Here is a 56,904-nt window from a genome sequence, read left to right on the forward strand (position 1 = left end):
TCTCTTGTAAACAGCATTATAGATGGATATTGTTTTCTTATCCATTCTGCTACCCTATGTCTTTTGATTGAAGCATTGAGTCCATTGATGCTTAGAGTGAGTACTGAAAGATATGAATCTATTGCCATTATGTTTCTTGTAGAGTTGGAGTTTCTGGTGATGTTCTCTGGTCCTTTCTAGTCTTTGTTGCTTTTAGTCTTTATTTGTTTGTTTTTGTTTTACATTTTTTCTCCCCTCATAGTGTCCCCGTTAAAATGTCTTGCAGGGCTGGTTTAGTGGTCACAAACTCCTTTAATTTTTGTTTGTCTGGGAAACTTTTTATCTCTCCTTCTATTTTGAATGACTGCCTTGCTGGATAAAGAATTCTTGGCTGCATAATTTTTTGATTAAGTACATTGAATATATCCTGCCACTCCTTTCTGGCCTGCCAAGTTTCTGTGGATAGGTCTGCTGCAAACCTGATCTGTCTTCCCTTGTAGGTTAAAGACTTTTTTTTTCCCTTGCTGCTTTCATGATTCTTTCCTTGCCTGAGTAATTTGTGAATTTGACTATGATGCCTTGTTGATGGTCAGTTTTTGTTGAATCTAATGGGGATCCTCTGTGCTTCCTGGATTTTGATGTCTGTGTCTTTCCCCAGGTTAGGAAAGTTTTCTGCTATGATTTGCTCACATAACCCTTCTACCCCTATTTCTCTTCCTTTTCTGGGACACTTATGATTCTGATGTTGTTGTTTTTTAATGAGTCACTGATTTATCTAATTCTTAAATCATGCTCTTTGGCCTTAATCTCCCTTTTTTTCTGCTTCATTATTCTCCATAATGTTGTCCTCTATATTACTGATTCTCTGTTCTGCCTCATCCATCCTTGCTGCCATGGCATCCACTCGACATTGCAGCCCAGTTATAACATTTTTTATTTCATCCTGATTACCTTTTACTTCTTTTATCTCTGCAGAGAGGGATTCTAATCTATTTTCGACTCCAACTAGTTTTCTTATTCTCACGACTCTAAATTATGGTTCAGACATCTTGCTTGTATCTGTGTTGGTTAAGTCCCTGGCTGTCATTTCTTTCTGCTTTTTCTTTTGGGTTGAATTCCTTCGTTTTGTCATTTTGAAGGGAGAAAAGGAATTAATGAGGTAAAAAAAATTTTAAAAATATTAAAACTAATAAATATTAAAATCAAAACATTAAAAACAAACACACACCCAAAAAAATCAAATAAATGATGCTAGATCCTAAGTGTGTTTTGGTCTGGGTGTTGAAAGGGTCTTGATCAGTTAGAGAAAAAAGGGGAAAGAAAGAAGAAAAAAAAGGAAATCGCTTGAGAATTTGAAAAAAGGAATGCACTGAGGTGGAATAAAATGAAATGATGGAAGCAAGATAGAATTTGAAAAAATTTACCCAAAAGTAAAAAGATAGTAGAAAAAAATTAAAGAAAAATATTTTTAATAAAAATTGAAAATAAAAATGATTTTTTCTCTCTCTGTATTTAAGAAAAAGGAAAGAAATGAAAAAGAGAAAAAAGAACAGAAAAAAAGAAAGAAAATTGAATAGATGGACCAGCAAACAGACTGAAATACAATTGAAATTACTTCGTTTTCCCCTAGAAGTCTAACTATGAAACGCTTTATAGTCCATAAACTAAGCAGGCGGAGAGACTTGTGTTCCTGAGTGAGATTGGCCCAGTTGGGCGGGGCTTAGTGTAATGGCTCTGTTCTCCACTAGATGGCGCTGCTTAGCTTACCAGGGTGGATTATTGTGGCGCTTGTAGGTGTGTGTGTGTGCGCACGTGCATGCGCGTGGGCACACACACACACACACACACACACACACACGCATGTGTGGAAGCGGTGAAAATGGCATCATCCAGATACCCAGTCTCTAATGTGGGAACTGTGTTCTCCCCGATCAGCAATTGCACACCTGTCCTTTGTGTTCAGCTTCCATCAACTCCCTGCTTTTACACTTTCTGTGACCAAGCCCCAGGCAGAACCTCCCTCCTGAATTTTATCTCAGGTGTGGCTGTGTTTCCCGACCCTTTATTTCTAAGTGACTATGGTTTTGACCCATTCTGCCCCTCTGGGGGAGGGTTTCACAGGGCAATGGCTGGGTGCTGGCCATACCCAGTAACGTTCTCTGGACTGTGTTGCTGCCGACGCCCAGAGACTGCAGCCGGTGGCCAGCCCACCCCATAAAAAGTTAACACGATTGTGTAGCACCAGCGTTTCAGGGATTAGGGCAAATCACAACACACATCTGGCACCAGCCTTCACCCCCAGCAACCTTGTTCCAGCACCAGCGAATGTGGCTGTTCTCCAGGTCCACTGGTGCCTTTGCCTGTGGGGGGAGTCACATCGCCTCTACCAGGTGTCCTCCTAGCAGGGGAACAGCCTCTCTCCGGGTGGCCTGAAGAACCCCGGACTCCACTCTTGCTCCTGGGGATTCTCCCTTCTCACCAGAGCACCACCAGGTATCGAGCTGTGGAGTTTCAGACTCTGCACCCCCTGTTTATAGAGTCTTAATGGAATTAAAACCCTCTCCTTTCTCCTTTCTCCCTTTTTAGTTCAGTCCCTGCGGCTGTTTCCACTTTTCCACTTTCTCTCTAGCTGCTTTTGGTGGGGGGGGGGGTGGCATTTTTCCCATATTCTCCCCCGCTCCCTGTCCTCTCTCCACAAGCAGAAACAGCTCCCTGCCCTCCACAGCTTCTCTCTCCCCCAGTTCACCCCTCCATGCCACGTACCTGATGAGTTCTATGGTTCAGTTGTGTAGACTGTTGTGTTAATCCTCAGATCAGTTTTCTAGGTGTGCAGGATGGTTTATGTTGGTCTGGCTGTATTTCATGGATGCGAGACACACAAAAAACTTCCATGTTGTTCCACCATCTTGGCCTAAAATACCCAGAATATATTTTTATAATCAAAAGAAAAGAAACCACATGTGAGTTACACAGCAAAAGTTACATGTCAATAAAATACAAAAAAATTAATCAGAAGTTAGAAACAAAAATCTCTTTAAGGAGAAACAAATAATATATGCAAATAAATAATCCTGAAACTAATGTTTAAGAAGAATGTTCTCTGGGGGCTCCTGGCTGGCTCAGTTGATAGAGCATGTGACTCTTTATCTTGGGGTTCTGAGTTCAAGCTCCATGTTGGGTGTAGAGATTACTTAAAAATAAAATCTTAAAAAAAAGAGAGAGAGAGAGAGAGAATTGTTCTCTGGCTATGACAGATTAAGACAGGGTCTTGCTTAAAGAGATATCTGACTTAATCTTACAACATACTATTTTTAGTTTTCTTTGTAAACATCCCAAAATTGAAATATTTGAAATAACTAAAGAAATGTGAAATGGCTCTAGATATTGCTTTAAATAATGGCTAACCCTGTGATATATAAGTGACAAAAATTTTATTAATGAAATTAAAAATATAGCATTTTTAATGTTAATGATAAATTTTTATATGTAGATGAATTATGTTTCAACATGATCTATAAAATTCATGGTTTATGTCCAAATCTAGGCATTGTTTTAAGCAATTTGTTGAAAATATCAGTTGCTCTTGCCTCAGCAGAGCAGTTTCTCAAAATTAAAATTCATAGAAGCTACCTAAGAACAATAATCACTCAAGGAATTTGGTCTAATTGGGCAATCCTGTCAATAAAACACAAATTATGTGAAAACCTTGATAACAACAACATAATTAGTACATTTTCTGAAATTAAGGCAAGAAAAATAAATTCTATGGGATAAATATATGATAATTTATGGATTATGTATGTCTTTATTTTATTACTCATCCTAACATCACCAATCCTTCAACAGAACACCCAGGTGGATCATCTTTGACATTTTGCCAACTTTCTGTTAAATCAAAACTATAGCTTCTCAATTTCTTTTAAAATTTTGTAGTATGATGGTATATTTTTCAAAATAGGACAAAAACACATTTTATTTAATAATTTGTTGCATGAAATATAACTGAAATAATTAGACATATGTGATGTGGGTCTCTGTTTATATTCTTACCTGAGCCCTACAGATGTTGGGGCGAGCTGGTGCATTAGAATTCTATTAGTGACCTCTCTACATATGCAAGAAACGAGTAGCTCTAAGTGCCAGAGGTCTTAGCATGGGAGATCATATCTGCTGGGAGTTAAGAGTGAGGGAAGGTAGCTCCGACTACTGCCTTACTTATTTTCCTGCAGGATCATCATGGTGTTTCAAGTCTGACTCATGATATTCTTTCCACCAGAAATACCCTCTCCTTTACATTCCCTTAGATGCTTCCTAATCGTTCTTCATGTGTCAATGTTGTGGGTTGAATTGTCCCTCCAAAAAAGATATGTTGAGGTCCCAATACCTGGTACATACTAGTGTGTCTTTATTTGGCAATAAGATCTTTGTAGATGTTATCCATGTAAGACGAGGAGGTCATACTGAATTAGGGTACATCCTAAATCCAATGACAGGTGTCCTTGTAAGAAGATTGTAAGAGACTCGGTGAGGAAGGCCATGCAATGGCAGAGGCAGAGAGAAGCCAAGGAATACCAGCAACCACCAGAAGCTGGAAAAGGCAAGAAAGGATTCTTCCCAACAGGCTTCAGAGGTAAGCATGGCTCTGATGACACCTTGATTTCAGGCTTCAAATTGATTTCAAATTCCTGTTGTTTTAAGTCACTGCGTTTGCTGTTGCTTTGCTACAGCTGCCCTATAAAACTGATACAAGTGTCATGGTGTTTTCTAGCCTGTAGGCTGGACTCAGGAGATTCTTCCTACCAGAAATACCCTGTCCTCTTAGTTCATTTGGACACTTCCTATCATCCTTCGTGTACCACTCACTACTTCCAACTTTGTTGGACTTTATTGACAACCCAAGGCAGGTTTGGCTTTATGCCAAAGTAGAATGTGGCCAACAAGAGGATGCTGCTGCTTCCTCTAACCTTGTGTCATATTACTGTTTCCTCTGCAATTGGGAAGAACCATGTACAATCTCAGGGTAGCAGCCAGTCCTCCTGATATGTTCTCGGTATCAAACTGTCTGACAAATCAAACTGGCACGGCCTTGGTTGATTCTTTCCAACTCCACCTTTTGGAAAGAGGCAACCTTGGCCAGCAGCTGCTCATGCTGTTGGAAGGACAGCTACCTTAGCACTCACTCATCTGGGCAAGAGAACAGGCTTTTGCTCTGCAGCTGATTCCACCAGATGCAATGGCTCAGCTTGTCTCTGAGCCCCAGTGTCTGAAGTCTTCAGTGCCACCTACCTGGCATTTAAGTCAGGAGCAGCATTTTCCAAAGGACCTGGGTGTCAGCAGCTGCTTGTGTGGGTAACACTAGGTTTAATCATCCACTTATGCTCTCAGATTAAGAGTTGATTAGGCCAATTGTATCCAGATAATTTTTCCCTATGAACAATGGCAGCTGCAGAGCACATTTTCAAGAAATCTAGTCCAAAATATGAAAAAAAGATACTGTTTTTTTTCTTAGAAATAAAATAGATTGGACTCAGCTCCTGAATTTTATTTTATCTCTCCCTGGGTTTTAACAGCAAGCTTAATGTAGCTGTATTAGAAAAGAAGTATTTCAATCTGGAGGGAAGGAGTTTGCCCTCTTAACAAATCAGCATTCTTTTCTCTGCAAAACATGGAGCTTGAATATGCAAATGATCCTCTAGTAGGAATTATCATTAGTCATTCTTTCACAAAGAAATAATTGAAGAACATTGTAGTATGTGACAGACAGCATTAAGATTCATCAAGTTTCAATTCTTGAGATCTGTCAGCTTGTCAAAAAGCAGATGTGTGATTTTGTGGCCCTGCTGGTGAAATATTGGACTCTTTTCTCTTAGTGCACAATAGTCACCTCCTATAATTTGCTTTTAAATAAACAAGATCTGGCATGGTACGTCTTCTATCTAATGGGCAATATTACAAACAAGATTAAAAGAAATGGCTATAAAGCTGTTGTCTTTGCAAATTGAATTTGGCAAGAGACTACCGCAGGCAACTAATAAGCTTACTAGATATATTATCTGAACTGATCACCAAACTGATCAGAAACGGCATAGTTTTCTTCACAGGCCTTGGTAAATGCACGGAGGAGTTTGTTACTTAAACACTAACAGTTACTAAAAATCTAGGGTGGATTCCAGCAAGAGAACCTGTAGTTCAATTTTAGATGTAGAGGAAAGGAAAAAGAGATCATTATTTGGCATAACTTTTATAGTTAACTTGGATCTTTAAAATAAATTTGAGAAATCTGTAAATTTGAAAAGTGTTACTATTGATAAGAGTTACTCTTTACTGAGGGGCTAGAATACAGAAGCTATTGTATTTAGTGCTTTCCATTTAATCTTCATAGTGATAAAAGGAATTAAGCAGAACTGTTATTTTCATTTTCTAATGAGTAACATGAAGGTTTTAAGCATTAATTTACCCAAGATCAATAGCTAGATAAGGGCAAGGTCAGAATTCAATCTATGCCCATCTGTCTCTAGATCCTACACTTTTTAGTCACTGGGTTAAGTATCTCTGAGCCAGAGAAGAACATTCTATTGTTGAGAAATTCTATTTATGAAGCCAACTGAGTCATCTGATTGCTTTGGGCCTATAACCTAGATCTAGGGGAAGCACAGCCCGAGGGAGAGGCACAGTGTGCATTTGGTTCTTAGGACAGATATAACTTCCTTTTTCTAGTTTTTGCTCTCTCTGAGCAAACAGACTTTTTGTACCTATGGAAGCACTTCAGCTTCTCAAATGGGAGGTTTTAGGAGTGTGGTATTGTGATTTATAATAAGAAATATATATTTGGTCTTTGTCCCCATTCCTGGCACAGAGTTCCTAAAACCCTTGGAAGTTTCTAAATAATAAGAACAATAAAGGTGTCTTAATATTCATCACAAACTCCTTTCAACCACACCTGAGTTTATGTGAATCAGGTGACTTTTGCAAAGCACATAAGAATGGAAGCTGGCTGTGGAGGAGCCAACCATGTGACTGGAGGGTTAGAACTTTCAATTCCAGCCGGCTGACCTCTGGGGAGAGGAGAGAGGCGTGAGATTGAATCATCTGCTACTGGCTAATGATTTAATCAATTGTGTCTACATAATGAAGCCTCATACAAATCCAAAAGGATGGGGTTTGGAGAGGTCCCAGGTTGGTGAACATGTGGAGGTTTAGGGAGAGTGGCACACTTGCAGAGAGCATGGCCCCTCACATACCTTACCCTATACATCTATGGCTTCCATCTGGATGTACCTGAATTATATCCTTTTGTAATAAGTCAGGAATCTAGTAAATAGAATGTTTCTGAGTTCTGTGAGCCACTCTAGAAAATTATTCAAACCCAAAGATGGGGTCCAGTCTGTAGTCAGTCAGTCAGAAGTACATGGACAACCCAGGTTTGGATTCATGATTAGCATCTGAAGTGTGGGGGGTGGGGGGTAGGGAAAAGCCTTGTAGGACTAATCCCTTAACCTGTGGGATCTTATGCTATCTCCAGGTAGATGGTGTCAGAATTGAGTTATAGGAACCCAGCTGGTGTCAGAGAATTATTTGATGTGGGGGAGGAAATCTGTGCTTTGGAATTGGTACCAGATTGTAGGTGTATTGGTTAATGTGACTTTAACTCAAAGCTTTCTGTGGTGGGTAATTGTAAATGACTGCCCCCCCCCCAATATTTCCAACTTTTTTCTTTCCACTTGCTGACCTCCAAACACTCTATTTTTTAGTCTTCCTTGAGCTAGGTGAGGCCATATGGCCTACTTTTAGCCCATGAGAAATAAATGCAAGTCTGTTGGGTATACATTCTGGGAAAGTTTATGCTCTCCAGATAAAGGGGAAAGAAGAGACTACTGATCTTTGAACCAAGCCTAGACTTGTTCTATCAGAAAAATATACTCAATTCCTAAAGTTACTGTGAGTTGAGTTTTTTCTTTTGCTCAGTTACACTCATAATAGCTACAGCTCCCAATGTTTACCATATTAAAATTTTTTATTTAGTTTAATTAAGTCAATAGTCACTTTTGGCAAATAACATATTATCTCCATTTTGAAGATAATGACAACACTACCTATGGTGACAAAGCTCCTAGTGCAAGAGCTGGGGCTGCAAGCCAGTCTCTCCAATACCTGCCTGGTACCCTTTAAACACTCAGTGAAGAAGCTGTGAATATCATAGGTCTTTGCATCAGAAGTATTGCATCAGAAGTATTGAAAAACTTCAGCACCATTTCAGGTTGATTTAAAATGGATAAGAGGAAAATTTTTATTAGTAACAGTCCTCAGAAAGATGAAAGGCATCAATTATTGAATAGAGAGACATAGATTACAAATGTAATGAAGAATTTCTTCAGAGAGAAACAGGGGAATGGAAGAAAATGAATACAAACTTCCATTATGGTAGTGAATAAGTTGAGGATTTGCACAGAACAGGGCAAGAGACTTATCTAAGAATTTTATTGTGTTTCCTTTATTCAAATCTAAAGAGAGTTTTGATTAATGAACAGAGCATGGGTAGAGAAAGAGAGAAAAGAAACAAGAGAGAGAGAAAAGAAATGAGAAAGAGAGAAAGAGAGAAAAGAAAACAAGAGAGAGAGAAAAGAAATGAGAAAGAGAAAAAGAAAGAGATGAGAGTATGAGCTATTCTAAGCTGGAGCAACCATGTAAACTCCTCATCTGAACAAACCAGTGCAGTGGCTTGCATAACACAAATATGCGTCTTCTCTTCCCCTTGTCCAGAAATCTATACCAAGCGTTCAGAAAGGATCCTGCTTCAATCTTCCCACTGGCATTTGGAGAAAGTTGAATGGTATTCTACATTAATGGTTGTAGGCAGTCAATAGATGGAGGCTTCCCTTGGAGAAAAAGTCAACTCCACATAGCCTGATATTCTGATTGACTCTGGCCCAAAGCATTGAAGGTCCTATATGAAAAGTAAATTGTTTGAGAGGCATAAGCCCTTGCCACTCAGTGATATACCAAGTCAGAATGCATCATAGCTGTACTAGTCAAAAGATGAATAGAGAATGAAGAGTTTGGATGTAAATACAGGGACCACAGCTTTGGAGCCTCAGTACCTGATTATCAGGCCTGATTGGAGTGCCATAAAAGGAGGGGCTGAAGATAGTAAGATGAGATGGACTACTTGAGCCAGAGAAAGAAGGATGGTTAGAGAAACTTTGTCCATCTACTTAATCTAAGTGGATGTGTCCAAATATTTTATAATGGATGTGATCCCTGGGAGGTCTCATCTATACCATGATTATAATTATCATTTACAGGTTAATGACTCGAATTTAAGTCTCTTGTCTGGTACTTCCCTTTGGAAATACTCCTTGGTTTTTGATGCATAACAGTTTCAAGTAACTTAGCAAGGCAGTGCTCAGCTGGGCCAAGCTGGACCCAGGCTTTAAGTTGTGTTTAGGTCGACTCCACATGTCTTCATTCTGGGACTTAGGCTTGGGGGCCAATGGCTACCTAAAACATACTCTTCTCACAGAAGATCAAAAAAGCACAAAAGGGCAAGCCAAATGTGAAAGCGTATTTAAAGTCTCTGTTTACATCTCATTCGCTACTATTCTACTGATCAAAGAAAGTTACATGGCCTAAGCAAAGATCAATGGGGAAAAATCCTCCTCCCACTGGTGAGAGTCACTGTAAAATTACATGGCAAAGGGTGTGGGTGTAAAATTATATTACAGGATAGTGAAGAATTAGGAACAAAAATCCAACCTGCCACAGAGCTCTATCCCCATCTATCCAGCTGCCTACCAGAGATAAATGCATTTGGGTCCCACTAAAGCACTTTAAATTCAATGTGAACAAAATTGAACCTATGATCTATCTCCTCCTTACCCCATACATGCACACACAACTCATTGCTTCTCATGTTTCCTGTGTTGGTGAGTGGCACCACTATCCATCCACCCACCTGTGTAAGCTGAACTGCAGAAGTGATCCTTGACATCCCTCTTTCCATCACCACCCCCCAACAAATCAATCACCATATCCTATCGATTTATCTCCTAAATATCTCTTGAGTCTATCCACTTGTCGCCGTTTCTAATACTATCCTTTACTGGAGCTACTGTCATCTTTTGCTTGAGCTATAGCGGTACATCCTAACTGGTCTCTTCATATCCATTCTCACCTATTTCTACTACTGCTTTGCTTTATAGAGACAGTAAGCATTTAAAAATGCATATCATCTTATTCTTTTGCTTAAAGCCTTTCACTTTCTTCCCATTGTCTTCATGATAGCTATTGAAGGCCTTAACATGGCCCATGGAGCCTACATGATCCCAACTGTTCCTGACTCTGCTGCCCTGTTCTCTGACCCTTTCCCTCCTCACCCCCCCTACTTAGGTACCACCATCCTTACTTCCATTTCTTCACAGCTCTCAGCTCCTCTGACTTGGAGCTTTTGTCCACACTGTTCCCTTGTCTAGGGACCCTCTTGACCACATAATTTGCCTATTTAACTTTGATTTAGCCTTTATATCTCAGCACAAATGTCACTTCCTCAGAAAAGCTTCCTCTGATCATTAATATTACAACAGGGTCCTCATTATATACTTTCTAGGCACAACATATTTGTCTTTTCGGCCCTCATCACAGTTTTTTTTATTATGTGATTGCCCAGGAAGGAAACACATGTTAGAGGAAGATTAATTAAAGGAACTCATTATAAAGATGCTGTACTTGTGGGAAGCAACTGTTGGTGAAAACCATTGCCATCCCTGGGGCTGGAGGGATTATGGGGAGAAAGAATATTATCAGAACCCAGAAGTTGGGGATGCCTGATGGGTGCTGGAATCTGAGGGGAGAAGCCGCATAATGGAAGTTAGAGCCACAGACTGGACTGTCCAAGGGAGACATAGTGAGAGAGGAGAAATATCCTGTGGCTTTCCCCCTCCTATAACCCTCCAATCTTGACAGTGTCTTCTGTTGGCTGAACTTCTCGGGAAACCAGAAGGCAAAGGAAATGCAGCAGATCAGGGGAAGAGCAAAAAACAGTTCTGATAGCAAACAAACATAGGCCTATGACTAGCAAGTTATATATATATATTTAGGAGATTCTCTGTATACTACTTGTCTCCTATCTAGACTGAGCTCCTTGAGCAAGCAAGGTGATCATTTTACTTACCATTGATTCCTCAGTGCTTTTTATTCCTCAATTAAAGATTAACACTGGTCCTTAATATTGTTGAATGAATGAATTAATGAATGAATGAATGACATCTAAGAGTGCCTAAGAATGGGGAAGAAATGATCTGCCATACTTTGATAGGCATTAGCTTGAGAATGGTCATACTTTCCTCCATCTCTTCCATTACTCCAATCTACTTCCTTTTCCAGAAGTTTACAATTAAGTCTTACCATCCTAATTTGCTGGGAGAATTGACAAAAGAGAAGAAACTTTGATGCTAACTGTCCACATTCACACACACACACACACGCCCATGTACACAGTTTCTTTCTCTTCCCTCAGCCACAGGAATAGGCCCCTGAGGAGGGTCTTTTGTAATTTGCAGAGCCTATTCCTATCACAGCAGAATCTGTGAAAACTGGGCAGATGCCAGGCTCCTGTTTTCCAAGGAAAATATTAAATAATGATGTCCAGTCTCTCTGAATTTGAGCAAAATGTAAAATAAGATAAAAATCAAAGTGCTGACATTCATATTATCTCACAAAATGATTGAAATAGGTTATTTGCAAACATGTTTTTGGCCTATTTCCAGAACTTGTCATGTAAGTATTTTAAACTGTTTTGAGGTAACATTGATATTTTGGGTAAGCTGTCTTGGAAATGACAACTTCTAGGAGAGGTTGTTGTAACCACAGCCACAGATAATAGGTGGTAGTGGCAGAATTTGAAGGAAAATGAAATACATCTCCAGGAGTCCTTTCTAACTAATTCTACCTGTTGTGTAAAATTGTATCAAAATCTCCCTATGTTGGCACTGGCAGAAGTGTCAGGCCACAGAGACCAGGCTCCCTGGGCCCATGAGTGCCCCTTTCATTCTGTGTTCTTTCCTTGATACCCTTCCTGACCGGTATGGGAGAGAGAGAAGTGTTTTGCAAACATTCCAGTTGCTGTCCACTTCTCCCAGCATCCTCACAGGTAGGCAGGGTTACATGATTGGTTCTGGCTAATGGGCTGTGGCTGGGAATGATGTGTGTCATTTCCAGGCCAAGGCATAGACAAGCTGTCACGTTGCCTGATTTGCACTCATGTTGAGATGCCCATCTTGGGTCACTGAATCACACATGGAGGAATGTTGCTTTAAAGAGTTATATGGACCCACAGTAGGCTTTTTGTGAGCAAGAAAGAAACCTCTGTTATAGTAAACTACTGAGATTTTGAGATAATTTCTTAGCGCAACATGAACTTGCCTATTCTGACCAATGATGTGTGGATATAATAAAAGCAGAAAGCCTACTAAAACCCTACTTTGTATATATTGCTTGGCCTTTTCTTCTGTCTTTTCTCTTTCCTTTGAGAGTGTGAGGAGTACATTGGGTAAAAAAATCACTGTCTAAAAATTGAGCTAATTTGGAACTTGGTTGTGACACTTTATTCCAATTATATCAATCTAGGTCTAATAATAAAAGAAACAACTCCTGGTGAAAGTGGACAGGCCAAATTCTTCTTTCAAAACCACTGAACTTTCATTACAGGACACCTCCCAGGGAACATTCCTGGGCAGAACCTCCAGGCATCATGTTACCTGGGGAGGGCGTGTTGGAAGAAGGCTTCTTGTACCTCAAACGGTCATCTATTCTTCCTCAAGAACACATATTTGTTGGACTAAGACCTTGTCTCTCATTGGCATTCAGTGGCTAATGGGCACTTGAAGAGACACTGAAGATAGGAGACTCCTATGATGCCTAAAGGCATTCACAGTGCAGTTCTCTTATAGTTGTAGTGACACGTTATAACAGTAGCCAGTCATGAACAAATTAGGCCAGAGTTAGATTCTCAGAGCCTACAAGACTGTTTCATCACCCTGTTTTATTTCTCTTATATACTTATCATTAGTAAAACATTTTTTTTATTAGTTTACCTGCTTATTAACTGCTTCCTCCATTAGAACGTAGTATACCACAGGAGCTAAGGAGTTGTCTGTGTTCATCACTGTGTCTCCAGGGCCTAAAAGAATGCCTGGCACAGAGTAGATGCTTGATAGTATATTTGTTAAATGAATGAATAAGAGAGAAGTGCACTGCCCATGAACATGCACGCAGCATTTGGAAACTCAAGACTGGATGGGAATTGAGTTCTGCCTGGAGCAGCATGAGAGCAAGAGGAATCTGGAGTTGCGACTGACTAGGAAGGTGGAAGAATTGTTCTCAAAGAAAACATGTGAAAGTAGAAAAGGAAAGCCTACCCTCATGGTTTGCCTTAGAGCCAGTGCTAGAAATCTGAGACTGGTTAAGTGGCTAAGAAATCCCTGGAATCTCCTGGTTAGCACTCTCTAGCAGGTCACCTTTCCTAACCAAGGGCATGTAAGACTTGTGGATGCAGAGCATAACACAGGGAAAACTCAGTTTTTTTCCTCCCTCCCACCCTCCCTCCCTCCCTCCTCTCTCTCTCTCTCTCTCTTTCTTTCTTTCTTTCTTTCCTTCTTTCTTTTAGAGAGAAAGAGGGAGAGAGAAGGAGAGAGCATGTGAGTGGGGGAGGGGGCAGAGGGGGAGAGAGAGAGAGAGAGACAGAGACAGAGACAGAGAGAGAGTCTCAAGCAAGATCCATGCTCAGCATGGAGCCTGACATCATGATCTGAATCGAATTCAAGAGTTGGATGCTCAACCGACTGAGCCACCTAGCAGCCCTGGGAAAACTCAGTTTTCAAATGTGGTCTCCCAAAAGCATTTCCATGAAGCTTTGCAATATTTATAAATACTCCAGAAGCTGTATGGTTTTTGGGTGTTCTTTCCCTAGGACATGTAAGAATTAATAGGTGTGCCATTTTGGTGGCAACCGTTGACTATATTCTTATGAAAAGTGAAAGAGAAAGTAAATACAAATGAACTACATTTTGCAGAATAAAATAATCCCTAAAGTAAATATTAAGTCTGTCCTGAGCTGCCACTACTTAGGCACCATTTAAGACCCTTGCAGCCTGACCCTCCACTGGGGCTTTGGATGCTTGCTTGGCCAGGGGCTGCTGCAGCACAGCCTGACTTCACACTCAGGTGCAGCCTGACAGTGCTCAGCCCTGAACTGCAGTCAGAGATGCTTGGACTACTGAGGCAGGCACAACCTTCAGGTGTGGGGGAGTTCATGCAAACCTGGGAGGCAAGCTTTTGGCCAATGAGAAATGCAAGTGGAGAAGCGATACACTCTTCTCCCTTTCTCCCCGAGACAGTGGGCCTTCCAGAGTCTCAGTCATTTACAAGTCTTCATAAATAAGTGTCCTTTGAGATCCAGCATGTGGCAGTCAGCTTGGTGACACTTATCTGCTTCACTCCCTTCTCCCTATTCCTGCCACCTGGGGATTATATTCTCTGATAAATATTAGCATACATGTTTTGCCTCAGGCTCTGTCTTCTGGGAATGCAGGATTAAAACACTTGTGTAAATATTTTCTCCCAGGAATTATCATAAACATCAAAAGGAAAATATGACATGAAATTTAAATATTTATTGGCTGCACATATTTTTTTCCACATTTATACCAATTAACATAAAGAAAGGCCAAATGCTTTTAGGATCCTATGGAAATTCATTTAAAATAAAGTCCAGATTCCTGCTAGCGCAAGTGTTCCCAGGAACTGTAGTAAGTAGACCATATGAAGAAAGAATTACTATTTTTCATTAGCAAGCTCTTTATAATTTCAAGAACTTTTCAGATTACTGTTTTTATACCTTTTTACTAATACTACTTTTACATAAGGGGAAATGAACAATAGGAGATTGAATTGACACATTCAAAGACAAATAATAAGAAGGCACCCAAATAGGGTACAAATGAGCTAAGTTTTCTCATCTTCAACCAAGGTTTCTCCCCTTTTGCTTTCCTGTTTGCTTTTTGGGGCTGAAGTCTGTTAAGCACACACAGAGATGCACATAAGAACCTGGAGGCAATGGGGCGCCTGGGTGGCGCAGTCGGTTAAGTGTCCGACTTCAGCCAGGTCACGATCTCGGGATCCGTGAGTTCGAGCCCCGCGTTGGGCTCTGGGCTGATGGCTCGGAGCCTGGAGCCTGTTTCCGATTCTGTGTCTCCCTCTCTCTCTGCCCCTCCCCCGTTCATGCTCTGTTTCTCTCTGTCCCAAAAATAAATAAACGTTGAAAAAAAAAAATTTAAAAGAACCTGGAGGCAAAAAGCAAGCCCATTGGTTCACATGGGTAGAAAAATTCAAGTAATTTTTCACTTAGCAATTTTAACGTAAATAAACCTCAGATTTCAAATACAGTCCTGCTACCTGGAAGATAACTTAAGTGTTCCATTTGAGCTGTTTCTGTTCAGGATGCTTTGTTCTATGACACGACATTAATAGCTTGGCTTGAAATGTATGGGTGCAACAAAAGAGTCCAGGTACTTTGTGCCAAGTTATTGTATGCAAAATCGAGGAACCAACAGAAAGAAAAACACTGATTTAGAACATAAAGAGAATGAAGAACTAGAAAAGACATCTACAGTCCTTTCAAGATCAGGAGTTGTGGGTCTGTAATTTTATTTTGCCATTTGAAGTGTTGTTCAAAAGGTAGCATTTTCAGACATATTCCTTATGGGGTGTTTGGTTGGCATTCACAGTAAGAGGAAGAGAGTGGTTTAGGGGTCATTGGTTAGAATAGGCAGGCTGTGCCAGAGGGTACCCCCTGGGGAATTTAGTATCAAGCCCAGAGTCCTTTTGGCTTCCCTGGATAGAAAGGACAAGTTGGAGACATAGGAGAGGTTTGTTGACTGCTTTCCTGGTGGGAAATTAGAAGAGTCCCAGGAGGGATCTTTGGGCAAGATGAGGGATAGAGGTTCTCCCCAGCAAAGAAGGCAGGGTTTCCACTAGCTCACACTAATGTGCATCTTTGCATGAATTAGAAAAAAGCACAATCCTTCCTAGGGGGCTCTGTTGCTGTTACCCTCATGTGATGGCTACTCTGCTGGCCACAGCTCTCCTCTGATGGAGACCACTGCTAAGATCCCCAGTGGCCTTAGGAGAACCCACAGTGCTCTTACAGCCCTCCCAGCATGAGTGAGACACACAGCATGATGGGACTAGGCTGTAAACTGAAGGAGAACAGAAGCACAACACAGACTGGAACTTAACAACTCCATCCAGAAGAACTAATCTTAGCTTCCAGAGATTTGGTCTAACTGAAATGTCCTTTGAGTGGGTCCTCATCACTTAGGTCCTGACCTGCAGCCCTAGGGAAGAGACCACTCAATATGCCCCCTCCCCAGAATGTACCCAAATCCCCACTTCCCTGGGAATTTTGGCCTCACCATCCTCTTCCCCAATTTCAAAGTACTTGTAATCCGACAGAGAGAGAGAGAGAGAGAGAGAGAGAGAGGACTTCCCTCCCCTTGTTCATGCCCTGAGACTAGCCTTTTGGAAGGATACTTGACAGTCAGATGATTTAGTCCTCTTAGAGAAGGCAGATCACTCCCTTCCTCTCAGGATGAGATCTGGCCCACACTTCTTTCCCCAGTCTGGTTCATTGAGCCGTGTAGCACACCTGTGGAGACCAGGAATCCCATGCCAGTAGCACCAGTTTTCTCCAGCACCAAGAACAGAGAACAGGTCCGTGTTAGTCTCTTGAAACAGCCTGGTCTTGGTGCTTATTTCTTATAAATAGGTGTTTGTTTTTTTTTTTTTTTAATTTTTAATGTTTATTTATTTTTGAGAGAGAGAGAAAGCAGAGAAGGGGAAAAGAGAGGGAGACACAGAATCTGAAGCATGTTCCAAGCTCTGAGCTGTCAGCACAGAACCCCATGTGGGGCTCAAACTCATGAACTGCTAGATCATGACCTGAACCAAAGTCAGTCGCTCAACCGCTTAACCAACTGAGCCACCCAGGTGCCTTCTTTTGTTTTTATTTTTAAACATGAGGCCAGATCCACTGAATCAGATGTTATATTATCTTTCTTTCTTTTTTTTTTTTTTTAGCTTACTTATTTTGAGAGAGAGAGAGAGAGAGAGAGAGAGAGAGTGTGTGTGCGCGCGCACGCACGTGTGTGAAATTGGGGGAGGGGCAGAGAGGGAGGGAGGGAGAAAATCCGAGCAGGCTCCTCACTTTCCGTGCAGAGCCCTACTCAGGGCACAAACCGTGACATCATGACCTGAGCCAAAATCAAGAGCCTGATGCTTAACCAACCGAGCCACCCAGGCACCCCATAAATAATTGTTTAGTTGAGAATTCACACATGTGAGAAAGCCACATATTCAAGCACAGGACAATCTACCATTTTAGTGTGAAGAATTTGACAACTCAGGGATACACTTTGCTAAAACTTCCAGTTTACATTGCTATGCAGTTTACTTAGTATTTCAGTTTTAAATATTTACATATTTATTTGCTACATGCAAGGTTTCCCTGAGGGCAGTATTTGGGTACTTACCTTACATTTGCAGGACTGAAAAGGGTTCTTTCCAGAACAAAAAAGCAGGCCACAAAGATAAATTATGGTTTATGGAGCAGAACACAGAAACTGCAAAGAACTGCATTATGACACGTTTCCAACTTTAAAACACTGTGCCCTCAGTTCCTTCTGAAATAACTCACATTTATTCAAACAGGGCATTGGGGAAAGGCTTCATCGGGGTGGTTCAGAGGAATTGCTCCCTTTCCTTCTTGTCAGACCCTAAGTCTCACTCAATATTTGGTGATTATTTTTGGCATCCACTCTGGTCCATATTTCACACTTTTATGGATTAGAATATTTACTTCTGATATTCCAGATGTAGAGAATTTTCTAATTCTGACATGAAGTATAGAATATATGTGAACTCTTCATACTTTCCTCATTTTGATTCCTCTCAGCTGCAGCAAAGATCCATGTAAGTATGAAACATAAGGAGGTTTATTTTTCTCTAACACATACTCTGCAGTGTCTGATCTAGCGCCTGACCCTGAGAGACTTTTGGAAGAAGGTAACTTCCAAATTGAGCCACACCTGAAAAATCTCCCACATGCTCCAGAAAAAAAAATCCATTGAGTTACTCTGATTTGTAGCAGTTTGAAATTAGCTATTTAACCATATAAACTAATCTGCACCTAGGATACAATCTCTCCTATTTCATAACATCAATGAAAACCTTACACGACCATGTCCCTGTGTTTCTTTTTTTTTTTTTTTAACTTTTTTTTCAACGTTTATTTATTTTTGGGACAGAGAGAGACAGAGCATGAATGGGGGAGGGGCAGAGAGAGAGGGAGACACAGAATCCGAAACAGGCTCCAGGCTCCGAGCCATCAGCCCAGAGCCCGACGCGGGGCTCGAACTCACGGACCCCGAGATCGTGACCTGGCTGAAGTCGGACGCTTAACCGACTGCGCCACCCAGGCGCCCCTGTCCCTGTGTTTCTATTCCTCACTTCCTTTTTGGATTCCGAACTAGTTTTTCTAAAATTTATTTAGATGCCTCATAAATGTCTCAAAACCTAATGGTCTGAAAACCTGTTTACCATCTTCTCTCACAAATCAGCTCCTTCTGACTTACTTACATTTAGGAAGAGTTAAACCACTCACTCATCTGCGAAGTGTCCTCACTCATCTGAGACTCCTCTCACTCACTACTCATATCTACTACTTGCTATCTGCTCAGGACGCCCTTAACTCTTCCCCATCGCCCTGGTCTCCACCACACTTCCTTCTCATTACTGCAGCTGAGTGATGATATACCATGGAGGGTAAGCACATGGAGTTTGGGCTCACACTGCCTGGGTTCAGATCTGGTCGTCCACATTCTGTCTGGACTTGGGCAAATTATTTTACTTCAGGAAGCCTCAGTTTACTAATCTATAAATGAGGGATAATAATAGTATAAGGATTAAATGAGATAATGAAAAAGTTTGTAACACTATGACACATCATACGTATTAGCCTAAAAACTCCATGAAGCCAAAGACCTTGCCTGTCGTGTCACCCACTCCATTCTGGTGCCACCACAACAGAATGTATGCTGGCCAATGAGTGCTCAGTACAATCTCCTCTCTGCAAGTCTTCTAGAGTATGGCAAATTGTATTATTGTTAAAAAATGTTTCTGCCAATCACTCTGTTTGGGAGGAGGAACGAGGGTATCAGGGTTGGCTGTGTGAGTTGTTTCAGCTAACCAAATGGGAATGGGAATGTCCTGTAACATATCCAGGCAGAGGCTGTAAGAGCCTGCATGCACTTTTCTTTCTTTCTTTTTAGTTACCATTGTGTGTGTGTGTGTGTGTGTGTGTGCGCGCGCACATGCGCGTGCATGCGCATGTGTGTGTGTGTATGGTGAGAACACTTAAGATTTACTTTGAAATGTATAATACAGTATTGTTAACTACAGTCAGATCCCCAGAACTTATTCATCTTATAACTGAAAATCTGTACCCTTTAACCAACATGTCTCCTTTTTCTCCTCCTCCTAGCTCCTGCCAACCATTGTTCTACTCTCTGTTGCTACAAGTTCCACTTTTTTAGATTCCACATCTCAGGGAGAGCATACAGTGTTTGTTCTTTCTCTGTTTGGCTTATTTCACTTGGCATCATGTCCTTCAGGTTTACCCATGATGCAAACCACATGTGGTTTTCTTTAAAAAAAATTTGTTTAAATGTTTTTATTTATTTTTGAGACAGAGAGAGACAGAGCATGAGCGGGGGAGGGGTAGAGAGTGAAGGAGACACAGAATCCAAAGCAGGCTCCAGGCTCTGAGCTATCAGCACAGAGCTTGACGCAGGGCTTGAACTCACAGAGTGTGAGATCATGACCTGAGCTGAAGGCAGATGCTTAACCGACTGAGCCACCCAGGTGCCCCCCACATGTGGTTTTCTAACTTCTCTCTCCCTTTGCCAAAAGACCTACAATCTTCCAGGTAGAAAGAAGGTGCACTATTAGTAGGTCCTAGAGTAAAGTCAAGTGGAACTGAATTGGTGTCTAATTGTATCAGACATAAAGGAAGAATAAGCGAGAAATAAGCATTCCCTTGTTCTAAGCCCCTAACATTCTGGGGTTGTTTGTCACTCTTCTTTATCCAGGTTGATATTCAGAACACGCACAAAAATATGTTGGTCTCAGCTACAGAATAAAAGCATAATGGGATGTGAGGGCGATCTGGCTGCAACATCTGTCACCCCCTTGATTGCCAGGGTTGATTCAGCTGATCTGGCTGGCTATAGGCAGATTTCCCCTTCCTCCCTCACCACTCCATGTGTGTCCCTCCTGAAGCTGCATGCTCGGTCGAAGAGGACGACCTTCCCCGATAAAGGAGGACTGTTCTTCGGTCAAGGGTATACAAGTAGCTGCGCTCCCCTGCTAGAAACTCCAAACGAGCTCTCAAGGTCCATTTGTAGGAGAACGTAGGGAAGTCAAGCTTCCAAGACTCCAGACACGTCCAAATGAGGTGCTGCATGTGGCAGTCTGCCTTTCTTTAAAAAAAAAAAAAAAAAAGAATAAAAGCGTAATGTCCTTAGCATGACATACAAGTACCTTCACCAAATTAGTCCAAAGATCAGCTCCTCAATCTACTTCTCCTGCAGTCTGTCTGGAGACACTCTGTATAATCCACGCAGAATTTTTTAACATCTGAACATCACCTTGAACACCTGTTTCCACCTCTCTGAGATCCTAACTGGCCTTGGCACCTGACCTAAAGAGACAAAGCAAGATCTTCTGAGTCCAGTGAGTTTAAGGTAGGATTTACAGCTGATTATTAAATGGTTTGCAGAATCACTGGAAGGACTAAGGGAACTAACCAGTGGAACTTCCAAGAAAGAAGTGCTGACAAGGGAGAACCTGCTGACAAGGAGACACTGCTTCCACCACAATTACAAAACTACCTTTCTTGCATGGAGGCAGCCCCTCCAGCTGTCCACTGCTAAACCATGCCTCCTCTGTCACAACTACACCCAATTCCATACTCAAGTCTCTCATAAACGTATGTGTTTAGCAAAGTCCAAATCATACCCACAATCATCAGATGCAAGGTCATTTGAGAAATGTCTTTTTGTAAAAGTTTATTTATTTATTTTGAGAGAGAAAGAGCAGGGAAGGGGCACAAAGGAGGAAGAGAGAGAATCCCAAGTAAGCTCTGCACTGTCCATGCAGAGCCTGACAGCATGAGATTCGAACTCAGGAACCTCCAGAGCATGACCTGAGCTGAAATCAAGAGTCAGATGCTTAATGGATTGAGCCACCCAAGTACCCTGAGAAATGTTGTTTTTAACTTCTAGGCCTGCAATCCAGGAAGGCATCCTAGAAAGACTGGAATAAATGCTGACAACATCATTTCATACTCTCCAATACATAGTTTATTAATTTCTATAGTGCTTCACCTTTGTTATGGACTGAATGTTTGTGCCCCTCCCCATGCATGTATTGAAGCCCTAACCACTAATGTGATGGTATTTGGAGGTGGGCCTTTGAGAGGTGCTTAGTTTAAGACGAGGGCATGAGGGTGGGGCTCTATGATGGGATTAGTATCCTTGTAAGAAGAGGAAGAGATCAAAGTACAAGCTGTCTCTCTCCCCTTGCTCCTTCCACCTCCCCATCTCCCCCTTCCCCCTTTCCTTTCCCCCTCCCCTTCTCCCTCCCTCTCTCCCTCCTCTTAGGATACAATGAGAAGGTGGCCATCTGCAAGTCAGGAAGAGAACTCTTACCAAGAGCTGAATTGGCTGATACCTTGATCTTGGACTTAACAAACCTCCAGAACTGTGAGAAGTAAATGTCTAATGTTTAAGCCCCCTCCCCCTCTAAGGTATTTTGTTGTAGTAGCTCAGGCGAAGATGACCCTCATTAAAGAACCTTCATGCCTCTTGTTTCCTGAAGACTCCTTGAGATCTAGAGAACATGGATCATCATCCCCACCTCTGGGATGAAAAATTTGAGACTCAGGCAAGTTACATGGTGAAGCCAAGACCAAAACTCAAGTTTGTTAGATGCTAGTCCAGTGCCCCGCCCAATATGCCCCGGAATCTCATTTTTTCTAAGTCCTAAGCCCTGAGAACTTGAAAATCTAGGGTGACAACTGCAGTTGCTGCTGTTTCACTGCATAAGGCGCATTATCAGCAGTGCGGAAGGGCTCCCTGAGGAAGAGCCTGCCCTCCAACAGGGTGGGAGAGTCAGCTGCCTGGGAAATAATTAATCCTCAGTCCTCTGATTCCTATTAGGATAGTGTCTCTCTCATTTGTTATCTTTAAATGAAGTGAAGTGGGCGCTATCAGAAAAGTGGTGCTTCCTCCTTGGCTTGTTGGGAAGTTGGGGGGAAGCAAAAATATTTTCCACATTTTGATTTTGACTGGAAATTTTCACTGTAAGAGATAAGTCTTTGTGGGCCACTCATAAGCCTAGAAAATCCTATTTGCTGTTATACAAATCTAACCAGAAAAGAGAAGTATTGATTTTGTTAGGAAATAATGAAAAGCCATTAATGCATTTATGCCTACGTGCCTTTAGCGTTTCAGTATGAGGACGTTTTTATAATGTTTTCAGTGGCACTTCTAGAAAATGATTCATTCCCAGGCCAAAGAAGAAACAAATTTTAAAGTTCAAGAGCCTGAAATATTCATTTTGTAGACCCTAAATCTAGAAATTATTGAACCCTAGAATCTTTGAGCCAGATTAAATCTCAGAAATGATCAGTCTAGTGGAATTTAACCAAATTTAAAGCAAGAAAACTCTTCGTTAAAATAAGATTTTATGGAGAACTCCCAACCAGATAAGACAAAAACTGTTCTGAACGAAGTGGGACTAATGCATGTGGCCACTTCTCACAGTACTCCAACCCACCCCATATCTCTAAGGAAACCCAGGCTTCAAAAAACCCAGTTCCAAGGGCAAAAAGATTGTCCAGCTCGAGGCCAGATAGATGGTACCAGCACTGGAACTTGAACCCACCCCTTCTGATTTTTGTTCTTTCCTTGAGAAATCCCTGGGACAACATTTTCTTTGGTGACTTTTGCAGATCTCCCTTTGCCCTGTTTCCAGGCACTCACACCCACTTCTCACTGAAGCTTGAGGGTCATCTCTTTTTGCTAGTAGATCTGCTGGGATTCCTCTGTTTGTATGGCTCTTGCCTTCCAAACCCAGCCACTGTGCAAGGCACTAGGGATGCACTGGTGACAAGACATTGTCCCTGACTTTAAGGGGTGGGGGTCCAGTGGGTTGTTAAAAGGGGAAAGCCAGAGATAAAGGGAATGAAAAGATAAAGACGTGGCATTTAAAACAAATTCTAATTAATCTCGGACAACTCTTGAGACATGGTTTTTGTGCTTGGCTCACCCTCTTCTAGTGTCTGGATATTTAAAGGCATAGAGCCAGAACAAACCGTCCTTTCTCTGTTCTACCACTTTCTGTCTTCTCCACCCAAGCACAGCTCCAAATTCTTCAAGGCAATGGCAGTGATATTTATTTGCATACAAATTAAGTTAACTGATAGAATTTTCTCAAACTAAAGTTTATCTCCCAAAGTATTTCCTAACCTTTGGTGTCTACTACTGCTTGTCTGTCACTGAGTGCTAACAGATGGCAAAATTAATAACATATAGCAAAGGAAGATGCATGCAAAACATAGAAGCAATTGATCCTGCTCAGGTTAGCAGCTTGTTTCTTTGCGACCCATGGGATCATGACTTTATACTACATCCATCCATACAGTATAGGCTGTCCTATGTTTGGCAAAGATAATTGTTAAAAATTCATATCATAACAAGAATATCAATTTTTACCTTTATGTATGCTTAAGGTATCTCTGCATCATTGCCCAGAAGCTGGAAATAGTGGTAGTGTCTGACAAGAGAATAGGTGTTGGAATAAGAGGTAGGAGAGAGACTTTTCATTGCATATGCTTGTTTATATGTGGAAAGGTTTACCATGTGTGTCTTTTGGTTTTCAAAGAAATTAAAATTGAAATACATGTGCTTTAAACATTCTGATGGTGGGGTCTCATCTCACAGATTCTGAGCATGACCTGGGCAGTGGAGTTTTTGAAAACTCCCTGGGTAATTAGAACATGCAGCCAAGATTAAGAACCACTGCTCTAAGCTATTAGCAGAAACTCTTTATTATATACTGATACTTGTAAATTATTTAAGGCAGGCATTCCTAGATTTTTTGAGCAAGGAAGGGCTCCTTTGATGTTAAATATTTTTACCATCTCTCACACCACAGTTGACATATTTTTGGTATGTGTTTATTGCAGATTTGTTATTAACAGATCAAATGTCCAAAGTTACTAAGAATTAATTTCAATTAAATTGATATACATTTGAAAAATAGTAGTAGGTATATAAATATAGGTGGGAAGCAATGCAAATCCTCTTTGCAGGTAATTCTATGTTCTTATATCTTCTTATCTAAGACTTGTGTTTCTACAGGTATAAAGCCACCTTGCAAAATCCCTGGTTCCTTAGAAGTCCACAGTCCATAAAGTAGGAATCATTGGATTTAAGTATCTCTTTTCCTATACAAGACTGTAGGGAGACATTTTGACCTTTTGGGCAGTAAACAGCAAATAGCAGGTGTTTCTGTAGTATTGACTTTGAGATCTGCTTGGTTTTTTTCTTATTGCTTTGTTTTAATTTCTACCCAAGTCCCAATGTTCTCTAGAATACAAACTGTGCCCTGCAATCCTATTTACAACCTTTGCTTAAATATGCACGAGGCTTTTTTCTCTTGGTAAGTTTTCTCGGCCATTTGTTTTGCTTAGAATGATGGTAGATAGAGCACAAACCCTCCTATCCTCCTCTACCATGATGATGCCCCTGCTAAACCTAGCTTTTCATGAAAATCCCTCTTTGAACCCTTTGTTAACGTTGTGAGGTGACTAGTCCTTTACCTGTTTGAACCCAGTTATCCTGGTTCCTATCCTGTATTAGATGTCAACAGAAAGGCACTGTGAAGATTTTTAAGGGCTGCTTTTGGGAGCCCAGGAACCTTTGGACCCCCTCCCTAAAGTGACAGTATGAATGTGAGAGCTTCATCAGAAGTGCATTAAAAGTAGAAAAATAGCCAATCCTGAATGCTCCATGCTATGTTACCCCAAATTTTGCGGTCATGAATTACATTTACTCTTTTACACTTCCAAACAACCATCAAGTTTCATTCAACCAAAATTAACATATGCTAATCTAAGAACTACTTGATATATTGGATTTTCTTAGATATATTACCACACCATGCTTCTTGGCATGATTTTTACTAAGCCTTACACATTTTTTTGTCAGTTCTAAAAACTATGGATTGTTTTTTCCTCCCTTGTGCATATCTGACTCTACCTTAAAGTTAAAAATCATTAAAGAAACAGAAAAGCATTTCACCTCTTTTTTTTTTAACGTTTGTTTATTTTTGAGACAGAGAGAGACAGAGTATGAATGGGGGAGGGTCAGAGAGAGGGAGACACAGAATCCGAAACAGGCTCCAGGCTCTGAGCTGTCAGCACAGAGCCCGACGTGGGGCTCAAACTCACGGACCACGAGATCATGACCTGAGCCGAAGTCGGCCGCTTAACTGACTGAGCCACCCAGGAGCCCTGCATTTCACCTCTTGAATGTGCAATATATACACAGTTCAAGTTCTACCCATTTTGCAAGTGAGCAAGATTCCAGCCATCAATCAACCTGCAGTAACTTTTATTTAATTATATTTTAAAGGCATATGAGGTAATAGTAGGAGCTGAAAAAAAGCTTAAATAACCACATCACAGTTAACTAATAGTGCTAAAGATTTCCCCAGAATTTGCTTCTAAGTCCTCACGAAGAATGACTTGTTCTTTTGTAGATTTTCCTCTTTGGCTGTTCCTCAGCCATTCCTGTGAAATTGTTTTATAATGAAATGTTTCCCCCTTTCTTTCTTTATATTCTTTTTTATATAATCATGAAAGTAATACATGTTTATTAATGGAAGAAAAAATGTGTTTTTATTCATTTATTTATATTTATTTATTTATTTATTTATTTATTTATTTATTTATTTATTTTAATGTTTATTTATTTTTGAGAGAGAAAGAAAGAGAGGCAGAGAGCAAACAGGAGAGGGGAAGAGAGAGATGGTGACACAGAATCTGAAGCAGGCTCCGAGCAAGACAGACAGCTTGACTGTCAGCACAGAGCCCAACACGGGGCTTGAAACCATGAACCATGAGATCATGACCTGAGCCGAAGTCAGATGCTTAACCAACTGAGCCACCCAGGAGTCCGCCAAAAAATCTGTTTTTAAAAAAAGACTTAAAACCTCCATTGTAATGTACTATTCAGAGATAAGCATTAACATTTGGTTGCATTTCCTTTTCTTCTAAGTGTGTGTGTGTGTGTGTGTGTGTGTGTGTGTGTGTGTGTGTTTACACATATATACACACAAATGTATGAACAAAATAGGAACATACAATATGCATATACATTTTGGTGTTCTGCTTTTTCTCTTAAAATCTGTTATTAGCATTTGTTTCTCCACCCCCATGTCTTCTGTTCTCAGGTTCATTCCCCCAGTTCCCGATCTCATTTCCTACCAGCCTCCCCAGTCTTGTTTTCTTAGTCCTCACCTTGCTACCCACCTTAATCTTTTCTCAGTGCTGCAGCCAAAGGCATTTCTCTCCTGTGGTACTAATCATATCACTCCCCTATTTTATTTTATTTTATTTTATTATTTTTTAAATGGTTATTTATTTATTGAGAGAGAGAAGGAGAGAAGGAGAAAGCATGAGCTGGGGAGGGGCAGAGAGAGAGAGACAGAGAGAACCCCAAGTAGGCTCTGTACTGTCAGCACAGAGCCCAATATGGGTCTCCATCTCACAAACATGAGATCGAGACCTGAGCCAAAACTAAGAGTTAGACACTTAACTGACTGAGCCACCCAGGTGCTCCTCCCCTATTTTAAAGCCTTTAACATGTTGCCTCTTTGCTCACAGGGTAAACCCGAGTTCCCTTTAGTTTCCTGCATGACCTTCAGCTCCTCTCTCAGGCCTATCTTTCAGTCACAGCCTGTTGCTTTCTCCTTCCATATATTCTGTCCAGTTGCAGTGTTTCTCAACGTATGACCCACAAGCCACGTGTTTTAGTCTTATAGAGTGACATTTGAACAATGAGGAGTCTAGGGTCACACTCTAGGTGACCTGAATCAGAAATTCTAGATGTCACTCTATTTTTAATAAGTTCTTCAAGTAATTTTTGAATACCCTCCAACATGGAAACTTCTTTTCTAAGACTCCCTAATAAAAAAATTAAAATCAATTGTTTAAAGGCATTTCTCATCCATTCTGCACCTCGTTTGGTCCTCATTGCATGGCTCGGAAGTCAGTTTTATTATCATTCTACTCATTCCACAGATGAGGAAACATACAGATGAATCAAAGACATTAAGAGATTTGTCCAATCCACACAATCAGTAAGGTTTGGGGATAACATTTCAAGTCTGCTCTTTCCAAATCCAAATTCTAGCAGCTTTCCATTATATATTACCAGCTTCCCACTTTGGCCTGTAAAGAGAGAGACTTTGTTCTATGTGCCTTTAGTCAATGCACTCACCCTTCAAGACTGTGGTATACATTGCAGGTGTTCTCACCATAGTCCTGAACACCATCTTTCCAGTATATGTGGTTGGTCAGACTTCTACTGCAAGCACCTAAGATTCTCTGTTTAACATCTTTCTCTTGATCTGAGCAAGAGGCAGACTTAAATGTCAGGGAGTCAGCGCCCCCAGGAGCCAATGGCATATGGGAGCTACAGCTAAATACTCTAGCCTTATCACCTGGGGCGGGGTGAGGCAAATTTGAGATGTGTTCTACAGAGAGCCCCAGAGATGTTCAAGTGACACACTGCTTCACAAAGCTTCCTTTTATCCCCTCCCTTCCCTCTCCCATCTCACGTTCTCATTCTCCCCTGTTATTTTCTGGGGATCCCCTGACAAGTAAACTACTTGAACTCACATCTTGTCTCAGGGTCTGCTTCAGGAACCCAACTTAAGACAAAGCCCCTGATTAAACATGGATTTTGAATTTCAAGTGACAGAAACACAAATCACACAGTGAAAACAACAGAAACTAATGCACACAAAGTTGAGAAGTCCAGGTACAGACCTGGCTTCTGATGCAGTCAGCTGCACACGTGCAAAGGATGTTAGCCTTTCTGTGGCTCTCTCTCTGGTTCTTCACCTCTCTCCTTGCCCTGACATCTCTCTGGTTTGTTTTTCTTCACGTGGTTTTATTCTCAGGAAGTATTCCATGTTGAAATATGTTGGAACCTGAAGCAAAAGGAAAAGTGTGTCCCCCCCATTTATCCATATTTTTATACATTTTAATGTCTTTTTTTCCTAGAATCAGATTTTTAGTTTTGTCTTTTATTATCCTTATTTAGTTTTTACTTCATAATCACAAACTTAACTCTGCAATCCAGCTAGATTTGGAGGGGACTTAGGAAAATATGGAACCCATAGAACTGCAGCAAGAGCACAGAGATTATAAGATAGTTCAAGCAGATGGGGGTGAAAGGGTGCTCTCCTGAGCTACAGAAGGAATAATCTGCCAGTTAAGTTAAACACAAGTCAAATTTATTAGATCTGTGCATAGTAAGCAACGGCAATCTTCTTGCTGGTCTTGCAATTCCTGGACATAAATTGCTCCATGGCTTCCATAATATTCATGCTCTCTTTGACCTTGCAAAAGACCACATGATTGCTATCCAACCACTCAGTCTCAGAAGTGCAGAGGAAAAACTGGAAACCATTTATGTTAGGTCCAGCATTTGCCATGAACAAGATGCTAGGACCCGTGTGCTTTAAGATGAAATTTTCATCATCCAGTTTCTCCCTGTAAATGGACTTACCGCTAGTGCCATTATGGCATGTGAAGTCACTACCCTGGCACATAAATCTTGAATAATCCTGTGAAAGTAGGAAACTTTATAACCAAATCCTTTCTTCCCAGTGCTCAGAGCACAAAAGTTCTCTGCACTCTTTGGATCTTTGTCTGCAAACCGCTTGAAGGAGATGTGGCCCAAGGGCTTGCAGTTCCTGGTGATGTCAAAGAACACGGTGGAGTTGACCATGTCTGGGTGGCATGGGTGGCTCTGAGATGGTGGCGTCTGCACGCTCCAGAAGTAGATTTTGAAAATATTATTGATGAGCCTGCTTCAATTAAAGTTAGATTATAATAAATTATTTTAGTGTAAATAAAATATTTATACTTAAAACAATATATAAAATTTTATTACACATACTTTTAAATTTTTCAATACTTTTTCAACTACTTTAATATTCTGGGAAAAAACTAGCTGTTAAAAAATAGATAAAAACATGGATATAGGGGGCACATTTTTCCTTTTACCTCAAGCTCCAATAGAACTCAATATGACATTGTCTTCATTTAAGTTTTTTTTTTTTTTTTAATTTACATCTAAATTAGTTAGCATATAGTGCAACAATGATTTCAGGAGTAGATTCCTTAGTGTCCCTTACCTATTTAGCCCATCCCTCCTCCCACAAGCCCTTTAGTAACCCTCAGTTTGTTCTCCATATGTATGAGTCTCTTCTGTTTTGTCCCCCTCCCTGTTTTTATATTACTTTTGTTTCCCTTCCCTTATGTTCATCTGTTTTGTCTCTTCAAGTCCTCATATGAGTGAAGTCATATGATATTTGTTTTTCTCTGACTGACTAATTTCGCTTAGCATAATACCCTCCAGTTCCATCCACGTAGTTGCAAATGGCAAGATTTCATTCTTTTTGATTGCCGAGTAATACTCCATTGTATATATATACCACATCTTCTTTATCCATTCATCCATCGATGGACATTTGGGCTCTTTCCATACTTTGGCTATTGTGGATAGTGCTGCTATCAACATGGGGGTGCATGTGTCCCTTCGAAACAGCATACCTGTATCCCGTGGGTAAATGCCTAGTAGTGCAATTGCTAGGTCATAAGGTAATTCTATTTTTAGTTTTTTGAGGAACCTCCATACTGTTTTCCAGAGTGGCTCCACCAGCTTGCATTCCCATCCATTTAAATTTTTGATATTTTGTTTGTCATAGGCTATTTTATTTTATTTACTTATTCAAAAATATTTATTTATTTTTTGGAGAGTGTAAGCAAGGGAGGGGCAGAGAGAGAAGGACAGAGGATCAGAAGTGGGCTTTGTGCTGACAGACTGACAGCAGTGAGCCTGATGTGGGGCTCAAACTCATGAACCATGAGATCATGACCTGAGCTGAAGGCTGACACTCAACCGACTGAGCCACCCAGGTGCCCCTGCCATAGATTATTTTAATTAATTTTTATTTTTAAAATATAAACTTAAATATTGTTTATCTCTATTTCTGAGTCTTTTTGGTATGTCCTCAAATTTTGCAAACTGGTATAGCCACCGTGGAAAACAGTATGGAGATTGCTCAAAAAGTTAACAACAGGACTGTTCTACCATCCAGAGAATCACACTACTGTTTATTTACCCCCAAAATACAAAAATGCTAATTCAAAGGGATACATGCACCTCTATGTTTATAGCTGCATTATTTACAATAGCCAAATTATGGAAGTAGCCTAAGTGTCCATTGATAGATGAATGGGTAAAGAAGATATATAAAAAAGAAGGACATCTTGCTATTTGCAACAACATGGATAGAGTTAAGAGAGTATTATGCTAAGTGAAATAAGTCAGAGAAAGACAAATACCATATGATTTCACTCATATATAGAATTTAAGAAACAAAACAAATGAGCAAAGAAAAAAAAAGAGAGTGACAAACCAAGAAATAGACTCTTTTTAAAAAAAAATTTTAATGTTTATTTATTTTTGAGAGAGAGATACACACACACACACAGAATGCAAGCAGGGGAGGAGCAGAAAGAGAGAGAGGGAGACACAGAAGCCAAAGCTGGCTTTAGGCTTTGAGCCATCAGCACAGAGCCTGACACAGGGCTTAAACCCACAAACTGTGAGATCATGACCTGAGCTGAAGTCTGAGACTTACCTGTCTGATCCACCCAGGCACCCCAAGAAATAGGCTCTTAAGTTTAGAGAACCAACTGGTGGTTACCAGAGGGGAGGTGCATGGGGGATGGATGAAATAAGTAAAGGAGATTATGAGTACACTAATCATGATGAGCACTGAGTAATGTATAGAATTGTTGAATCATATATATTGTATACCTGAAACTAATAAAACACTGTATGTTAACTATACTGGAATTAAGGTTAAAAGTTTTATAAAAATAAAATAAAATAAAATAAAATAAAATAAAATAAAATAAAATAAAATTAAAATAAAATAAAATAAAACAAGTAGGTGTTCCCTGCTTATGACTGCTTCAACAGAATCAGCCACATCCCTCCGATGGCATGATATGTCCAATGGTTGATCCTACTGCTATTTTGGCCACATCGCTAGCAGCCCAGTCCTCTGCTGACTCAGACTGTTGTACCCTACCTGTAAGACTCTGACTCTCAGCCTCCTCCATACTCTTTAGGCACCCACACCTTGAGAGCATTAAGTAACTGGAGAGCTGGTATCTCTCCTAATCAGGATGATAGCTGAAGCTGTTCTCACTGAGCTGGTTATTCCAGCAAAAAGATTTCAGCCCAGGACTCCCTCCTCTTGAGATGTAGAACTCTCTACATGAGGGCCAGAATTGCTCAAATTGGTTGTGTGCTCTCAAGACCTCACTTTCCATCTTCTTGCTGCCTTTTGAACTCAGTATTTAGCCCAAGGCTCCTCAGAACACTCCGCACCAGTTCCATTAACAGGGATAACAACTAACACTGCATTAAGTTGATCTCCCCAGTGGAAGTAAGCAGTTCTTATCCATGGGGTCATTTCCAACATATCCAGGGCCGCCAGGCACCCCTGGCCATTGTTCTGGGCACAGGGAAAAGACAGTCAGTAACTTAGGTCTCTCCATGACAACTCCTGCGAACCATCTTCTTTTGCAAAGTCAATTGCCTTTTCTAATATCTATCATCTTTTGAGAACTCCGTTTAGTGTTCTTAGACAGATGGTGAGTGAGAATATTTTTTTTTAATTTTTTTTTAATGTTTATTTTTGAGACAGAGAGAGACAGAGCATGAATGGGGGAGGGTCAGAGAGAGGGAGACACAGAATCTGAAACGGGCTCCAGGCTCTGAGCTGTCAGCACAGAGCCCGACGCGGGGCTCGAACTCACAGACCGCGAGATCATGACCTGAGCTGAAGTTGGCCGCTTAGTCGACTGAGCCACCCAGGCGCCCCCGTGAGAATATTTTTTAAAGTTAGTTGTATTTTTACATACTAGTAGCCAACAATCAAATTAAATTTAAGAAAATACTTCCATTTATGGGGTGCCTGGGTGGCTCAGTCAGCAGTCCTACTTTGGCTCAGGTCATGATCTTTCCGTTCGTGAGTTGAGCCCCATGTTGAGCTCTGTCTGTGCTGACAGCTCAGAGCCTGGAGCCTGCTTTGGATTCTGGGTCTCCCTCTCTCTCTGCCCCTCCTCTGCTCGTGCTCTCTCTCTCTCAAAAATAAATAAACATTAAAGAAAATTTAAAAAATATATGAACTTTCATGCATGCCTCACACTATATACAAAACTTACCTTAAAATGGATCATAGGCCAAAATGTACAACCTAAAACTATAAAATTAATAGAAGAAAACATAAGATACTCTTTGTGCTTTTGAGTTAAAGTTTTCTTAGATATCCCACTAAAAGCATGATCCATAAAGTGAAAAATAAGTTGGACTTCATAAAAATTATAAATGTCTAGTCTTTGGAAGATACCATTAAGAGAATGAAAAGCCACACCTCTGTGGGAGAAAATATTCACATTTTAAAAGCATATAACTGATAAAGGACTTGTATTTATATATATATATGAATTATGATATATAATATGTTATATATAAATATAATAACATGGATAAATATCAACATAATTATTCAAGGGGCACCTGGACGGCTCAGTTAGTTTAGCGTCCAACTTCAGCCAGGTCATGATCTGATGTTTCATGAGTTTGAGCCCCGCATCGGGTTCTGTGCTGACAGAGGCTGCTTCAGATTCTGTGTCTCCCTCTCTCTCTGCCCCTCCCCCACTCATGCTCTGTCTGTCTCTCTCTCTCTCAAAAAATGAGTAAACATTAAAAAAAAATTGCTTAAAGTAGCCAAATTAAAAAAAGTTACATGCTTTTGATTCCAATCATACACATTTCTAGAAATGAATACTAATCTATGGTATTGAAAGTAGAGCCACAGTCATCTGGGGTTGGGAGATGGGGCAGAGGGGAGAGAATGCAGGGAAGGAGGGAGGGATTAAAATGGCAGGAGGAAACTTTTGGGGCTGATAGGTATGTTCATGTCAAAAGTTATCATAAAGTGCACCTCAAACATGTGCAGTTTATTTTATGTCAGTTTAACCTCAACAGAATTGTTGCACACACAGCATCCATCTTTGGATATTATAAAGCAGATGTCTCTCTGCTTTTCAAAGGCTTTGATAAGTCATACATACTATTAGCTTCTCAATTTGTCCAGTTAGTTGACTCCCCTTCTGTTTATAGTAGAATTCAACATAAAGTAAGTGTGTTATTCTTGAACGTGTGGCCCAAGAAGTCTCAGAGGGGTGACTAACTCAAAATTAGGAATCACTGTTGTTTCTTACTTAAATCCTAAGAAAAGCCAGTCTCCTCCCTATATCTGAATGCTATTGCTGCCTTTTTTTCTCAGAAGTAGCCTCTCATAATTGGAGTAATTTTACTTTTTCCTCATATTGTTTTAAAATCTCTTCATTTCCTGGGGTGCCTGGGTGACTCAGTCAGTTAAGCATCTGACTTGTTTGCATCCCATTTAGGCTCAAGTCCCCCATCAGGCTCTGTGCTGACAGCTCAGGAGCCTGCTTCAGATCCTCTGCCTTCCTCTCTCTCTGCCCTGTCCCCACTCACGTGCTGTTACTCTCTCTCTCAAAAATAAATATTTAGAAAATAACAAAAAAATAAAATCTGTTTATTTTCTTAGTTCTTCCTGAGAGAAGTCTAAAGCAGTGCCCCTCAAGTATGGTCCACAAATATTCACTGATCCACAACAGATACATACAAAAGTTGAGAATAAGAGTATAGAAAGCATTATAGCAATTTTGAGGAGTAATTGTACATCTATTAAACCTAATAATTAAAAATCGGGGCTTTATTTTATATGTCTCTTAATTATTTTTCTATTCTTTTTTGAAGTTATAAATTATTTTTGTATAGAGTATATGACTTTCCGTTTGCAAAATAATTGAACTGAATATTGGCATAGAAAAATATTTATAATTACAAAATAAAAAGAGTAACATTTTAAAAAACATACTGACCTCTGAATTCTGTATAGGAAAACATTTTTAAGAACACCATAAGGAGTAGTTTCAGTATAGGGGTGCCCGTGCTCCAGCACAGAGCCTGGAGCCTGCTATGGATTCTGTATCCCTGTCTCTCTGCCCCTCCCCTGTTCATGCTCTGTCTCTTTCTCTCTCATAAATAAACGTTAAAAAAAAAAAAAAGTGTAGTTTCAGTATAATACCAAAAGTCTAGAGTCTGGCAAAGGACTACAGGGTTTAATTTCTGCCTCTCACACTTGCTAACTGACTTGGGGAAATTACCTATTCTGTGCCTTTTTAACTATTAAATAGTAACAATATAGTCATCATCATCATGAAACCTGCCATATAGAGTCTAGAAATCTATGAAAATTGCTTTGAAGAAGTCCTGGCTCACAGCAGGTATTCAATAAAGGTGTTATCTGTTAATAATTTTTTTGAGCAATTAGTCACGTCGAGAGGTCAATAAAGTACCCAAATCCCTTACATTAAAATGTTTTAATTATTTATGAGTATTAATTAGAAAATGACCTTTTCAGAGGTGAGGGCTATATCAAATCAATCTTTGCAACCCTATTCTCAGTGCTGGTGCCTGGTGAGGAATTGGCACTAAGTAAAGATGCCTAGAGTGCTCCTCTCCAGGGGGTAGGCATGCCTGTCTCCTCTTGCTATCCAATCTCAACTTTCAGTCTTTGCCTCAGAGCCTCCCTTCAGAGGACCCCCTCCCCTCCTCCTGCCTCCCTCCCCTCCCCTGCTGTGAACACAACCCATCCCGCCCTATCACTCTCTGGCATGTTAACTGCTTTCCTTCCTCCCATCTCTTACCACTGTCCCCACTTCTCTTTTTCTCTATTGGTTTTCTTATTTGCTATTTTTCTTCTTCCCACTAGAATATAAGGTTCATGGACTCAGGAAATTTGTTTGTGTTTTTATTTGCTATTTCATCACATCAGTGCCCAGAACAGTGTTTGGGAACATAGTATTTTTTCTGTTCATTTTTTTAAAATTGTATTTTAAGGACATATCAATTCACAACCACTGGAAAATAAGAAAAAACAAAATGTAAGACACAAAACTGTCCCTTTTACCACAGATAGTTTGAGGGACACTGATTTAATGGGGCTTATTTACCATTTCACACATACATAAACTGAGCTGCAGGAACTTTCAGGGACTTACCCAAAGGCTAATAAGTGGTTATGTTGTAGGACCAGCATAAAACCCAGATCCCTGGATTCTGGCCTCTCCCATCCTGCTGTGGACTCCCTTGTCTTTAGTAGGACAATACATTGAGCTTCTTAGATGTCTCAAGTGGGTGGGTTATTAAACTTTGGATTGGAGGTGACCAACAGAGTGCTCGTACTCTGAATGTTTCTCCTATTACTGCAACAGATGATACCCCAGAAAGTTGACCTGAAACAGTGGGGTTCTATCCCTGACTGGCGAGCAAGGCCAGGAGTTTCATTAATACTGGATTTGCCTTGCTAAGTAAACATGCTTATTTGGTTTTAATATATTAGGCTTCGCGATTCAGAGCTAGATTAAACTGTCAATCATCCCCCCATATTTCATATTGTTTCCTCTGGGCAGGGGCATGTGTGATGTTACACATGTCTCGCCAATAAAACAGCCCTCTGGATTGAAATCTGTTCAGGACTTATAGCAAGATGTCAAATTAATTGTACCGAAATAATGAGTTAGCACCAAATGCTAATTAAATATTGATGAAAGTCATACTTTCAATTATCTTCATTATGGCCCCATGTTTTATGTAGGCATTAAGTGCTTGCAGTACAGCTACGTCTGGTAATTAGCTCTGCACTATTAAAAAAAAAAAAAAAAAAAAAAAAGCCCGAGTTATTGCCCTACATGTTAAAAGCACTTAGAAAACACTTGGAAAATGGAAACTCTGAAAAGAGGTAGTTCTTTTTTTCTGAGAATGTTTGAACTTCTATGAATTCCATACTTCCTGTTTGTAGTAATGGATACTCCTTTTTTTTTCCCCCCCTGACTGGGCAGATTAGAAATCAGAAGGCCCCTCAAAGTCCCTATTGAGCTGTGCTGGGTCATGGCTTTTTCTACTCTGGTTAACTTCTGGCAGCCTTTTCTTTTAAACACTTACCCTGCCTGTGACTTTTTTCCTGCCTGTAGGCACAATAGTTGCCTCCGGCAAATATGACCATTGCTACAATTTGTTGTGTTGTGATTCAGGTGGTTGTCAGAGAGCGCAGTTATTGTGCTGCCAGCGTTCCAATCACCTGGATTACTATTTATCTTGTATACCCCCAGCCCCACACAGGTGACCCAACAAAGGAGAAGGTGGCCAAGAATGTGGATGATACAGTTTGACAACTGATAGATAATAACATTTTCCATTCTGGCTGTATAGTAGAATCGATGTAGGGTCTTTTAAAACATAGTGCCTTACCTGATCTTACGTAGGTCCACAGCCCATATGTGCATGTGTGAACATATGAGTGTAAGGACAGTTTAATGGGTCCTTAAACAGTATATGTGTACTCTGCCATCCTTTCTGGTGGGAAGGCTTTCTCCACTTCTGTGCTTGAAAATTTCTCTCTCCATTCATTGTCAGTGATACACTTTTTTTTTGAAATGTGAACTTACTTTGTGCTGGTTGGTCATTTGTTTGTTTTCAGATCCTTTCCTTTCAATATAAAACATGTTCATGGGGATAATCAGGTGTCACCTTGTCATGAAGCCATGGAAGCAGTATGGACTTGGAGTCTGGAAGCCTTGGGCTTCCATTCACATGTGGTGAATCCTGACTCCACCATTTGTTATTTACTGGCACTTTACAGAAGTTATTTAACTTCTCTGACCCTCAGTTTCCTCATCTGCGAAAGGGAGGTAGTCAAATCCACTTCCAAGGTGGATATGAACACCAAATGAAATACTCTACAAGCATGTTAGGCAGGTGGTTGGTCGCCCACAAGAAGGCTGCTATCTGAACCACTTGTAACATGTAAAAGGCTCTGCAAGAGATTCATAGCAAATGCTCCATAAATGTCATTTAAAAAAATTAATTGGATTCTACAGCTGTTTTATATTCACTCACTGAGTCGAGGTAGAAATAGAAAAACAAAAAAAAGCTGGTTCTATTGAAGACTTCTTCATCTGTCATAGGCTAAACCATTCTGTCCTGCAGAACACGGCTTTTGTCACTCACCAGCTCATAGTCCTCCAGTGGCTTCTGAGTGAATGCCAAAGTGCTCACCTTGTATGAACGAACCCTGGCCACTTGTTTAGCATCAACTCCTACCAGGCCCCCCTTGCTTACTGGCTTCCAGTCACACAGGTCTTTGTGCTGCTCCTAGAACAAGCCAAGCAAAGGCCCAACAGAGTCTTTATGATTTTATGTCCCTTCTGCCTCGATCCCTCTTCTGCATCCTTGCATTTAAGCTGGCTTCCTCATTTCACTTGGGTCTGTGCTTAACTGTCACCTTCCCAGAAAGATGCCTTGGCCACTCTACATAAAGCAGCACCCATCTCTCTTCTTTAACCTGCTCTATTCATCTTCCTAGAGTTTAGCTAGAATAGTTACTGTCTGCTTATTTTATCATCTGTCTATCCTTCTAGAAAGTATACCCCAACACAACAGGGACCTCATGAGTTCACTCATGTATCTAGGTGACTGCTTGACAGGTACGGAATGAATTAATGACCAAAGGCTGGTGGTAAGAAGGGAAAGGGAAGTAACATTGCTGAGCACTTGCTCTGCTGGGCCACGGTCCAGGCTATACAATCACTCTTTAGGATAGCAAGGTCCTCACCGTCGCACACATCAGCTCAAGACTCACAGGCAATAAGTTGTTGCCAGTGCAAAGTCACAATGTCCAAAATCACAGTTATGATATTTCCCCTCATCCTGCTCTGGGCCCAATGGATCTTATCTCAGTGAAGGTAGCAGCATCTTCTCAGTTGCTCAAATTAGAAAGCCAAGAGTTGGGGTGCCTGGGTGGCTCAGTCACTTAAGCGTCTGACTCTTGATTTTGGCTCAGGTCATGATCTTACACTCCTGGGATTGAGCCCCACATCAGGCTCAACATGGATTTCAGAACCTGCTTGGGATTCTCTGTCTCTCCCCTCTCTGTGCCCCTCCCCTGCTTGCATTCTCTCTCTCTCAAAATAAATAACCAGACTTGGAAAAAAAAAAGAAAGAAAGTCAAGAGTCTTCCTGGAGGCACTCTCCTCCCTCACTGCTCATGTCCAATCCATCAGGAGCCTAGCGACTTTATCTCCTAAATATCTCCCAAGTCCATCTGCTTCTCTCCATCTTTATTAGCACTCCTTTATTAGTCCAAGGAGTCGTTAGTTTTTACTTGGATCTTGTAGTACTTACTACATGGTTGACCCTCTTTTCCACACTTGCTCTCTAATAACTCATCTTCTACAGAGACCTGAGAAATCATTACAAAATGCAAAACTGATTATGCCCTGCTGTCCTTCCCTTGCTAAAGTATTTCATTAATTTCCCATTGTCCTTAGCACCATACTGAGGTCCTAAATTTGGCCCACCATGTACCATTTTGTCCTTGCCTCCCTTCTATTGGTTTCCACTTTGCTCACTGAGTACTGGCCACTCTGATCTTGGGCCATGTTTCTAAATAATCCAAGCATCTCCCGTGCTCAACCTGCACACTCTCATTGCCTTCCTGCCTTTTGGCCAAGTTTTGGTTAACTCTCAACCTTTTTGTTTCAGCTCAATTATATGTCAGAAATATTTCCTTCCTATCCTACAGTCTAGGGACTGATATCAACCATCACAGAACAAGTGGCTTCTTCAACAGGGAGTTTACTACAGTTGTAACCAAGAGATTATGAACTTATGCCTATCTTTCCCACTAGATTATAAACTCCCAGAGATAGCATTCTATAACATTTATCTTGTGGATGTTTTTCCATCACTTAGTCTGGGGTTGTGCATAGAAAGCACTCCATAAATGTTGAATTAATGAATGTGACCTCACTTTGAATGTTGGACCTGATGGGGTTAGAGCTTGGCTTTGGACCCAAGGCTGTCCAAATCTTAACTACACTAATGCTCTTTCTGAAGGTGCTGCTCAGGCCCAAAGCGAACCCAGGTACCAGAGAGAAGTGGAGGACTGGAAGTTCTGAGATCCTGGGAGTTCTTCCTGGAAGCAAGAGCTGGGAAGCATCTACCATGGGGGCTGGTCTCAGCCCAGATGCTCAAAGGCCACTGTGTTCTTCTTCCTCCCCATCAGGCTCCAAGACTGGTTTCGAGTTTACCTTTGTTTTTCTACTTCTCTCAACTTAAAAAAAAAAAAAAAAAAGCCATGACAGAATATCACCTTTCAGGAGGCACACTGCCTCATTTGGAGCTGTTAAGATAAGGGAAGCAAAAGCTTAATTGATGGAGTGACGAGGTGGGTGCTACTGTGTATCTGAAAATGAGGTATGTGAGTGGAAATTGGATTTGTGGTGATAGTAACAGCTGAAAGAGGGCCACACTGCTAAAGAGCAACTAAAATTCACTCACTCATTCATTCACTCACTCATTCACTCATTCATTCATTCAGGTGGTGATAGAGCTCCTTTTATGTAAGAAACCCTGATTTAGCATGAAATATACAACAATGAAAAAAATGGCTGGCACTAACCTCTTGTATCTTATATTTTAGTGAGAGAGACAATAAACAAATAAAAATTAAACATGTCACAATATTAAGTGATGAGAAGCACTTTGAAGAAAATCAGTATATGTAAAGTGATAATAGACAAATGTGGCTAGGTTAGTTTTTTTTTGTTTTTTACTTTTTGTTTTTAATATATGAAATGTATTGTCATATTGGTTTCCATACAACACCCAGTGCTCATCCCAAAAGATGCTCTCTTCAATACCCATCACCTACCCTCCCCTCCCTCCCACCCCCCATCAACCATGCTTTGGCTCTCTCCCACTCTAACCTCTTTTTTTTTTTTCCTTCCCCTCCCCCATGGGTTTCTGTTAAGTTTCTCAGGATCCACATAAGAGTGAAAACATATGGTATCTGTCTTTCTCTGTATGGCTTATTTCACTTAGCATCACACTCTCCAGTTCCATCTACGTTGCTACAAAGGGCCATATTTCATTCTTTCTCATTGCTACGTAGTACTCCATTGTGACATAAACCACAATTTCTTTATCCATTCATCAGTTGATGGACATTTAGGCTCTTTCCACAATTTGGCTATTGTTGAGAGTGCTGCTATAAACATTGGGTACAAGTGCTCCTATGCATCAGTACTCCTGTATCCCTTAGGTAAATTCCTAGCAGTGCTACTGCTGGGTCATAGGGTAGGTCTATTTTTAATTTTTTGAGGAACCTCCACACTGTTTTCCAGAGTGGCTGCACCAATTTGCATTCCCACCAACAGTGCAAGAGGGTTCCCGTTTCTCCACATCCTCTCCAGCATCTATAGTCTCCTGGTTTGTTCATTTTGGCCACTCTGACTGGCATGAGGTGATATCTGAGTGTGGTTTTGATTTGTATTACCCTGATGAGGAGTGACGTTGAGCATCTTTTCATGTGCCTGTTGGCCATCTGGATGTCTTCTTTAGAGAAGTGCCTATTCATGTTTTCTGCCCATTTCTTCATTGGATTATTTGTTTTTCGGGTGTGGAGTTTGGTGAGCTCTTCATAGATTTTGGATACTAGCGCTTTGTCCTATATGTCAATTGCAAATATCTTTTCCCATTCCGTTGGTTGCCTTTTAGTTTTGTTGATTGTTTCCTTTGCTGTGCAGAAGCTTTTTATCTTCATGAGGTCCCAATAGTTCATTTTTGCTTTTAATTCCCTTGCCTTTGGGGATGTGTCAAGTAAGAAATTGCTGCAGCTGAGGTCAGAGAGGTCTTTTCCTGCTTTCTCCTCTAGGGTTTTGATGGTTTCCTGTCTCACATTCAGGTCCTTTATCCATTTTGAGTTTATTTTTGTGAATGGTGTAAGAAAGTGGTCTCGTTTCATTCTTCTGCAAGTTGCTGTCTAGTTCTCCCAGCACCATTTGTTAAAGAGACTCTTTTTTCCATTGGATATTCTTTCCTGCTTTGTCAAAGATGGCCATACTTTTGTAGGTCTAGTTCTGGGGTTTCTATTCTATTACATTGGTCTATGTGTCTGTTTTTGGTGGTTAGGTTAGTTTAGATGAGTAGTCAGAGAAGGCCTCTTTGAGGTGACATTTGAGGAAAGATCTAATGAAATAGGCCACATGAATATAGAAAGATTTCAAACGGAAATAAGTGACATACAAAGAAATTTGGTTCATGCTTTAGTTATGAGAGGCTAATTTTTTTTAAGTTTATTTATTTATTTTGAGAGAGTGAGGGAGGGACAGAGAGAGAAGGAGAGAGAGAATCCCAAGCAGGCTCTGCACTGTCAGTGCAGAGACCAATGTGGGACTCGAACTCATGAACCATAAGACCATCACCTGAGCTGAAATCAAGAGTTTGACGCTTAACCTACTGAGCTACCCATGTGCCCTGGGAGACTAAATGTTTAACAAATGTTGGAGGAGGTCATTGGGAAGATATGACCACTGGATGACCTGTGAACTGAACCCCAACAGTCAGAGGCGCTTCTTACTTCCTTCTCTGTCCTTGGAATGTGCATTCCGCTTCCTGGAAGCTGGTCCTGGAAGCTGCACCAAGGACACACTCTTGAGACAGTGATGTGCTGCTGAGACAATCTAGATAGTATACGTGACTGATCCCAGTTAAGGCTGCTATGTAAATTTCTAAGACTTGACAAGTGGGTGCAGAGATCTACTTGTCATGTGGCCACCCAAAACAAACCTCATAAGTAAGTTCCCTTGCACATTAAACCTTCCACTTATCAATCAGGAGTGGTTGCCTCTCTCTGGCCTCTCTCTGCCCTATTCATGGGCTGATTTTAGATTACACCAGGGAAGTTCCTAAAGAGATTAGAAACCAATGCCAATATCACCCATGCCCACCATGGAAACTCAAGTGGTTTAACACAAAGGATGCTTATTTCTTGCTCATAGCAGAGGCTAGTGTGGGTTTAGTGGATGTGCATCCCTGTGTAGTTTCAGGCTCTCAGGACCCTTCCCCTGGTGGCTCTACCACTCTCTAGCATCCTGAGTCCTCTCTATCCCATTGGAAGATGAAGCAAACAGATCGTGTGGGAGGTTTTTACTGGCCAGGTCTGAAAATGGCATGTGCCTGTCATTTTTTTTTTTTTTATTTCACCAGCAAGAACCCATCACATGTCACTCCTATCGGTACAACAGGCTGGGAAATGCAACCTAGCTGTGTTTGAGAAGAAGAGGGTCCAGGTTTGGGAAGCACCTAGCCCATTTCTTTCCAGCATACATAAAGAACACAGAGGAGGCAGAGTGACTGTTGCTGAGGGAAGATGATATTTGAGAGGTGGGCATGTGCTAGGGGAAGGTAATAAGGTGTTTAGGTCACAGAAGGGACTTTGTACTATTTTCCTGAGTATATTGGCATACTACTGGAAGATTTTAAACAAGGAAGTGATATGCTTGGATTTCGATTTTAAAAAAGATCTTGAAAGCTCTTCAGAGACTACTAAAGTAGAGGACAAAAAAGGCGAGGATAATAATTCATGGGAGAGGTGATGATAGCTGGGGCTAAGTCATGGCTGTGGTAAAGAGCTGAACAGTGGTCTCATTGAACATAGTTTGGAAAGAAAAACAAATAGGAGTTACTGTTAAATTGAATGTGGAGCCTGAAAGAAAGAAAAGAATCAGTGAAGCTTGCTAAATTTTTTGTCTGAGAAACTGGGTAGATAGTTTTGCCCTTTACTGAGATGGAAGAGACTGGAAAAGGAGGAGGGGGCAGAAATGGAGACTTCTCTTCCAGATATTATATTTGTAATGCCTATTGAACAGCCAAGTGAAGGTATCAAGTAGCAATTGCAGATGGAAAGCTCATGGTGGCAGGAATGGAGTGATTGGAGCTGGAGATATCAGGTTTATCAGGCTGGGGTTATCAGGATATTAGTATATGAAACCAAGAGATTTCAGGAGGTCACTAATTTCAATAAAGAAGAGACGAATTTTGAGGCCTTGCTCAGGAGCATTTCAAGATCTAAAGCTCAAATCATAGACTCGTGGACTCAGAAATAACAAGGCTCTACGAAGTTATCAGGTCAAACCTCTTATTTTTTTCAGTGAAGAGACTAAGCTCAAATGATGCCATTGCATAACTAAGATCACATCATTTGTGTTGGCAGAATTTGGCTACAATTCAGATGTTAGGGCTACTTACCCACTGCGTCTTTGTCTATCTCATAATCAAAACAATAATTCCTGTGGTGAAGGATAAGAGAGAGGAATTAGAGGCACCTGGATGGCTCTGTTGGTTGAGCAACTGACTCTTGATTTTGGCTCAGGTCATGATCCCAGGATCGTGGGATTGAGCCATGCATGGCACTCCATGCTGAGCATGGACCCTGCTTAAGATTCTCTCTCTCTTTCCCTCCCTCCCTTCCTTCCTTCCTTCCTTCCTTCCTTCCTTCCTTCCTTCCTTCCATTTTCTTTCTTGCTTTCTTGCTTTCTTGCTTTCTTTCTTCCTCTCTCTCTTTCTCTCTTTCTCTCTTTCTCCCTCTGCCCTGGCTTGCGTGTGTTCTCTCTCTAAAAAACAGTAAATAAATAAAAATAAAAGAGGGGCAATCGGTGAGATGAAAGAGAAAAGGAGGGAAATAAACTGTGTTGGAGAATATGTTTACCCCCCTTCCCATCTCCCTCTTAATCTTTCTAATCACTGCAGAACACATTCTATATAAAGGATAAGGTATTAGGTCACTTTCATATTATTTCAACTCTGAAGAGACTGGGAGAATATTGAACAGTAGCCAATCCTGAAACATATTTCAGATGAAAGGGCAGAAAGAGCTGTTGGAAGAAAAAAAGGAAAAACTGCATCCATTGTCTTTATATCCAAAAGCAGAAGTTAATAAGTTTTGCCTTTTTTTTTCCTGAGACCTCTGGATTTGGGCTGTGGTTGGGGATTTGGGCAGAGGAAAGGTAAGGAGGCCAGACACATGATGGAAGTAATGGAGGCCCAGAGGAGAAGCATAGTCTCAAGGGGGAAGATCCCATTAACCCAAACTGGCAAGAAGTCAAATATGGGGACTGAAAAATAATTATAGATGGTGTGAACATAGATGATACTGAGAAGAAAATATCCAGAATGATAAAGTACACATAGTGAACAGAAAGAAACAGATAAACATAGGTGAAGGTAAGGAAAAATAAGATAAAAAGAGAGATGCAAACCATAAGAGACTCTTAAATACAGAGAACAAACTGAGGGTTGTTAGAGGGGTGTTGGATGGGGGAATGGGCTAAAGAGGTGATGGGCATTAAGGAGGGCACTTGTTGGGATGAGCACTGGGTGTTATATGTAAGTGATGAATCATGAGGTTCAACTCCTGAAACCAATACTACACTGTATTTTAACTAACTTGAATTTAAATAAAATTAAAATAAATACATAAATACATAAATAAAGGTTGAATCATGTCATGTCAAAAGGTAGTTTCCTGACTCCATCATCCCTTCTAGATTTACTAATTGGCAACATATTGTAAGATGGAACTTTCCCTTCTCTTACATTTATTTATTCATTTCTATCAGCATGTACTCATGACTTCCTATTTTATTCAAAGGGTTGCAATACTTTACAATTATTCTTTATTTTCATATTCAAATTGTCCTGGGCTATACCAAGGGGAGCCCCTTTAAATTGATTTGTGTGGCCTTTTGAGGTCTCCATCATTCTGGAGTATTTTATTGCTTTCTGGCACAAAACATTTTAGTCTTATTATGTAATTTTCTTACCCTAGTCTTAGAGAGGCCTATTTCTTTTTCTTTTCTTTTCTTGTCTTTCTTTTTTCTTTTCTTTTCTTTTTTCTTTTCTTTTTTCTTTTCTTTCTCTTTTCTTTCTCTTTTCTTTCTTTCTTTCTTTCTTTCTTTCTTTCTTTCTTTCTTTCTTTCTTTCTTTCTTTGTTCTTTCTTTCTTCCCCTTGTGATCATAACCTAAGCTGAAAAAAAATTCAGACATTCAACCAACTGAGTCACCCAGGCACTCCAAGAGCCATTACTTCAAGAACCCCTGGTTCCTTTCAATGGAGAATGATATTAAGAAGCCAAGATCTAACCTTCAGAGTGTTCCTGCTGCTAGATCCTCTCATAGGGCAGCATTAGGAAACCTATACATATACACCTTCATCTCTTTATCTCTTTGTGTGTCTATCTGTGTATTTGTCATCTATCACAAGCCAGTTCAGTCCAGCACAACAACCTGTATTAGCATTCCCCTTTCCTTAATTGTAGTCCCTTATCCGGTAATAAAATACCCAGGTTGCATTATTCTTTTTTTTTTTTTAATTTTTTAAAAATTTTTTTTTTCAACGTTTATTCATTTTTGGGACAGAGAGAGACAGAGCATGAACGGGGGAGGGGCAGAGAGAGAGGGAGACACAGAATCAGAAACAGGCTCCAGGCTCTGAGCCATCAGCCCAGAGCCCGACGCGGGGCTCAAACTCACGGACCGCGAGATCGTGACCTGGCTGAAGTCGGACGCCTAACCGACTGCGCCACCCAGGCGCCCCAAGGTTGCATTATTCTTAATGTATTTACTTATATACTTCATCTCCTGATTATGCCAGCTGAAAATTTGACCCTGGGCACATTGGTCCCTCCTATCATACCTCAAGCCTCACTGAGAACTAGCTAAAAGTTTGGACCTGAAGAAAGGGAAAAAGGAAGCCCCCTGTGTATTCCAGGGGAGGAGACATTGAAGGGGGTTCTCAGATATGTAATCTGCTATAGTTGGCAGAAAGCATTTGCCCTACTCATCCTCTGTTTCCTCCTCTATTGTCCACTTTCATCACCTGAAGAGCCACTTGCCAAGACCTCACTGTTACAACTGCCATAGGGTGAATAAGAACTTAGTTGTCAGGAACCAGTGTTACTCAGTGAGCACCCTGCAGCCGTGCAGCACAGTGCCTACCCTCACTTCTTTGCCCCTACCACTCAGCCCCAAGGCCACTCAGCTTAACTCAGCAGTGCAGGGTTCCCTCAGCTTCTGGCTCTCACCAATGCCCTGATGACTTTTCAATACTTTCATTAGATAACAGATACACTAACAAAAACAGCCTTGTCTGTCCTTGCCTTTACATTTTGTCATAGAGACTCAATCAAGTGTAGCTTATTGGCAGAATGGGAAGTGATGTCCCTCTGCTCCTGCTTTTCTAACTTCCCCCTCAGGCTTACCCATCCACTTCCTACTATTATAACATTCAAATTCTCCTGTCTTCTCTTAATAACAAAATATGCACCAAGTATATTGATGGATGTGAACAGATCCTGGAAGAAAGAGATTGGAGTGACATCTGGTCTAGAGCTCGGCCAATCCCCAGCCAGGTCCCCATCTCCTTGAGTTTATGATCTCTTATACTCTTAATACTTAAAGGATAGGCTAATAACAACTCCTAAAGAATGGGCTGGGCAGCTTCTTATAACTGGCTAAGCTCCCATGGAACTCTCAAGAGAAATACTCCTCTCCAGAGCTGTGCCAGCCATATGTGACTCACACTAGAACCAGGCTGAATGGAATAACAAAGCTGTGAGGATTGATGGATCATCCTCAGATCATAGTATGATGGTGGTCAGCCTCCATATCTTTTTCATTTAAAACATAGCTCTGTGTATGCTCTGCATTTCAGATAGTGCTAAACAGCACTTACAGAGTTGAATATTAATAGTACTACTATTAAGAAATGGTTCTTTTCCTCAAATAACTCACTGCATCGTTTAAGAGACAAACAAATGAACAAATGATTGCAATGCATTATATTTGGTGAGGTGCCAGGAGTATGATAGAAATGTAGAACAAATAGCTGGCAGAGATGAGTGAGGAAATGCTTTCAAGACCAGGTCATGAACATTAGGAGAAAAGTAGAGTTAGCCAGACTGAGTATACAATAGAAGTGAACTCATTGAGGTGACAGAGAACTTGACACCTGGGGAGTGTGTGTTAATTAGTAAGAATATCAAGAAATAGCACTGTCATACAATAATGGTCTGTTGTACAGCACAAATTGGCACAATATTCCTGGAGGACAATTCATATTTCAACAGTTTTGGCCTGTGACTGATCAATTCTACCATTATGAATTTATAGTAGGGAAATAATCAGAGCACAAAAATATTTATCTCATTATTATTTTAATAGCTATTTATAATAGATAAAGTACATATATGTTGGAGTATTTCTCTGTTTCTTTCCACCCCAGGCTAAGACTCCAGCATCCCATTCCAGCTCTAGCTCTTATTTAACATATCTTCTTCTATAATAGTTTCAACTCACTGGGTTTTTGTAACACTTTCCTTTCCTTCCTCTTCAGGCCTAGAAAGAGTAGGGATGTCCCACTGATGCCTTCCCTGCATGCCTCAATATCCCTTTGTTGTTCCTCTACCCTTGCAACATATCTGGAAATAGTCCTTTTATTAAATTTTCTTCAAAATACCTCTTCAGGTGTCTTCTGTTTCCTCCTGGAATACTGACTGATAGATACATCACCTAAGCTTTTAAAGAACCATTTTGAAAGGAGGGCTTTTGATAATTCTACAATTACAGATCCGAATGGATTGACCCAAAACGTAGTCTCTCTTATTCTCAATTGACTATAACACACATAAGTGAGCATACCAGGGGTCAGGAGCTTTGCTAAGTGACAGGGAAGAACAATGAACAAGAATAATGAAGAAGAGATCCATGGCCCAAGCAATCTGACAGTCTAGTCAGAAGGACAATGCTTTATACATTATTTATACATTATTTATTATTGCATCCACATTGTACCCTGGTCAGATATCATATAACTAAGTTTGCATCTCAAGACAATATCTATTAACAAGCACATAGTCTCTAGGCACAGCTCTTTCGCCATAGACTGTGTTATACTCATTACCACCTCATAAGAAAATCAAGTAAAAATAATATTTGATAATTATAGTTTAATGCACCTGTCCTTGGCCTAAGGTGCAAATATTCAGCATGGGACCTTCTATGTTGATACTCAAATAGGACCTATGCATGTGTTAATTGGGAAAATTTGGGGATGAAAGAGTTAAAAATTTTCATTTGGGTAACACCAGGATGTGTTTTGAAATGTTTTCTCCTTTACTTGTTTCTTATACACTCTTAAAATTTGTGAGTTAATTGCATTTTGCCTGTTTTGTCCCCACCTCTCACTACAGTGAACAGAAAGATGACTGTTCTTTTATGTTCAGCTGATAGGATTTTATTACACTGAGTTGTAAAGGACTTGAAGAAACAACTCCTTGATTTTTGCCAGAAAGAAAGGCTATAGTTTATTTCTTAACTAAAGTTGTTATTTTTGGTAAGTGTCCTTTATGAATAAAAATGTTTTAGTGTGATATACTGAAATATAATAGGGTTAAACTGGAACCTTGGGGCCAAAATACATGAACTTTTGGGGCCAAAGCAAATGGAACTATGCATGTTTAGCATGGGGGATATAGAAAAGACTTGGGGGTTTATGTTGACAGTAAACTTGACATGAATTAATATGCATGATTACTAAGAATATTGGTGTAATCTTAAGTGACATTAATGAAGAAGAAAATTTAAGATTAGGGAGGTAGTTCTCTTGCTGGACTCATTACTGGTCCATCCCACCTTGACTGCTATAGGTTAACTTTTAAAGGAGAAGCACAGATATATTGTACTGCATTTGGGGAGAGGCATGGGAATGCGTTAAAGGGCCTAAGAGCATGTAACATGGGGAACATGTGAAGGACAAGCAGAAAAGACAAAAAAATAGAGGGCAAATAAGAGAGAGGACTTTGAGCACCATAACTGTCATCATGTCAAAGAGTCTGTGGATGTGTAGCATGGAAAGCAGGCACTATGACCACTGAATGAAGGCTAAAGGTAGGCAGCGAGGGGAAAAAAGTAATTCTCTATTGCAAAATAACTTTATTTCTTTTGGCATACATTTTGGAAATAGTTTGTTTTGTAGACAACATCAGACAATAGTGTTGCTGAATGGTGGGGAATTGGTGCTTTTTTGAGACTGTTTGGGGAAGGTTAGCTTTCTGTTTTTTTTCTGCCTTTGAATGATTTTCAGATTCAAACTATTGTAACCTTGCTTGGGGAATAAAATGTTGACGATCCCAAAGCTCATGATTTTCTGTGCTGGAAAGAATTAAAAATAACCTCTGTTAACTGCTGTTCACCTGCCCTTGTTGAACTTGTTTCAACAGGATCTTCTTTCACATCATCATTTTATACTATTGCGCAAAATTCTATTGCATAGATGTGCCTTGTTTTTCTTAATCAGTCTTCTTTTTTTGAAAATTTCAGTTGTTTTAGTATTTCATATTAATAATGGTGCTCCAGTGAATATCCTTGTTGCTCAATCTTTGCTCTTATCTATGAGTTGCTCTTAAGCAGTCCAATAGCAGGGTCAAAGAATAAAGGGTCAACACCATAAAGGCTTTGGAAGATATTTCCAAATTGCTTTCAAGAAAGGTGGACCATGCACAGTTTTCTTTCCTGTATACATTTTAGCTTGAATATAAAAAAATTAATTTCTATTTTGTTAATTTGTATTAATTTGATTAATTATGAGAAATAAAACTGTTTTCAGATATTTATTAGCCATTTTTCTCCCTAATCTTCCTCCTGCCCTCCCTCTTGAACTAACTTTGTTTCTCCCTCTCCCACCCATGTCTCCCTTCCATCCTTCCTTCCTTTCTATAATGTTCTCATCCCTGTTGGCAAGATTAAATCATAATGCTTCCATAACAGCCCAAGTTATCTCACCCCCAGATTTATATGACGTGAGAAAAACAAAACCTCTATTTCCTTAAGCCATTCTAAGTTAGGATTTCTATTCGGTGCAGGTGATAATGTTCTCTGCCTGTATTTAATTGTGAAGAGCATAATTTGGTTATTGATCTGGAAGAGGTCTTTAGACGTAAAGGGTATGAACACCTATTCAATAAGTGTTGTCAATCAATGTTGTTTTAATAGAGATGTAATGGAATAGATGATAGCTATACTTGTGATGATCATAGCATAATGTATGAACTTATCAAATCACTAAGTTGTACACCTGAATTTAAAGTACCATTATGTGTCAACTATACTCAGATTAAAAAAAAAAGCATTTTCAAATATTTTCCAGTTTCTAATTTATTTTTATCTTTTTTGTGTGGTCTGTTTATTAAAAAATTCAGTTATCAAATTTATCAATTTTCATTTTATGGTTTCTGCCTTGTTGTCATATTTGGGAAGACTTTTAGTACATGATCAGGTATTTATATTTTGCTTTAAAAAACTAGGATGGCATATCCATTATCTTCCCCTCCCATACTCATGGCAGACATTGGTAACTGATGATGCCACTCATTCTTTATTAGCCATTTTATTAGCTACTAGCCCTATCTGGGCCTCTTCTACCAACAATAAAGTTTCATGTAGCATAAAACTCATTTGCTATCCTTGATTTATAGTAGTTTGTATTTTTAAAAAATCCATTCCTATGTGCCACCTTAAGTCATTTCTCAGACAAGATGGAGCATCAGTAGATAAAGAGATAGACTGGTCTACTGGTTTATTAACAATATTGGTCAAGCACCACTAAAAGCAGATAATTGCTATTAACATTTCATAGACCAGAAAAGAAATTGAGAAGAAACATTTCTTTTAATTGTGTAGCTTCCAGTCTAACAAGAAAGTACAATTCAAATGATGATATCTGTCAAATGACAAAATCACTTATATATCTAAATCACTCATATATCAAAATCACTCATTATTTAGACACATCCTCTTTCTTGCCTCTACTATATAGGCTAGTGTTTGAATATTCCAAGTGTTTGTGAAGGAGTCAGAACACCTGGGGTATTCAGACCCATGACAACTTCATGGGAGGATGGAAGGGGAGGTGAGCATCTCTGCAACAATGGTTCAGCAATAAGAAGTAGTGATTCATGAATTAGAAACAATAAGTACAAACTTTTAGAGAGCAAAAAGTTCTTCGGCAGGATTTGAGAAACCAAAAGTAAAGGAAACATGGTCAGGGGACCCTAGAATAAATTATCAGGAGCATGACATTTGTGAGTCATGGAGATTTTTCTTTGACTTTTGATTTGGCCCATTCCCTTCATTCTCTCTCCTATTTAACAGGCAATACGCTGATGCCCATTATGATTTTCCTTGTTGCTTTCCTTAGAATGGTAAACAAAGGGGCAATGCAGTTGTAGATACACATAAAATTCAAAGACAATAATTTTTTAAAATATGCATTCCATAGTTATTTTTAAGGCTTAATTTATATTATTGGTTCCTGAAAGGAAATGCCCAGATAACCTCTAAAAGCTTCTCTCTAGCTAGGATCTGCCACTGTGCTGCTCACTGAAGATGAGTGGCTGACTGCTCTGATGTTATCGATGGTGATACCACAGCATAAAGTAGGAAGAAATAAATGGGACTGGGCTTCATTGGTTTAACCTCTAGAAGAATCATGGAGCTAAGAAGAGAGGTTGTGGGAGGGGATCAATAGTTGACAAATGAAAAGAGTCTCGGTCAGTTGGAAAGGACATTTATTTTCCCATGACGTAGCAGAATAAATCACTTGTAGAATCCCACATCTCGGGATTGTCTTTTGCAAAATAACACTCTCTGTTTTTCTTTACCTAAAATCTTTGGGTACTACAGTACAAAGTTTTTTTCTACATTGTATAATCATGAAAATAGAAATACATCACCTAAATTGATGCTGGAAGGAAAGCAAATCTATCATCACTGTCATTGTTCTGAACAAGTACTTATGTAACATATAAAGTATGTGGAACATGCTATTATGGAATCTGCTTAATACAATGTGATTCCTGTTCCCATGAAGTTGTTTCTCCCCACAAAATGTAGCACATAGCCTACTGATAACATGCAAATGTTCTTTTTTTATTGAGAGATTTATCTCAAATTGTGACGTTTCTTTCACTAATTCTTTGTGTAAGCCAAATTTATCTTTCACAATAAGAGGCCTCTTGGTTGCATGTAATATAAATCTATTTGAGCTATTTCGTGGTTTATTTTACACTTGCTGTTCTTTCTCTCCATCCATTCACTGTCCTTTTGTGTAGTGGCTAGTGTGCGCCATGGTGCTGCTCTGTGCTCTGGATTGTAGAGCCCTGGAGACTTATTCTCTTGAACCATCTTGTTGCTTGATATCTGGTTGGGTGTGACATTGGGAGGTGCTGTTAGGTATGAATGAGGGCAAGACGAGAGAGATCTGGATGTTCATTTCTTCCCTCTGCTCTCCTTTGAGCAGTGGCTGCATTCTTTTGACCACAGCTCCCGCCAGGCTAGGCAGCCCTTTCTTCAGTACTCCAGCTCCACCGGCTGTCAACATACTCTTTCTTCCCTTATTTCTTTAGCCTAATGATGGTAATGGCTTCTAGCTGATGTTTTCATGATAGAGGGGAGAAACTCAAGGGAGAGCCCAATCCAAACCCCACAATTACATGTTAAGCTTCTGTGTGGATAGGGCAAAGGTCAAGTCTACTCACATCCAAGTGGCCAAAGCATGTAACATGACCAAGCCTCAAGTCAAACAAGTGGGGACATAAGCTTCTCCCACAGGGTTTTTAGACTGGGTGACCTGTTTTCTGCGGGCACTCTGACTAATACACTTATCTCTAGGGGAAAAAAAGGACATTTATTACAATGATATATTGAGTAGTCTTACTGAGCCCAAAGGCAGGGATTGCAGCCTGCCCTGGAAATAAGCCAGAATGAGAGACTTAAGTACACTCAGGACTTGCTTTCTTTTCTCTGTTCCTTTCTGTTTGCCTCCCTCTTCTTCCGTAGGATAGTTTCATTTGCTTCTTTACCTGTATGTTGGAAAACATGGCCAACAGTCTTTAGGTATAACATTCCATAATGAACTATCTCTTAGTCCTAACTCTAAATTCCTAGGAAAGCTTCTGACTGGCCCAGTGTGCAAGACATGCTCATGCTTAGTGCCGTTGAAACAATCCAATGAGCAAGGTAGTACTGTACAAAACAGCTGCTGGGATCCAGCATGATTTATGACACGTTTAATAAAATTGTTAGGAAAAGAAGGGGCTGGCAAGACCACCCACTAGGTGCCCAGTACATCTGGGCATCATTTTAGTTATAAGTTTTCCTTTTGCGATGATTATTTTGTTAAATAGCATTTATTAATTAACTACAATTAGTTTACTTTTGTTTACTTCAATATCTATTCTCTACTTAAAAGAAATCTGGGCTTCATATTATGAATATTATGAAGATGATTATGTCTTATTTTTAAAATCTTTGATTTTCTTTACGCAAGACACTATGTCTACATTTTCAATTTTTCTCAAATACAGAAAGAAAGAATACACCTTAAGTAGACATCTCTCTGAAGACGCCGGAGAAGTCCAAGTCCAAGTCTACCTGCATATACAGCTGTGATCCTGGTAATAAGGATATTCTCACTGACATACCAGGTAAGTGTAGACATGGATTTTGAATAAAAATAATGAAGTCTAACTATTTACACTGGTTTTGGTATATCTATAGTGTATAAGAAGTATTGGTAGCAAAAAAATAATAAAAAGATATTGTGCTTTAAGGTTCTTGTCATCCATTACTGCTCACAATCTATGTGACATTTACTTTCACCTCAGCACTACTATGAGCCAGGCATATAACTCCATTTTGCAGATGAAAAAATTCAAGCTCAAAGAGGTTGAGTGACTGGCTCAAGTTCACACAGCTATGTGTGAATCTGCTAGTGACAAAGTCAAGTCCTAAATCCAGGTTACACTAACTGTAAACTCTGCTTATTTATAAAGTATCTAGGATGGTATTGGACCCATAGTAGCATCGATAAACATTAGCTCTTTCTCTGTAAAGACTCTTTCATTTATATAATGCTATAATTTACAAGGTCCTTTCAGAAAGTGAGGGCGGTGGGATTGCAATAATGACAGGCTCCATTTACCACATTAGATGTCACAGGGGCTCTGAGAGTGAGTTGGCTTCATAGAGTCTACTATGAGTGGGATCCTTTTAACTAAAATTTGTAATATATGCTTTGATACAGCAAGTTCTGCAAAACTGTTTTATGTTTCAGGGACTAGAATCATTCTTCACTCTATTTGTCATGGAGTAGACGACAAGAAAGAGAGAAGGCAGAGGACATCCCATTACTCACTTAGTCCTAGGATATCCCATTTTTTAGTTCATATTGAGCCATACACTATTTCCCACATGGTTTGTTCAGGAAATGCTCTTAGTCTCTTTGTCTTTCAGTCAAGACTTTTATACATAAGATATAATGATTTATTTATTAATTACCATGCTGTACATAATTACAACTCTATAAAAGCTGTGCACACACACACACACACATACATATATATGGACAAAGATGAGGAGGAAAATATAAGAATAAATAGATTTAATTTATTAGTGATGGGATGATGGGTAGTATTTTTAATTTTTAAAAATTTGAATATTTGAAAGTGATTTATTGAATTAAAAAAGGAAACAATAACAAATAAATGTACCATAATGCTTCAGAAAGCCAGAATACACATCAAAGGGAGCATCTTGTAAAACTGAAGAGAACATTTTTTAATCATTTAAAACATTCCAAAACATACTAATGTATCTCTGTCACGATACACTAGAAGTTGATACTATGATTTTCCTCTAGAGATGGAAAAGGCTGGCTATAGAAAATGCCTGGGAAACAGGCCTTGTATCATCTACTGTACTGATAAATTTGGAATTATGAATCCATGTAAGTGGATTACTAACAAAAAAATAAAAATGAAAACATATACATTTCTCCCTGTCTCAGTAGGTGAAGTAGAATTAGCATGATTCTGAAATTGCTGTTTCATTATTTTTTAAGAATTTCCCATCAGTATTTTACATGGGTCATTCAGAAAACCAATTTTTTAAGTAAATAACTTCCTATGTTATCTTTGAGTGAAACTTATCATCCACTTAAAAGGCAATGGCTTTATCTGGGCATTGTGAGACATTTAAATTAAGTACAAAATGTAATCTCTGGCTTTGGTGAGCTTACTTTTCTTTCTAGGACCTATGAAGAAGTATAAATAATAAGGCCAGCTAAAAGTGTGTGTACAGAATTATTACTGCAATGCTTAGCATAGACTTGACACAATTTAAACAGATGGAGATCAGAGTGGGGCTCGAGTTCACAGAGAAGTTTTATGCAATGTTTGTATTCGTTAGGTAGGGCTGAGGTGCAGTAACAAATCCATCCTAATAATTCAGCGACTGTGAGAGGGATATGTTGGTTTATTTCTTATGTAGCAGTCCAGGGTGGGCTTTTGGTTAGCTGCGTGGCTCTATCCATGGTGGGAAAGGCACTCAGACTGGCAGTTGCTTTGCCTTCTTCATTGTATAGTATCTCAGGACCCACAGGGCATCTCTCTGAGACACCCAAAGGGAAGAGAGTGCAGAGAAGCCTGAGAGCACTTTTATTTGAGTCTACTCCTGGAATGAAGACAGCCCTTCGTTCCACATTTCATTAACTGAGAGGCAGGGGCATGCAGTTGGCGAGCCACATATTTGACCTCTTGCAATGGGAGAAGGAGGAAGGTCCATTCTGGTGGGCAGTTGACAATCTCTGTCACAAATTTGGGGAACATCAATGATTGGGAAGGATAAAAAACAGAATGAATGGCTTTACCCGGGCAGGAAGAACAAGCCTCCATTTCTTTATCTAATAAACAAAACTTATTCCAGATGATTTCTAAACTTGTTTCCACCTTTACACGTCTGTGGTTCTGGGAGCTAGCATTCAATGGGTATTGTGTTCAGGTGGAGTAATGTGTTCACGTTCGAAATGGTGCACAGTAACTCTTATGTGGGTAGAGTGGGTCTTGAATAATCCCTGTATTGCACCGGAAATTTTTAAAAAAAATCAAGTGACAGATATTGATCAAGCAACTACTCCATACCAGACACTTTGAGCCAGGTGCTCTGGAAGACACAAAGAAGTTAATTCATTCTTTTTGAGAATAGATTACATACTATTTATGGAGGAGCTGAGCTGGATGAGGAAAAAGGAAGATTACAAATGAAGCAGACTAAGTTATGTGCCCAGGATTCTAGACCTCACAGTTTGGGGCAGGAGATGAAGGCATAAATATGAAATGACCCTGGAATATCTTCTATAAGATTTTTGTGAAGAAAAATATCTCTAATATTTTCCTATAAATGTTTCCTTATAATTTGTCCCTTATAATTGAACATATTACATTTCCATTCATTGAAAGTTATGATTAATTAAGCTGAGGTTAACTAGTTTTACTGCAAGTAAAAATGCATGACTCCATCCTCTATTTTATAAACCAATTAATTT

The 56,904-nt window shown here is 40.0% G+C and overlaps 1 long non-coding RNA gene and 1 pseudogene across 1 annotated transcript; one reads left to right on the forward strand and one right to left on the reverse strand.

The window, feature by feature from the left end:
* The first annotated feature begins 6,991 nt into the window (after nucleotides 1-6,991).
* Nucleotides 6,992-20,580, forward strand: LOC123596744. Its single transcript, XR_006711845.1, has 3 exons — nucleotides 6,992-7,003; nucleotides 7,370-7,372; nucleotides 20,408-20,580. It is a non-coding gene; the product is annotated as an uncharacterized LOC123596744 (long non-coding RNA).
* An 8,100-nt stretch (nucleotides 20,581-28,680) lies between these two features.
* Nucleotides 28,681-29,174, reverse strand: LOC123596745 (annotated as a pseudogene).
* Between the last annotated feature and the right edge of the window lie 27,730 nt (nucleotides 29,175-56,904).

This window comes from Leopardus geoffroyi, chromosome C1 (assembly GCF_018350155.1).
Source record: "Leopardus geoffroyi isolate Oge1 chromosome C1, O.geoffroyi_Oge1_pat1.0, whole genome shotgun sequence".
Taxonomy (NCBI): Eukaryota; Metazoa; Chordata; class Mammalia; order Carnivora; family Felidae; genus Leopardus; species Leopardus geoffroyi.